We start from the raw sequence: 72,089 nt of genomic DNA on the forward strand, positions 1-72,089 counted from the left end.
AGTCTTCTTTATTCGATCGGCAGCGTTCACGGTCTTAGGCAGGTTTGTTTGACCAGTGTAATGCCTGATTGGATTTCTTGACTGCTGCTTCCATGGGCATTGAGTGTGGATTCATGTAAAGTGAAATTCGAGACAGTTTCAATCTTTTCTCTGTGTATCATGTTGTTGTTTACTGGTACAGTTGTGAGAATTATACAGTTTTTACATTTAGCTTTAGTCCATACTGAAGGCTGCAGTATTTGATCTTCATCAATAAGTATTTCAAGTTCTTTCCCTTCTAGCAGGTAAACTTGTGTCATCTGCATATCGAAGGTTATTGATCAGCCTTTCTCCAATCCTAATGCCACATCCTTCTCTGGATAGTCCAGCTCCCCTGATGATGTGCTCAGAATTCAAATTGAATAAGCGTTCTGAAAGGCGATAACCCTGATACACACATTCCTGGATTTTAAACCCAGAATAGCCCCTTGGTCTGCGCTAACAATTGTCTGTGTTCTAGCGACAGGATTGGTCTGAGTGTAATCAATTGTTCAGGAGGCCCAACTCTTCATTTAGTATGAGCTGTATAGTCAAATGCCTTTGCACAGTCAATAAAGTACAATCAACCTCTTTCTGGTATTCTTTTCTGTTAGGCAAGGGACATCTAATGTGGATAACGATATGTCCTCATTCCAAGTCCTCTTCTGAATCTGCCTTGAATTTAAATCACCTCCCTGTTAATACGCTGCAGCCATATCTTTTGAATTATCTTCTGCAGAGTTTTACTTGCAGGTGGTACTAATGGTATCATTCGATAGCACTCACATTCTGTGCGTCCCCTTCCTTGGAATGGGCACAAACACGGATCTCTTTCCGCTGGTTTTCTAGCTAGCTATCTCCAGAACTTCTTGGTATTGATGAAGGAGCACGGCCGCCCTGCGTCAGATCATCAAAGCATTTCAATTGATATTCTATCAGTTCCTGAAGGCTTGTGGTGTTCTTATGCCTTCAGTTCAACTTGAACTTCTTCCTTTCATACCATGGGTCCTTGATTATGTGCTACATATTGAAGTGCTTGAAAAGCAAGCAATTATGTTTGTCACAGTGACTCCGAGCTTTCCTTCCATCTCCTTTTTTTCAAAACCAATTTATCGGCAGTTAATACAGATAATCATATCATTCTATAGTTCAGTCACGTGAAGCAATATTGTACAATTGCTGCCACAATCAGTTTCACACATTCTTTTCCTTTCTAAATGCCCAGGTATCAGCTCCCTTTTACCGCCTCCTCCACGGTAAGCTCCCCTCCCCTCCCCCCCATCCCCCTGCCGCCTCCCTGCCCGCGTGGAAATCCTTATTCTACTTGCTGTCCCTATGGGTTCCTGTGACAATGAATCTTTCCCCATAGAATCGTTCAGTACTGTGACTGGAGGCGTGGACGTTTCCTTCACTTGGTTCAACTTGCGCTGTGCTGAGCCTGATCTTCTTCCCTTTTGCTTTCCTAACTCCAGGCCTTCACATACACATTCGTGATTCTTTGCACTGCGTTCTCATTATTGCCCTTCGGAACTTGCTGCTTAGATTTTTATTTCCTCATTCCTTCCATTGTTTTGGCGACTCTGTGACCACAACGAAGTTTCAGGTTGGTCTTTTCTTTCTTCCTGTCTGGTGTCTCTGATGTCCTTCCACAATGGCGTTGGAGTTCCGTTCCTGGTGTCCGATGCATCCCATTTGCTCTTGAGATGGCCCCTAAGTTTCTGGTGTTCGATGCATCCCATTTGCTCTTGAGATGGCCCCTAAGTTTCTGGTGTCCGATGCATCCCATTTGCTCTTGAGATGGCCCCTAAGTTTCTGGTGTTCGATGCACCACATTTGCTCTTGAGATGGCCCCTAAGTTCCTGGTGTTCGATGCATCCCATTTGCTCTTGAGATGGCCCCTAAATGCAGATGGAGACCCTCAAGGCGGCGCTTCCACTCTCGTGGACTTGTTTCAATTTCCTTCCGCCTGCTGCACAGTTGGCCCTTGGACTTGGTGTGGTTACTGATATTGAACCTCACTGTTGTCCCGTGTCCCCACTTGACGCCCATGCTCCTGGCTCTATTCTGAAGACCCTTTCCTTTGTGCAAAATCCCATTTTACTATAGTCACGAACTCCTGCCTCACTGCCATTGGCGACGTTAGTTGCCCTGACTCTGCTGACACATGGCGCCCTTACGTACAAGGGGCAAAGCATTGTCTGTTTCTGTGCTCCTGGCCGTTCTTGTGAGTATTATGGGATTTCCATTGACCCTCTCCTTTGTCTGTCTTTGACCTCGACGTCCTTCTCTAACAACTGGTCTTTTCTGATGATATGTCCAAAGAAAGCGAGCCAACGTCTGGCATCCTCACTTCTAAGGGGCATATGAGTTGTGTTTGTTCTCATGCTGATTTGCTTGCTGCAAGTTGCCATGGATTTGATGCTGTCTCTTGGCACCCCAAGTGCAGAGTCCATATGCTTTATAGGGTTTTCAAGATTGTGACTTTTGGGAAGTAGAACACCAGACCTTTCTTCTGAGGCACCTCTGGGTAGGTGTGAATTTCCATCTTACAAATTTGTCAAACACTTAACAATTTGCACCCCCCCCAATTTGAATGTAAATCAGCAGTTACTCCTTAATTATTAAAACTGGGAAGTGGCTAGAAGCAGGAAAAGGACATGTGGCACCTGTCTGGGCCAGATGGGGACCGGAGTGTCTTGTGACCAGGACTTGGAGATGTGATGATGTGTGGACTCCCGCTGAGAGAAGAAGAGGGGCTGAGGGTAGGAGGTGTCCCCATGCATCCGGGCTGCAAAGCGGAGCTGGCCCTGACTCCTACTGACCCTGTGTGTGAAGAACAGAGTGCTTCTCTCGGGTTTGTGTGGGCTGGGTTCTTGGAAGTACATTTTCTGAGGCGCCTCTGTGTGGGCTTGAACTGCCAACCCTTCAGTGGGCAGTTGGGCTATTAAATGGAACATCCAGAGATTCCTCGGGGCTCCAGTCTTGTGTATTCGGGAGAGAACCTCGCTGCGCACATCAGATAAAGATCCCCCGGGGCTCCAGTGTTGTGTATTAGGGAGAGAACCTCGCTGCGCACATCAGATAAAGATCCCCCAAGCCGCCTGCAATGTTCTATGTGCTCTGTCTTTATAACCACACCCGTGTCCGCACTGAAACTTTACATTTGGGAGCTGACAGTGGGGACAAAGCAGAGCTCAGGGTTATCTTTAACATTCTCAGAAGGGAAATATGAAATGATGACCAAGAACTACTGTGAGACACTTGTTATTAGGTAATCAAAATGTTATCAATGTTCTTTTTCTGTGAGTTATTGCCATATTGTGTTTCGATGAGCACAGTGAAATCAAAGGAAACTTTTTGAGAGGAGCACTACCCAGGACATGTTCAACACTAAGACCCTCATTGTCTCTCCACTGTTGTTTGGCAAGTTCCAATGTCGTTCCATGGCCCAGGCCCCCCATGGTCTCTCATGGGTGACTCAGCCAGCAGAGGATGAGTAGTTTCACATTTAAAGCAAGCAGCAAGAGGGTACTCATTTCTCACTAAGGAACTGGAAATGTATCATTCATTTTGGACCCAGACTAGATGCTTTGCCTCTCTTAAGAAACAACAGCAACAACAACAAAACATAAGCAAACACCCTAGCATACTCAATTTCTCAAACGGATCCCAAGATTTCATGTATACAACACGCCGGCTCCACATGGAGACCGAGAGGAAGCGTCTTGCATAGGAGGTGCTGGGCAGACGCACTGATGCGTTTAAGAATGCTTGACATCCCCAACTTGGTTGGGGCGGGGTGGGGGGTGGGGTGGGGGCGAGGGCCCTGTCTCCATTTCTGTCGGAGGTGGAGTGACCTGTTTTCAGAAGTGTTTCCTGCTGTGCCCTGTCGGAGCTCTCTGGCAGCTGCTATAAAGGTTACTCTGGGGTGAAGATTTATTCAATCTTCTCTCTTGAGAGTGGGGCCAGGCTCACTGCCCTCTCCACAGGGTGTCTCCTCACCGAAAGGAAGACATGAACGAAGAGCTTTCTGTGGACCACCGCTGACCTCCCTCTTTCCTTTCTTCTCTGTTTTCTATGCACTGCTAGAGGGCTGTGTGGTGACCGGATCCCACGCTCCAGGGCTGCTGGGATTTGGCTTTGGCTATAGCAGGTTGTCTCCTACCTCCATGAGCCATGGTGGCCTACTGGTGGTGTTCTTGTCTGTTAACTGAAAGGTTGGTGGTTTGAACTCATCATTGGTTCATGGAAAAAAGACTTGGAATTCTACTTCTATAAAGATTATAGCCTTAAAAACCCTATGTGGCAACTCTACTCTGCCCTACAGGGCTGTTATGAGTTGGAATTGACTTGACATCACAAAACAGCCACACACCTATTCCTGGTCTTTGCCCAACTGGACCAAGGAGTGCTTGTCCCAGTGTTGATGCTGTCTCCTCCTTCAGCTGCTCCACTCTCTACTCATGCAGTAGTCCCATCGGAACCTTTCTTTAATAATCCATGAATCAATGTTGAGAAAGACAGGTGGCATTTTCCCAGCAAGAAAAACCCTCTTGATCTCTCTGTATGATCATCACTTAAAGGAAATGAAATATTGGATCTGTTTGAGAAGTAGTTTGTGCATTTATTTGCTTGTCGTTTTAAGAGATGAGAACAATGAAGTCAGTCCCAATATTGCATATTTGATGGTATATTTAGTAACTACACATTCCAAGGTTTCTTATCCAGAAATGGTTGTTCTCTCTCTACAAGTATTGGCCTTTCTTCCTCTTCTCTTGGTTGAGTGGAGAGATGACTTGGGCTTGATCACCAGATTTCCCATCCATGCTTGGGAGCAGGCCTTGCATTTCTCCTACTTCCAGTGCTGCCCGATGATATCTTTCAAGATAGCTTGAGGCTGTGGACGCTACAAGAAGCAGCAGCTGCTTGCCAATCAGTCCCTGAGAAACCTCTTCACATTGCCTCCTCGATTAATGTGTGTAATTAAGTCAAGAATGTCCTATCTTTATCTAGAAGGGAGTATCAAATCTCACCACTACCACTTTGATAGACTCAGGTGGCCTCACAAAGCCCTCAGTAGAAAAGCAAGGTGCTCTACCTCTGCCGGAGGCGCTTGGAGATGGTACTCCGTATGACTGGGTGTCAAAGGGAGAAGTCGTCTCCTCTTTGGGCAGGTTTCAATCCCTTTCCTTCCAAGACTGAGAGGCGTCTGAGCACTGCCCTGTACCTCCAGGTGGCTCTTCAGAACAGAGTGTCCACTCAATTCCCACGTGTCTCCTTCTCAACTAACATTCCACACCCTTCTGAATACGGACCTCCTTTCTGGCAAGGCAAAGGTCAACTTTATGCTCATAAAAGACAACTCATTATGACCATTAAAAAACGTTATTGTGGTTATTTAGGAAGAAACCGATCCAAAATTTGAAAGACAAAAAATAAAATGAAAGAAGGCTTATGGCCATTAATTTGGTGTCATGAAGTCCCATGAGCAAGGCTCACATTAAACACTCAGTTTTTATGGTCCACACAGTCAAATGTGTTTGCATAGTCAATGAAACACAAGTGAACAGATTTCTGAAATTCTCTGCTTTGAGACAAGATCCATCTGACATCAGCAATGATATCCCTTGTTCCACGTCCTCTTCTGAACCCCACCTCAACTTCGAGCAGTTCCCTGTCAGTGTATTGCTGCAAACTTTGTTGGGTGATCTTCAGTCAGGTTGTACTGGCATGCAATATCAATGACATTGTCCTAGGGTCACCTTTCTTTGGAATGGACACAAACACGGATCTCTTATATGGAACAAGAGATATCAAGAGATATGCAGAAAGTGAGGATGACAAAGCACTTGCTGATCAAAGAATGTGTATGGATGAAAACTCAATGTAACGAAGATCATGATATTCACAACTGGACCAATAGGTAACATCATGATAACTGGAGAAGAAGCTGACGTTGTCAAGGCTTTTGTCTTGCGTGGATATACAATCAATGCTCATGGAATCAGCAGCCTGAGATCAAAAGATGAGTTGCATTAAGAAAATCTACTGCACAAGACCTCTTTAGAGTATTGAAAAGCAAGAGCGTTAATTTGAGGACAAAGGTGCACCTGACCCAAATCATGATATTTTTAATTCCCTCATATGCATGTGAACGTTGGACATTGAATGAAGAAGACTGAAGAAGAATCCATATATTTGAATTGTGATGCGGGAGAAGAATATTGAAGTGCCCTGGCATGCTAAAAGGACAAACCAATCTGTCTTGGAAGAAGTATGGCCAGAGTGCTCCTTAGAGGCAAGGATATGTCATGCACACTTTTGACATGTTATCAGGAAAGACCAGTCTTTGGAGAAGGACATCCCATTTGGGAAAGTGGGGGGCCTCTCAAAGAGATGGGTTTACACCTTGCCTGTAACAATGGGCTCAGGCAATCGCAAGGCTGGTGCAGGACTGGCAATGTTTTAATCTGTTGTGCATCAAGTTCTGTCTGTGCTTCCAAAACAAATTTGTTTGTTTTTCTGGGAGTACACAATAGTTTCAATATTCTTGACCAACATCATAATTCAAATGCATCAATTCTTCTTTGATCTTCCTTATTCAAGGCCCAGGTTTCCCATGCATATGAAGTGATTAGCAGTACCATGATTGGGTCACACACACCTTTGCCCTCCGAGTGACATCCTTGCTCTACAACACTTGAACGTGGTCTTGGGCAACAGATCCATCGAATGCAACGGTGGCTTGGTTTCCTCACCGCTGCTCCCATGATCATTGATTGTGTGTCCAAGCAAATGAAATCCTCAAAAAATTCAATGTTTTCTCACTTTATTATAATGTTGTCTATTTAATTCAGTTGTGAAGCTTTTTATTCTCTTTTATTCACGGATGGCACCTTGCAACAGCAATGACACTGAAGGCTTCCGTCTTTTGTCTTGTCACATAGTGCTTTAAGTCTTCTTGTTAGTCAGCGTAGTAGTACCTGTACATCACGGGTTCTCCGCTCTGTGCCTCTTCATGCAGTCCACCTTCTTCGATTATTTGCTCAGCAGACAGATTGATTAAGTACAGTGAAAGGCTACAACCCTGAAAGCCACATCTTCCTTGATTTCAGACCACGTAGTCTTCTGTTCTGTTCAAGGACTGCCTCTTACTCTATGTGTAGGTTGTGCATATGCACAATGATGCGTTCTGGAATTCCCATTCTTCTCAAGGCTATCCATAGTTTGTTATGGTCCACACAGTCAAATGCCTTTGCATAGTCAATAGAGACACAAGTAAACACCTTTCTGGAAATCCCTGCTTTCAGTCAAGATCCGTCTGCCATCAGCAGTGATTTTACTTATTTCACGCATTGTCTTCTGAATCCCGCTTGAATTTCTGGCAGATCCCCATGGATTTGCTGCTACAACCAGTGTCGAATTATCAACAAAAGTTTATTTGCATGTAATATCAATGCCGTCCTACAATTGGCACATTCTGGTGGGGATCACCTTTCTTTGGAATGGAAACAAATAAGGATCTCTTCCTGTCGGTTGTACAGGCAGATGCCTTCCAAATGTCTTGGCATTTCTCCCTGACCCATACATAAGATGCCACTCTGTTAGCTTCCTACACATGTCATTGAAGCTGCGAGCTAGAAGTTAGATGGTCCATGGGTCCTCTCCCAATTTTGGGACTTGCAGACCTCCCACAGGGAGGGGACTAGCAGACCTGTCATTAACAAATTTACATCATCAGCAACATTGTTGGGGTAAGTCAACCTACTGAAATGTGGGTAAAGAAGAGGGAAAGACATTATTCTAGGGGTTCACAATCCCAGTCAAAGGCATAGTGGGCTCTGGTTAGGAACCCAAGGGTGGGGGTTGTAGCTGAGATGGGAAAAGGAGACCCCCAAGGCCATGGATTCTGGACAAGCATCTGGACCCTGCCAGCCTCCACTCCAGGTACAGCTCTGACAAGCAAGCAGGCATGGACAGTGGTAGCTGGGTTCCAGTAGAGCCAGACTGGGCCTCTGAGGGGGTCGTCAGAGGCTCCACGAAGGAGTGGCCCTAGAAGTAAACAAATCTGAAACCGAGGTGGGAGTGCCCCAAGCAAACTCAGCGTGGCTCCAAAATTCAATTGTGTGGGCCTGCTCTTCATGGAACTGGAGAGAGAGCTGGCTGGGGAAAGGCAACATGTTCCCAGGAGAGTCTTTGAAGTGGCTGTATCTTCTCGATGAGCTGGAAGAGGCATGCTCAGCGGGGGCCTGGGGTGGTCCCAAGGGTCAGGAGAAGCCACAGGTATCATCTGTCTTCTTAAATTTCTCTTTGATCAATTTCCAGATGAGCCCCCTTTAAAGAAATATTCTAATAATTAGATTGCTCCACCTTAGAATATCAAATGATGGGCACATCTATTTTTGAGAGAGGATTTCAAATGAGTTTTAAGATTGATTCCACATGATGTGTGTCTTCTAAACCAGCATTACGTGCTCCGGTCGAAGAACTCTTCAAATAAGATTGGGAGCACATGCTCTCGTCTCTTTTATCATGATTCATGCACCAAGTGTTTAAAACACATGCTTGGAAATCTAGAGAACATTCAGTAAAATTCTCTTATTCTAGTAGTAAATTAAGAGAAAATCCAATGTGTCATTAAAGAATTTTGGGTTGTGTCCAATTCCATGTGTTTCTATGAGACAAACATGCCTTCGTTATACTCCAAGGAATTATATGTTACTACAATTCCTTGATGAAAGCAAAAGATTTTGTTTATAGTTCTTTTAGCATCACAAAATAGGTTTATAAAAAGATGATGCTACAAATCATTAGGCAGGCCCAGGACTCACGTACTTTTCCAGCCCCATCACAGGCTGCTTATAACCATTGTGACTATAGCCAGAAACCAATGCCCCGAAAGAGGGGCAAGGGTTCACTTGTGTGGCAGCTGTGCATAATTGAGCAAGGCTCACCCAAGGGAGCAGAGGCCACCAGCCCCACAGACACCATTGTCTCATCGGCATCTGCTCCCCAGTGTTTCAGTTCTGAGAAAGGCAGATGTGTGGTCTGGTGTCAGTTCTCCTGGGAAAGCTTTGACTCATGGCTGTCCTGTGTCATCTCCATGGCCCTCAACATGCCTGAGGGCATTTCTGAAGACACTGTGCACGCCGGGTGCCTTCCCGCATGGAGGCTCATCTACCGCCAGGACCATGGGCAGTCTGGCCCAGTTGGTGTTCACTGGCTGATTTGCAGAAGTAGAAAACCAGGTCTTCCTTGCCAATCCATTCTGTATACTAGTGCATCCTGGGAGACCCTGGTGGTACGTGAAGTGCCAGTGGCACGGTTTCCAGCACCACAGCACAGCAGGCCACCCTGACAGAAGGGAAGCAGACGACTGGTCAACCCATGTCACAAGAGACAGACTGGCTTTTCCCCACCTCCGTCTCTACAGGCTATTGAGGAAATAATGTCAATTCCTTCCGTCACTCTCCTTTTCAATCATCATCGTATCTCTTTGGGCTCTCATGAGACTACTGCTGAAAGAAACCCAAGTGGTCGTAGGTCTCCAGTCCAATCCGGGCTTTGCTCTCACTCCCAAGAGCCCCAGCCCACCCTCGTGCTTTGTGCTAAGTAGGAAGAGAAGGAATTGGCTGTGGGTACAGCCATGCCACCGCTTCATCCAGCTCCGCTGCCTTCCCTTCCTCCAGGTCAGGTGGCTTTCATGTGGCGCCAGGACACTGAAAGCCCCTGGAAATGTCCACACACATTTCATGTCTTTTATGAGAAATTGCACCTTGGGTTGGCTTCAAGTATTTTGATTCTTGTGTTCGACTGAAATGGTGAAAGCTACGCCTGTGTTTTATACAGGAAAACAAAACAGGCATAAAGACAAAATTTGTAAGACCCTGATGGACAGACTTACATCAACTCATACCTCACTGCCCTCAAGTCGATGCGGAGTCCCAGGGATCCTGTGGGACAGAGTAGACTGTCCCTGCGGGTTTCTGATACTGTAACTCTTAAAGGGAGTAGAAAGCCTTGTCTTTCTCCTGTGGAGTGGCTGGTGGTTTGCACCACTGACCTTGCAGATAGCAACCCAACATGTACCTACTACTCCATAATCATAAATAGACACCAATAAATGCACTATGTATGTGCCCTTGGCAAAAACGAACCATTGTAACCATGTGGATAAGACTATCTAATCAAATGTGCTGTTAATATTTCAGGTTTTTTTTAAACATATATGGCTCTTTTTCCATAACATAAATGATGATTCCACGCAAATTAGGCATCTTCCCCCTCTGTTCAAAGAATATGTGGGATGAATTACACTAGTAACCATCTTTTGCAGAGATTTTAGTCACATAGTGCCTATGGAATGCACACATATGTATTTAATAAGAACCTACATTCCATTATCCATCATCCTTCTGGCAGTTTCATACCATGGTGGCTGTGTGTTCCTGTGATGTAGTAAGTTATGCCACCAGTATTTCAAACACTAGCAGGGGCACCCATGGTGAACAGCTTTCACCAGAACTTCCAGACGGAGAAAGCTTTGGAAGGAGGATCTGGTTATCAAATTGTGAAGGAGAGAATTGGCCAGGGAAAGTCTTATGAACAGTGGCAGGCTTGTCTGATAGGATGCAGACGATGCCCCTCAGGCTGAAAGGCTCTGAAACATAACAGCGGCAGAATTGTCTGATAGGATGCAGAAGATGCCCCTCAGGCTGAAAGGCTCTCAAATATAACAGCGGCAGACTTGTCTGATAGGATGCAGAAGATGCCCTTCAGGTTGAAAGGCTCTCAAATATAACAGGGGAAGAACTGCCTCCCCCGAGTAGAGTTGATCTTAATGATGTGGAAGGAGTAAGGTCTTCATGACCTTCAACTTTGGAACATGAAATGTATAAAGTACGAATCTAGGAAAATTGGAAGTCATCACACGTTAAATGGAGCCCACAAATATGGAATGGGACACATTAGTGAGCCTAAATGGACTGGTATCAACCACTGTTAATCAGAAAATTGCATGGTCTACTAGGCCAAGGATGACAAATTTAAGAAGAATGGTGTCACATTTACTGCAAAAGAAAAACAAAAGTCAAGATCTATACTAAAATACAACACTGCCAATGATATAATAATATCCATATGCCTGCGAGGAAGAGCAGAATCTGACTAATAGGCAAATTCAAACACTGAAGGGTTCTGTGGGTAAATATCGGATGATGCAGGAAGCATTGAAAGATGGCACCGATGATACCCAGAGCCTCCGTACAAAACATCCTTGTTTGACATTCAACCATTTGAGGAGGGAGCATAGCACCAAGAACTGATGGCAATAACGGAATAAATCTAGGCTGTAATGAAGGCACTGGGGGCAAAAGACTTCAGAAACAGACAAAATACCTACTGAGATGTTCTAACAAATGAATAGCTTGCTACAAGCACCTGCTTGTTCATGCCCAGAAATGTGGAGGACAGGTACCTGGTGGACCATTTGGAAGAGAACTGTGTATGTGCCCATTCTACAGCAGATTGTTGTAACGGAATGCAAAAATTATAAAACAATAACATTAATATCACATGAAAGTCAATTCTTGCTGAGGATCATTTTAAAAATACCTATAGCATTGCATTGATAGGAAATTTTCCGAAATTCATTCTGGGCTTACAAGAGGACATGGAACAAAGATTATTGCTGGTATCAGATGGATCTTAGCTAAAAGCATTAAATACCAAAGAGATGTTTACTTGTGTTTATTACGATGCAGAGGTATTCAACTGCTTGGGTCAAAACAAGCTATGGGTAGCACTGAGAAACATGGGAATTCCACAGCACTTCATTGTGCTCATGCAGAATCTGTACATGAATGTGGTAGTTACATAATCTGGTGTCAATTTGAGAGGATTGCGAGTAAAGGGATGGAGTCTGGCCTGTCAATCAAGATATAACCAATGAGGCCTCTGTGTGGGCCTGGTCTTCTCCTGAGAATTCTGGGAATTCCTGTATTTTCTCCTTGGAGGTGGGAGACACCACTCTTTTTCTGCTCACTCCCTGAGAGACCCTCTACTGACAAGACACATGGCACTACACCCTGGGAGCTGCAACCAGACTGCTGGAGCCGGAGAAGCCACATAGAGACCCCTGCCAACACTGAGACGCTTACAACACCACTGGATCCACAAGACTTCCAACCCACTGGCCTGTGATCCTCCTGCATTCGACATCATTTCATGTATTTTGGGAGTCTGAAGAGAACTTTATAGATTGGTATTGGACATATGGGCTAATATTGGACTTATGGAGTTGATCTACACTGAGCTGGGACGTTTTCTCAATATTCAATTGCTCTTTTATATAAACCTCTTTCTTATTCACATATGAGTTTCTATGGATTTGTTTCTCTAGTCTATCCGGACTAACACACCGAACCAAAAGGCAATTATTTGAGCAGAACAAGAGAATACTGCATAGTTTAAAATCAGGAAGGATGTGTGCCAGGGTTTTATCCTCTCAACATACTTATTCAATTTGAATGTTGAACAAATAATACTCAATGCTAGATTATGAAGCAGAACAAAGCATCAGGATTTGCAGTTGACAAAACCTTGCTTGCTGAAAGTGAGGAGAATTTGAAGAACTGATTGATGAAGATTAAAGAATAGCCTTCAGTCAGAATTTTAACTCAATATAAAGAAGAATCATTCTCACAAGTTGACCAATAGGCCACGTCATGAGAGACAATCTCCAAGACTTCAAGGGTTTCTCTGGTGAAGATGGCGACATGGACAGATGTGCTGCTTGTTCCCTCTTCTGCAAAGAAGCAAGAAACGATGAGTGGAAGAGACACTTGGGTTTCTGAGGAAGGGGAGCTGAGGGGGAGGAACACACCCAAGATGAAACCAGGAGGCAGAAGTCATAGAGCGGTTCTCTACTTGGCCGTGATGATCCATCCTTCTGCAGCATTGGGCAAGCTCCCGCCAGATTACCAGAAGGAACAACCAAGATTTACCATTAGATGAGCAACCAGCAGACCAATTCCTCCCATAGCACGGAGACATCAGGAGAGGTGGGCACTCCTCCTGACCCCCCACAGCCCCACAGGCAAAGGGGCAGTGACTGGGTTATATCCAATACACCCAGTGGCTGGTTGGACACCCCCCTCTGCATATAAAAGGCAGTAAGGGCAGCCTGACACAGGGGTGGGGCAGGCAAGAGATCTGCTCAGCACTGGAACCTGAACTCACTGCCACTGAGTCAATGCTGACTCAGTGACCCCCTGATGGGTTTCAGAGACTGCAACTCTTTATGGGAATAGAAAGCCCACTTTTTCTCCCGAGGAGTTGCTGGTGGTTTCAAACTGACAACCATGTGAATTGCAGCCCAGTGCATAACCACTAGAGCACCAGGGCTCCTCAGCATGGGAAGTACACCCAAACCAACAAAGGGTAACTGAGACATCCCAGGTTCCCCCTGGCTGGCTCCCTGGTGCCTAGACACACACTGCAGATGGCAGAGGCTGGGACCACCCATGTGACCCCAGCACTGGGCTCTGGCTGAGGCTTCAACCTTCCAGATTGTCCTGGAATAAATATAGCCAGGCGAGCTGTCTTTTTCTCTTTTTCTCCCTCCTCTTTGTAGTGATAAACTGTCAGCCAAACAAGGGAGAAACCAACTGTGAAATCCACACACCGTGGGGTCCACAGAAGCCAGCCACTGGGGCAGTGGGGAAAGAAGCAGCCAGATGGATTCCTTTGTCCCCCCTTGTAGTTCCTTTGCTCTGGTGTTTAGATAATCCACCAGTGGAGAGACACAAGAGGGGAGAAGGGTGGTGGGGGATAATCCCTAGTTACTCAAATCCACTCTTGGTCAGAAAATGTCAGATTCCACCTTTACACACTTGTCTGACGATGTTGACTCTCAGGAGGACTTTGCTAAGTGCACACTAATGATTAGGAAAAAATGGCTACTGTTCTGTGTGTGCTCTGTGAGTGTGGGGGTGGTTCTCAATCATATGGTTGTTTATATGTTTATTCTACTTTTTGCTTTTTAATTGTTTGCTGTCGATGCGGTTTGCTTTCTGTTTCATTATTTTCAACATTCCTATCTCACATCACCTGGAAGAGTCACCTCTTCTCATATGACCCAGCCACCCTCATGCCTCCAATCGCCCCACTGCCCTGTCTCAGAGACCATAGACAGTCTCAGTTCACGCAACGTGAAAACAATGGGCACAAACAAGGGGCTGGCACACAGGATCAAAACACCCTTCTGAAAAAGAAAAGGCATAGGAACTACCAGAAAAAAGCATTCAGAGTAATTAGGTATAGATACTCTCAATGGATGGATAAAAAGCTAAAAAGAGCCATGGACAATGTAAATGAAAAACTAGAAAGCATGCAAACTAAAACTAAAATCTTAGAAAAATAATACTAAAATAATAGACAGCCCTTAAAAAGAAGCAACAGAATTAAAGCAATAGGAAGGCAAATTAGTGAGTTTGAAGATAAATCTTTTGATCCTAATTGACAAAAACAATCAATAATAGGAGCAAAAAAAAGGGTCTAGAAATTATGTGAGATATTATCAAGAGGAATAACAAGGTAAAATTAAAGTAAATGGGAAAATCTTATAAAAATCAAAAGAATAAACACAAAGATCATATAAACAGTAAATTAACAAACGAGAAAAAATGGCAAGAAAATACCCTCTAAAATGAACTCAGCACAAAAATGTGTGAAGGACAAATAAAAAAACCCCAAAGAAACACAGAAAAAAAAGATAGCAATAAATTAATATACATCAATAAAATGTTGATGTAAATGGATTAAATGCAGCAGTCATGAGACAGAGTAGCAAATTAGATAACAAAACAGGATCCATTAATATGCTTGTGGTAGGTAGGCTTATTGTACCAACCTGTTCAAAAAGGAACCTGTGGGATAATAAGGTCGCTGTTTGATTGGAGGATAAAGAAATAAATGGCTTGGCAAGGCCCGCCCCTCTCTCTCTTGCTCTCTAGTGATAGGGCCAGAGAACCTTAGCTAGTTCTCTGCCTCAACTTGTGAGCTACACTACCTGTGGGACAGCCAACCTGTGGATCATGTCGCTAGAGCTTGAGGTTCCTTGGAGACCGGCGTCACCATGCTCCTGGTGTGTACATCGCTTGAGCTAGAGACTGGTGGATCCTGCCGTCTTGCATTGCTTGAGTGCAATAGTCCATCGGGCCTGCTTCTCTAAGTTTCTGAGCTGCTGACTGTTGTGACCTGCCCTGCTGTTTGCTACCTGCATTGCTCTAGGGAAGACTAGTCTGTGACCAGACTACCTGCATTGCTCTAGGGAAGACTCACCTGTCTGCTTCCTTGACCTTGCACCCAGCAGCCCTCGCGAGTTGAAGGACTTCCAGTGTATTAACTGTTCCACGGAAGTGAGTTGAACTGAGCCCTCTGAACTGTTACTGCTGTGTGGATTAATTAGCTGTTATATCCCCTTGTGCTGTATATATCTATTTCTATCCATATATTCATAAGTGTCCTGGTTTTGTTCCTCTAGAGAACCCTGTCTAACACAATGATGCTTACAAGAAACATACTTTAGACACAAAGACAAAAATATACTAAAAATTATGGGGGGAATGAAGTCAAGCTAATGGTAATCCAAAAAAAAAAAAAAAGAAAGAAAGAAGAAAAGAAAAAAAGCAAGAGTGACAACAATATTAATATGTGATAAAATAGAATTCAAGGTAAAATCAATCTTTTGTGACAAAGAAGGGCATTATAGAATGATTAAAGAGACAATTGAATAATAAAACATAACCACAACGAGCATCTATACACCTAGTGAAAGACCCTCAAAATAATGTAATCAAACACTTATAGAATTAAAGAGTTATAATATTACAATAACAGCAGATTTTAACACACCACTCTTGAAGAAGGACAGGACAATGGAAGAGAAACTCAATAAAGACACAGAAGACTTAACACAACTAATCAAGTTTACCTATTAAAAATATAAATAGCACTTCCCTCAACCAAAGTACAATATACATTCTTTTCTGCACATGAATTATGTCTGGATGGTGTATTATCTAGAATGACCGTTTCTTAGACTACAAAACAAGCCTTAATAAACTTACAATAATTGAGATATTACAAATTATTTTTCTCAGGCCACAATGCTATAAAATTAGAAATCTACAATAGGAAGATCAAGAAAAAAAATCAAATACGTGAAAACAGAACAATATTCTGCTTAAAAATGACCAAATAATTGAAAAATAAGTAATGAAAAATTAAAATTCCTTGAAATAAGCAAGGACAAATGTGCAACATATCAAAACCTTTTGGGGACATAAAAAAAGCAGTGCTCAGAGAACAAATTATAACAATAATGCATACCTCCGTAAAAGAAGAGAGAACCACAATCAAGAATGTAATCCAGTATCTTCAATAATTAGAGAAAGAGTAACAAAACAAACCTTCAGTCATCAGGAGATTAGAGAAGAAATCAATCAATCAGAAAACAGAAAAATAAACAAGACAAGAAGTTGGCACTTTGAGGGATTAACAAGATTGGCAGATCAAGTTTAGCAAAGGAAAAGGAGCAGATGAAAATATCAAGAATAAGAAATGAAATGGGCAACGTTACAACGGAACCAACTCAGTAAGAAAGATAACAGTACAATACGATGAAAGTTTGTGCTTCAACAAATCTGAAAACCTAACAGAAATGTACAAATTCTAGAAACACACTACCTACTTAAATTAACATAGACTGATGTAGACAATCTCTACAGGCCCATAACAAAATAAGAAATAGGTCAGATCATTAAAAACTCACAACAACAAAATGTCCGGGACCAGATGGCTCCACTGAAAATTTTACCTAGCACTCACAGAAGAGTTGACAGCAATTCTACATAAATTTTAAAAAATACAGAGAAGAATGGCAAACTCCCAAACTCAGTTTATTAATGAGTATAACCTTAATATTAAAAACAGACAAAGACATTAACAGAACAGAAAATTACAAACCAATATCCCTTATGAACATGTATGCAAACATTTTAAACAAGATCCTAACCAAGAGAATAAAAAAAAAAAATCAACAAAATAATATAATATGATCAAGTGGGATTTATATCAGATATGAAAAGATGACTCAACATCATAAAATCAATCAATGTGATCAACCATATAAATACAACAATAGATAAGAACTACATGATCACATCACTTGGTGCAGAAAAGGCATTTGACAAAATTCAACGTTGATTCCTTACATAAACAGTCAAGAACATAGAAACAAACGGAAATTTCCTCAACATAATCAAGCTGTCCATGCAGAGACAATGGCCGGCATCTTGCTCAATGGGCAATAACTGAGAGCGGCCCCTTCGAAAACAGGAGAGACAAGAACACCCTCTGTCCCCAGTCCGATTCAATATCTGCTGACGACTTAGCCAGACTTATTACAAAGCAAAACAATATCAAAGGCATGCAAACTGGTAAAGAGGAAATGAAACTCTGTGCAGATGATATGACTCTCTAGCTAGAAAACCTCAAAGACCGAACAAGAAAGTTGTTGGAAATCATTGAAAGATTCAGCAGTGTGGCCATACAAAATCAACATACAAAACCAATCAGATTCTTGTCTCTTAAGGAAGAGAGCCCCGGAAAAGAAGAAAATAATCATTTACAGTAGCCACACAAAAAATAAAAGAAATATTTAGGAATAAACCTAACCAAAGAAATAAAATAGTTGTGCAAAGAAAACAACAAAACACACTTAAGGAAACCAAAGGAGACCTACATAAATGGAATTCGTATCCGTGTTCATGGATAAGAAGACTTAACAATGTGAAAATGTCAATGCTATCCAAGGAAATCGATCCCTATAATGCAATTCCAATCTAGAGCCCAATATCATTTTTAAAGACATGAAAAACTCATCACCAGCTTTGTATGGAAATGAAAAGAGACCCGGAAAACAAAGTATTTTTATTTATTTACTTATTTAAATTAAATGATCATTTTATTGGGGGCTCTTACAACTCTTATAAAAATCCATACATTACCCGTATCAGGCATATGTGTACACATGTTGCCATCATCCCAAAGCAATTCTCAAGAAAACAAAACAAAGTACAAAGCCTCTTATTTCCTGACCTTAAAATCTACTATCCGACCATAGTACTCATGACACTCTGCAAATGGCATGCGATTGATTTGCAGAGAAATAGAATAGAGATTGTAGAAATAAATCCATCCCACTACAGACAATTAAATTTGACAAAGTAACAAAATACATTTAATGGAGAAGAGATAGTCTCTTAGACAAATGCTAGCAAAGCTGAATTTCTATTAGCAGAAGAATGAAAGAAGATGCACAACCCACTTCAGATAAAGAAAAAAAGAATCAAGATGGGCTGAAGCCCTGACTGCAAACTCAAGAAATACAAACACCACCAATGAGAAGACAGGAGTAAACTTAAGGGCCTTAATACACGGCATCAACATAGGACGAAACATACTGAAAACACACAGCAACGGAGGACTGCATGAACGGAACCTCCTGAGACTAAGAAGCTGATGTGCATCAAAAGAGAATTCACCCACTGGAGAATTGGGGGCAATGGTGCATGGGACAAGCAACCGATCTTTAAAATCTGTAGAAAATTGAAACACCCCCACAAGAAAAGCTGGACAACCTCCTTCACAAATGAACAGAGAACATGTCCAGACAGTTCACCCAAGAAGACCAACAAACGTGGCCAACAAATTATGGAAGAACACTCATGTGCATTAGCCATCCGAGAGATGCATATCAAAGCAATGAGGATGTGCCACCTAATGCTAGCACTGACAGCAACACTTTAAAAAAGAAAACAAAAATGCTTGAGAGGGTGCCGAGGGATTAGAACCCTCGTACCCTGCTGGTGGTCTATAGAGTTGTGAAAACACTGTGGTGCTTCCTTAAACAACTGGAAATAGAAATACCGCATGACCCATCACGACCTTTACTTCATGCATGCCCTAAAGAAGTAAAAAACATAGCTTGAACATATAGATGCACACCTGCGTTCAAATCTGTGCTATTCATGATAGCCAAATAATGGAAACATCTGAGATTTCCATCGGTGGAGTAGTGCATACATTTTGGTACATATACACAGTGGAATGCACAAAACACTAACATCGAGACAATCCTGACTCAGGTGACCCTATAGGGCAGGGTGGAGCTACCCCTGTGCGTTTCTGAGATTGTAGCATTTTTTTAAATTTAAAGATCAATTCGTTGGGGACTCTTACAGCTCTTATAACAATCCATACATCAATTGTATCAAGCATATTGATACATATGTTGCCATAATTATTTTCTAGACATTTGCTTTCTATTGAGCCCTTGGTATCAGCTCCTCTTTTTTCCCCTCCCTCCACACTCCATCCTCATGACCCCTTGATAAATTATAAATTAATATATTCATATATATTTTTTAAATCATTTCATAAATTATAAATTAATATATTCATATATATTTTTTAAATCATTTCATCAGGGGCTCATACAACTCTCATCACAATCCATACACACATCAACTGTGCAAAGTGCACCTGCACATTCATTGCCCTCATCGTTCTCAAAACACTTGCTCTCCACCCAAGCCCCTGTCATTAGGTCCTCATCTCCCCCCTCCCTCATGAGCCCCTGATAATTTACAAATTGTCATTTTGTCATATCTCGCCCTGTCCGACATCTCTCTTCACCCACTTTTCTGCTGTCTGACCCCAGGGAGGAGGTCACACATAGCTCCTTATAATCGGTTCCCTCTGTTTCTCTTCCCCTGCGGTTTCTGTTGGCCATCTCCCTGAAGGGGGTGTGTGTGTGGAATTTTTGTCCATCAGCACGAATGGTTCCCCCCTTCCTCCTCTCCTCTCCCCACATAACCTACTCTTCTAATATCGCTGCTCCCATTGCTCTTCCTGGATTCTGTGTGTCGTGGGCTCTTATCGCTTAGCTGTGCCTGTGCACATGCTCCGGTCTAGCCCACAGTGAAAAGTAGTCCTGGGATGATGATAGTGGGGGCGAGGAAGCCTCAAGGAACCAAAGGAATACTGTGTTTCATCGGTGCTTTACTGCACCCTGATAGCCTCACCCCTTCCCTGTGCTCCCTCTGTGAGAGGATGTCCCATGGTCGACAGAGGGGCTTTGGGTCTCTGTCCTGACCCCGCTCTTTCTCAACAAGATATTTGTTTGTTTGTTTGTTTGTTTGGGGTCTTCTGATGCCTGTTACCCAGGCCTGGCAACACCTCATGATAGCACAAGCTGGTGTGCGTCTTCCATGTGGGCTAGAGGACCACTTCAAGCCTTTAAGACCCCAGACGCTCTATCTTTTGATAGCCAGGCACCATCTGCTTTCTTTGCCAATGAGATTGTCACTCTTTATGAAAGTATAACACTGGTCTTTCTCCCAAGAAGCACGTGGTACTTTCCGACTGCAGAGCCGAGGATCCCAGTCCGAAGTATAACCACTGCAGACTCCTGGATCCTGGAGTACCACACATCACAAAATAATAATAATGAACTTTGAAACACATCATGGAAAAGGTGGATTTGGAGCACAATTTTCTGAGTAAAGTTAGTCACAAGAGGGAAAATATTATATTAGACCTCTGTTATAAAGGAAAATCAAGACAAAGGTTTTCATACCACAAGAGACAGACTTTGATGGCTAACAGGAGTAGGAGGGAGAGGAAAGCACGGGGAAGCAACAAGCTAGAAGACAGACAGTTGTTGACGGGGAAAGGCGAGGACAGTGTTCTACGAGAGAGAGAAGAGAGAAATAAAATGATGAGGCAGGGAAACCCATTGGGAGATTTGGTCAGTAGTTTATGTTTTTGAATATACGAAAGATGTTCTGAATTGTAACCCTCTTAATTCAAAATTAAAAAGTAAACGAACAAAATGTCGAAAAATATTTTATTTTGCTGGAACCTACCATCAACCTCCATGGGAACAGCAGCCAACCGATCAAACAAGGGGTTGGAGTGAGAGGGGAAACTCAGGATGCTCCGTGCTGTCTCCACAGCAAAGGCCGGATAAGTCGAGTGGAACAGATGCAGAAGCTAGCCCCAGAACCCTGGGCTTCAACGCAAAGGATGGAGAATTAGATCAAACACCAATTTGTAGGAGAAAGTTAACGGAACCAGCAAAGGGGGAGACAGACACCTGACGTGGAGGTGTCTTGGCAGCCCGCCCAGCACACTGTGGCCGTTTTGACTCATTGTGAGCAGCCCTCTGTGTGAGGAACATAAGAAGACAACTTCACAGAATCCCAAGTGAGACAGAAACACAGCGTGGATGCTTTTAAACGAAGAACGGTGAGCAGAACACAAGTCAGAGTGAATTGGAAAGTGGAAGATTATTCGCATGTGTATTAGAAGGCAAATTATTGCAGATGTAGTTAGGTTAAAATTTTTTGGCTTTTATTTATTTATTTATTAGTCATTTTATTGGGGGCTCGTACAATTCTTACCACAATCCATACATCCATCCATTGTGTCAAGCACATATGTACATTTGTTGCCAAAACATTGGCCTTCTACTTGAGCCCTTAATATCGGCTGCTCATTTTCCGCCTCCCTCCCCACTCCCCACTCCCTCATGAACCCTTCATAATCCATAAATCACTATTATTTTGTCATATGTTACACTGCCCAATGACTTCCCCCCACCCTCTTCTCTGCTGTCCATCCCTCAGGGAGGAGGCTATACATAGATTCTTGTAATTGGTTCCCCCTTTCGACCCCACATTCCCTCCACCCTCCAGGCATCGCCCCTCTCACCACTGGTCCTGGAGGAGTCATCTATCCTGGATTCCCTGTGCTTACAGTTGCTATATGTACCAATGTACATCCTCTGGTCTAGACAGATTTGTAAGGTAGAATTGGGATCATGATAGTGGGGGGGGGGGAAGCATTTAAGAACTAGAGGAAAGTTATATGTTTCATCGTCGCTGCCCTGCACCCTGACTGGCTCATCTCCTCCCCACAACCCTTCAGTTAGGGGGTGTCCAGTTGCCTTCTGATGGGCGTTGAGTCTCCACTCTGCACTCACCCACCTTTACAATGATATCATTTTTTGTTCTTGGATGCTTGATACCTGATCCCTTCGACAGCTCGTGGTCACACAGGCTGGTCTGCTTCTTCCATGTGGGCTTTGTTGCTTCTGAGCTAGTTGGCCACTTGTTTATCTTCAAGCCTTTAAGACCCCAGATGCTATATCTTTTGATAGCCGGGCACCATTAGCTTTCTTCACCACTTTTGCTCATGCACACATTTGTCTTCAGTGATCATGTCAGTAAGGCGGGCACCCACTGATATGATTTTTAGTTCTTTGATGCCTGATGCTCACATTTTTCTTCAGCAATCGTGTTGGGAAGGTGTGCATCCTGGAATGCCAATTTAATAGAACAACATGTTCTTGCATTGACTAAGTGCTTGAGTGGAGGCCCAATGTCCATCTGCTAGTTAGGTTAAAATTTAACACCTTATCATTTTATCTCTCTTTTGATACCTTATCATTTGACCTCATTTTTGTTATTCTAATTTTTACTATTTTCTACTTTCTTTTCCATTGGTCTTTTACTGTTTTAATTTGCTATTGCAGTTAATTTTTGTTTGTGTTTTAAAATTTTTCCAGTAGACAAACTCCAGGATAGGTAAATCTATGTACAGAGTAACTGGATTAGTAGTTTCTTGGGGACATGACAGGGAGGTGGGGGAAATGGAGAGCTAATAACGCTAAGTACAAAAAAGAAGGAAAATTTCTAAAATGGACTGTGTTAATGATTGCACAGCTTTTCTTGATATGAATGAATTTTTGAATTGTATGATATGTGCATCATGTGCCCATAAAACAGTTCTTTTAAATGAACAAAATTGGAAAGAGAACTAGATAATTCTGTACTAATGGTAGGAGATTTTTCACAGACCATTGTTACTGAAAGAGAGAATAACTGAAATGAAACTCAGCAAAGATACAGAAGATGTAAACAAAGCAATGAGCAACTTGACCTCATTGACATGCAGACGTTCTCCCACCGCGCACGTGTGCGCGCGAGAAAGACTGCCCTTGCTACTCCTGCGCAGCGCGTGATCTTGGAAACGCGGGCAGCTCTAGCCTGCTCTATCGGGCCCTTAGGAGTGAGGCTTTTAATTTGTTTTTGGGGGTGCACATGCGTGCATTCTGCAGAATAGATAGTCCATATGTGAAGCCACAGAGCAAGCCTAAATTTTTTAAAACAGTAAAAGGAGTAATGAAAAACCAATAGGACAAAAATCACACTGGATCAACATTGACAGTAACAGCAAAGTAAAAAACAAAACCGATAAACTTGCAAACAATCACATGATGGACAATCCCACACACATTTGCTCAGCACACTGAAATCATACAAAACATCTTCTCAAAACAGAACACCAAGTAATTAGAAATCAATAACAACAAAGGGAACACCTTTAATTCTTGGGAACTGAATCACACTCTGCTTAAAAACTACTGGGTAATAGAAGAGATGAAATTTAGAAAATTTCTTGCATGAAATGAAAATGGTAGCAGAACCTACTGAACTCGCTGCAATGCAGCCAACGGACTGTTCATAGTCAGTTTACAGCGCGAGGGCACACATCAAACAGATGGGAAGAACCCAAGCAAGACCTTAGCCTGTGAAGGCCAGCAACGAGGGGAAAGGAGACAAAAGAGCTTATAGTCACCAGAAGAAAGAAGATAATAAAGATTAGCGTAGAAAGAGTTGAAACAGAAAGCAGAGAAGACGTAGACAGGATCAACACGCTAGAGTGCTTCTTTGTGTGATTAATACAAGTGAAAACTACTGGTAAATTTGGTAGGGAAATAATAAAACATGAAATGGGCATGGGTCACAACAGAATCAATTGAAAGAAAAATATAACAGGATAAAATGAAGAATTACCCTAGAACATCTTTGAAAAAAGCAAATTGTAGATGACTATCCCTCGTGAGCATGTTGCTGTTGTTAGGTGCCAGTGGGTAGATTCTGATGTATAGCAACCCTGCTCATGACAGGATGACCCACTGCGCGGTCCTGCAGCATCCGCACAATTGTCCCCATGCTCAGCCCATGGTTGCAGGCACTGTGTCCATCCATCTCATTGAGCGCCTTCCTTTTTCTTTGCATTGTCCCTCTGCTTGATCAAGCATGATGTCCTTCTCCAGGGACTGTCCTATCCTGACAACATGTCCAAAGGGAGACAAAGTCTCACCATTCTTGCCTCCAAGGAGCATTTGTTCATTTGGGGGCAGTCCATGGTCCTTTCAACATTCCTTATCAGCACCGTAATTCAAAGGCATTGACTCTTCTTCAGCTTCCTTATACGATATCTAACTTTCACGTACATTAGAGGTCATTGAAAATACCACGGCTTGGGTCTGGCACAACTCAGTCCTTACAATCCCATCCCTGCTTTTCAACACTCTGAAGATATCTGTGCCTCATATTGACGAGAGCAATGCTGCTTCATGAGCATTGATTGTGGATCCAAGGAAGACAGAAATTCGTGGCAACTTCACCCTTTTCTCCATTTATCATAATGTCACCTATGGGTCCAATTGTGAGAGTGTGGGTCTTCTTTACATTGAGTTGTAATCCAGACCGAAGGCTGTATGGATTATGAAGATCAATCCTTGACCTTCATCAGCAAGGGCTTCAAGTCCTCTTCACTTTCAGCAAGCAGGGCTGTGCCGTCTGCCTATCCCAGGTTGTTCATAAGCCTTCCTCCAACCCTGATGCCTCATTCTTCTTCATCGAATCCAGCTCTTCTGAGGGTTTGTTCCACATACAGATTGAGTCACTCTGGGCAGAGGATGCAGCCCTGACACACACCTTTTCTGACTTTAAACCTTGCAGCATTTCCTGTTCTGCTCACACACTGCTTCTTGATCCATGGTGGTTTTCTTGGATTCCCATCATTCTCAAGACTGCTCTCAGTTTATTCTGGTCCACACTGCCGACTGCCTTGGCATGATCAATGAAACACAAGTCAACATCTTCCTGGTATTCCCTCTTTGAGACAGGATCCATCTGACGTTAGGAATGATAGCCCTTGTTCCACATCCTCTTCTGAATCTGGTGTGAACCTCTGGTACTGCTGAAACCACTGGTGAATGGTCTTCAGTAAAATTCTACCTGCATGTGATATAAATTGTTCTATAATTTGAGCATTATGTTTACTAAGCATTAAACGCAAGCACATTCTTGGCGGGAAATTACAGGTATGGGGTCTTTCTTACCTTTTCGTCCATATCTTTCTTCTGGCTGGAGCCAGCTCCTTTGAATAAACAGCAATTTAACCTTATCTACTCTACCAATCCCAAGATCCTAGATTCCTAGATTCCAAAACAATTCCCTACCCCACGTTGGTCTTTGCTTGCCATATTTTCATAGCAATATATTGTCAGTAGTTGCCAATGGTTGGTGACTTCTTCGTAGGTTATTTTCCCGAGCATAAGAAACCTGGCTATCCAGATCTTCAGGGATCTACTATTTAAAAATCTCCGTTCCATGCTAATTTCTCTCCTGCTTTGGAGAGAAGCAATGCAGCTCAGGTGTGGTCAGGCATGTCCTCACCATCTGGAGCAGTGCCTGTCACACACAGCTGAGCCCTGATACATCTATTCTGACCTCGTGCATGCCTTTGCTGTGACTTGTACACGAAAGTAGCTGCTGATGGTGCAAAGCTTCAGGAAGAAGGCAGCTGATCCACTGCAGGTTTTCTGCAGTGATTGTTGTTAGTTTCAACCCAGTTGGCCCTACATTAGGCAAAACATGGCCTCATTCTGGTCAATCTTCACAACCTTTGATTGCACGAGTTCATTGTTGTGGCCATTGTGTACTTCAAGGGCCTTCCAAGTAGGGCGCTCATTCTCCAGCACCATATTCCACCATATCCTGCTGTGGCCCACGGGGTTTTCACTGGGTAATTTTCAGCTTCAGATTGCCAGGGCCCTGTTCCTAGTCTATGTTAGTATGGAAACTTCAGAAACTGGCCTATCGCCAATGACTCTGCTGGTCTTTGAAATGCCAGGGGCACAAGGTTCAGCATCACAGCAACATGCAAGCCACTGCAGGAAGACAGGATGGCAGATGGGTGAAGGTCGCTACAGCCAGCCCTTTGCTAACGTCTCTGAACTTAGACTTTCTCTGTGTTCTCTGAGCTCTTGTCTTCTGGACCTCCCGTCCATTCATTCTAAATGTCCACCCCGTCTTACCACTGTAGGCTCCACAATACAACACCGAAGCATCCCGTGATTTTTAAATGGTGAATAGCTGCCTCCAAAGCAAATTTACATCTGGGTCACTTATCTCATCATTTAGTGCTCATGGCTGCAGACCTTTTGCTGCTGCAACAATCCAATAATTTTGGGGGGTGGATATTTTCCACAGGACATAACATGCTTAAATGAATTAGAAACAGAAAACAATACTTTGTGAATTCAAAGATGTTTCCTTTTTCCATCTGACAATGGGATAATTCTTAAAACCTCTGCAGATGACAAAGTTATAAATAGGTTGTGTTATCCATATACAATCACAAATACGGATTCATTTGCCCCCAAAATACATTGGAGGGATCTTGTCTTCATAGAAAGCATAAAAATACTTCAATATTTCCTACAAAGCATAACCCTACCAAATACCAACTTCCTCACTGGAATATTATGCTGAGAAAGTCTGTAGAGAATATTCCATTTATGATACACACCTTTATTGATCCTTTGATGACCCTCAAAACCCCATATTTGTATGTTTTCCTGGCTCAAATTGTGTGCTTACATAGTTTAAATCACTGCATTTGAATTATAGTGCTGGAAAAGAATATAGAAAGTATCGCGGACTGTCAAAAGGACAAACAAATCTGTCTTGGAAGACGTGCAGCCAGAATGCTCCTTAGAGGCAAGAATGGTGAGACTTCATCTCGCATATTTTGAACAGTTTCAGGAGAGAAGAACACAATGCTTGGTAAGGTCGAGGGACTGGAAAAGTAGAAGACCCTGGACAAGATGGTTTGGCACAACAGCTGTAACAGTGGGCTCAAACTAGAACAGTTGTGAGGAGAGCACAGGACCAGCCAGTGCCCATGGTGTTGCATGAGGGGTCTTGGTGAATCAGAGATGTGCCGATGCCAAACACCAATAGAGTTGACAGGTGTGCCTGTCCGTGCCTGTCCACAGGAGGACAGTGGATGCCTGACGTCGTTCTGTGAAGAGCAGGCTGGTGGCTTCTAGTTCATCCCCTAGGGTCAGCTCATCAGCAGATGGTGAGCAATTAGTCCGCCGGATCCAGCTCTGGGTCCAGCAGACGTTTTGTCTTGCTATTCTACCCCTCCTCTTGAAATCCAGCAGAATTATTTGTGACCTTCCCAATTCAAGATCTTGGGCATTTTCCCTGCTCCTTTCTTATTTCATTCTAACCGAGATGCCATGCACGCGGCATCTAACTAATCATCGAGCGTGAACAGTGTAGTCACATCTAGTATGCTCACGATGTGGGTCTGTCACCACTTCTGCCTTGTTCCAAATGACGTTCATCACCCCAACAGGAGTTCCTGTGCTCAGTTATCACCACCCCGTCCCGTTCGGAGGCAGTCCACGGGGGGCTTTCTGTTTCTGTGAGCTTACCTACTCTGCACATTTACTCACAATGGAACCTGCAATGTGTGACCATGTGTATCTGTTCAGAATTTCATTTCTTTTTTATGGTTGAATGTCATTCCATTGTTTGCTTATACTGCATTTTATGTATCCATTCATTTGTTGGTGGATACTTGGTTTTTACCTTTTGACCATTGTGATTAATGCTGCTGTGAACATGAATTTCGTTGAGCTCCAACACTTTACTTTAATCAGAATCGGTGCCCAGGGAATCAACACTCAAGAAGCCAAAGGACGTATTGCACTGGGTGAATCTTCATCAAAGACCTCGTCAGAGTGTTCAAGGGCAAAGGTGTTGCCTTGAGGAGTAAAATGCCCCTGACACAAACCTTGCTAGCTTCAGTCACACCCTGTGCGCATGAAGCCTGGGGACCAGTTAGGAACCCTGAAAAGGAGCTGCATTTGAATCATGGTGCTAGTCAAGAACATCGAAAGTACCATAGGCCGCCAGAAGAATTAATAAAAATATTTGGAAAAAGTACAGTGAGAAAATGTTCCTTAGAAGTGAGGATGGCGAGACGTCATCTCAAATGCATTGGACACGTCAGAAGAAGGGGCCAGTCCTTGGAGAAGCTCCTCACGCTTGCTAAAGGGTAGGGCCAGCAAAACAGGGGAAGAACCTGACGGAGGTGGACTGACACACTGCTGCAGTAACGGGAGCTTATAATGAGCCTGAGGAGGGTGCAGGACCGGCTGTGCCTGGTTCTGTTGTACACGGGTCATTAGGAGTCAGAAAAATGCCGCAGCTCCTGTAGTTGTAGCTTTAGAATTAGCGTTTAGTGACCCACACAGCACCACTCAACGTTATCACGAGAAACAAGGTACAACTTGTGTCAGGTTATAATTCCCTGAGGATGTTATGACTATCTTTGTTTCCTTGAAGTCTGTGGGTACCGTGGAGGCCAATCTCCACCACCGAAGACGTTATGAGCACTAGATATGTAAACACTCCACGGTGAACACTTCATCTGGTGCCAGAGAAGATGCTCTGAGATCGCAGTGTCTGCAGAGTCCGGGCTTCAAACGTGGGTCATTAGAAATCAACATGTGTAACAATGTCAGATCCCATGTTTGTAACCTGGACGCTGGTATAGAAAATATTTAAACAAAATTATCTGGGCTTCTGACAGTTTTTTGAAGTAACAAGAGGGATAAACACACTGGGAGGCCATTGACATGACCCTTTTCTATTTATAGAAAATGTTGGGAGATTATCTTTTCCTAACTACTTGTTCCTAAACAAAATATTCACAAACACAGGAAACATCAAAAGAAGATGGGAAGAGTACAGAGTAACTGTACCCAAAAGAATTGGTTAACATTCATACTCTTTAAGAACTGATAGTATTAAAGGAATAAGGCCAAGCTGTGCTAGAGGCACTGGTGGAAAAAAAACAAGGCTCTGGGAATTGGTAGGCTATTGGTTGAAATGTTTCAACCAACAGATGCAATGCTGGACCTGCTCACTCATTTCTGCCAAGAAATTTAGAATCTGCTAGCTGGCCAATTGACTGGAAGGTGTTCATCATTGTGTCCATCCAAAGAAAGGTGATGTGGAAACTGTCAAATGATATCATAAATGCCACACAAAAGCAAACATTTGTAGAAGGTAGTTAAACAGAGGTTGCAACAACATACCAATAGTTAGTTGCCAGATCCAAGCCAGAAGAGAATGAGGCTATGGCAGGTAGGGTGTCATTACTGAAGGCAGATGGATCTTGCTTGGAAGCAGAGACCACTGTAAACACGCTCACCTGTAGTTTATTGACTGTGAAAGCATTCATGGCAAACTATCCACAATATGTCGAAGAATGAGCATTCCATGCAGAGCTGTCCGTGGACCAAAAGAGGATGACGCACAGCTTACAATCAGGAAGGTGTGCATCAGTGTTGCAGCCTCTCAGCACACTTACAGGCTGAGCAAGCAGTCTAAGGAAGTGAGCTACATGAGGGAGAGTGTGACTTCAGGGCTGAAGGAAGACTCACTAACAGTCTGTGATGCCAATGAGAAACTCTTGCTTGCTGAAAGCGAAGGAGATTTGAAGAATTCAGTGATGTTTTTCAAAGACGACAGCTTTTGGTGTGAGCTGCAAGTCAACATAAAGAAGCCGAAAGTTGTCACAGCTGGACAATAAACAGTATTGTGATAAGTGAAGAAGAGTTTGAAGCTGTCAAGGATTTTATTTTACTTTGATTCACAGTCAACTCTCATCGCTGATGGCCTAGAGAAAATGCATATTCTTTAGAAATGACAATGGTGAAACACTGTCTCACATACCTTGGCCATGACAGGTGTAACAAGTTCCTGGATAAGGGTATCACATCTGCGGAAGCAGAGGGTCAGCAAAGTGAGGGGTGGATCGGCACAATGGCTACAACGACGGTCTCAAACATGGCAATGTAGATGCCCTTAATGCCTTTTTGACGTCTGACAGCTCTGGCTAGGACTCCCAGGGCTATCTGAAATAAGGGCACCTCTGTCTGGTTCCTGCCCAAAGGCAGAATGTTTTCAATTTCTTCCTGTTAAATGAGATTTGTATATTTGTATATGTAGTTTTTATTATGCTGAGGACTTCCCCTTCTATTCCTACGTTATTGAGTGTTTTTATGAAGAATGGATGTTGAATTTTATCAAATATCTTTTCTGCATCGATTGATATAATCATATAGTTCTTATGCATTACTTTGCCTATGCAGCAGATTACATTGTGTTTCTAATATTAAACTGTTCTTGAATACCTGGTGTGAATCCCTTTTGAATGCTTTGCTGAATTCTGCTTGCTATGATTTTGTTGGAAAGCTTATCCTTTGATTCCTTGTCCACTGCTTCCATGAGTGTTGGTTCTGGATCCCAGAACGGTGAAATCCTTGGCAGTTTCAACATCTTCTCCATTGACCATATTGGTCCAGTGGTGGGGATTTTGTTTTACTTTACGCAAAGGGAGTTTACACAGGGTCCTAGAATATTTGTGAAGATAGACAAAGGGGTTATTGATTTTTATTTTATTTCATATTTACTGAATAAAAGAATAAAATAGTGTGGAAAAATTCACCTTCTTATCCATTTAAAAGATTGACAGCTGAAAGAACTGTTATAGCTACATTAGGGTACAAAAGAGACCCCAATCTCAAATACAATTTAAGGAGAACATTTATTAAGTTCTTAGAGGGACAAAGCCAACACAGAGACACAGGCACACTGTCTGGATGAGAGGGCCATCAGCATGTGATCACAATGGATTCATAGCCAGACACTAGATACATATGGCACGGAGCAAAGGAAACTGTGATAAACTCATGATTGATGGCAGATCAATGCAGCACGATGACAGATGGGATGACAGATGCAGGAACAGGAACATGACTGGAGCACACATACTATATTACAAGAGCTGACTTGTAATAGACACCCTGACCAGTGCAGTCAGGGCAAAGCTGGTAGAGGATGACTCACTACTATGCAACCCCTGCTGGTGTCCCCAGTCTGGTGATGCCCATCCAGGACACACTCAGGCAAGCCCCCAAGAGAGACACTCCTCTATGATCTGGCTGGAGAGGAGTGGAGGAAATTCACTTTCGGGTTTTCTCCATCTTTGGTTAATGATCAGATGTAATTCAATAGAAGCTTAATCTCCGTGTGACTCTACGAATGGATTTGGGGTTTTCACTCTCCTCGACTGCCTTCAGATGAACTACTGGCCCGCTCATCCAGATGAGGTTCTGTGTGTTTCCTTTGTCCCTTTTAAAACTTAACTGGGCAATGGGGTGTTCAGAATTTAAGCTCTAATATGCACGGGTGTTAAAAACAAGCAAAAAACACAAACAAACAATAATTTTGGAATATCGCCAGAAATGATACAATCAAGAAGAATTGCATTGCATTTGTTGTCTAAAAGGACATTCAAAATCAGTCACGAGGACTTTGGGCTCCGATTCTAGCCCCAATCCAAGAACAGTTAGTTCTTGTAACAGCCCTGCTCGATACTGGTCTTCATGAAGAGATCCTGAAGACGAGGATGCTGCCGTGAAGTGCAGGGAAGCAAGAGAAGTAGGCCTGGCTATCAATCAGAGTGGGACCTGGGGTCTTAAAGGTTTGCCATCAAATAAGCAGCCATCTACGTCAAGTGTCACCTGGATTTTGAGAACATCTCAAGTACAAATCTGCTGCACTGAACACTCCTGACGGAGGATCTGATGAGCTGTGGGAGGACAAGACCCTCACTCATGAAGAAAGCAGAAGTGGGTGTCAGCAGAGACCCTAAAACTTTCTTTCAGTCACAGAGTGGATAAGCAAATGGAAGAAAGGATGAAGTCCAACAGCACAATAAAAAAGTTCAACAGGCAGCTAAAGACCACAAATACTATAAATATAATAATGAAATGTGTAAAGGCCCAGAGTCAGAAAACAAAAAAGGAAGAGCATGTTCAGCATATCTTGAACGGAAAAAAACTCAAGAAAAAATTCAAGCCTTAAGTAGCAATCTTGAAAGCTTCTATGGGGCCAATGTTGAAGGACACATCCAAATAAGATGGACAGGGCACACAAAGGCACCGTTCCCTAAAGAACTGGTCAACTTTCTACCGTGTCAGGAGGAAGCAGATGAAAAGGAACCAGTGGAATGTCAAGCTGCACTGAAAGCATTAGCCAAAAACAAGGCTCTGTCAGCACGCTGATGGAGCACTTGAAGCACTCACTCATCCATGCTGGGGAATGTGGAAGACAACTGACCGGGAAGGTTCTATATTTGTACCTATTCCAAAGAACTCAAACAGAATTATCAAATTATAGAAAGTAGTATCATTGATCTCACATGCAAGTAAAAATTACCTGAAGATTATCCAACAACGGCTGGAGCAGTACACTGACAGGGAGCTTCCAGAGGTTCGGGCTGGCTTTAGAAGAGGATGTGGAACAAGGGATGTCATTGCTACTGTCAGGCGGTTCTTGGCTGAAAGCAGGGGATGCCAGAAAGATGTGGACTTGTGTTTCCTGACTATGCTGAGGGTTTCGACTGCATGAATCATAGCAGACTATGGATGGCCTTGAGAAGAATGGGAATTGGGAACAATTCATTATGCTTATGCGGAACTTGTACATGGATTGAGAGGCAGTAAGGGCACAAGCATAGGAATCCTGCTTGGTTTAACATCAGGAAAGATGTGTGATAGGGTTGTATCCTCTCACCACACTTAGGCAACCTGTATGCTGAGCAAATGGCCAGAGAAGCTGGATTATATGAAGAAGAAGGTGGCATCAGGCTGGAGGAAGGCTTGTGAACAACCTGTTATGTGGAGAAGACATAATCTTCCTTGCTAAAAGTGTGGAGGTCTTGAACCCTCTTTCAATACAGATTGCAACTCAATGTAAAGAAGACCAAGATCATTACAACTGGATCAATAGATAACATCGTGATAAGAGAAGAAAAGGTTGAAATTGTCAAGGGTTCTGTGTTGCTTGGGTCCACAATCAACACTCATGGAGGCAGCAGACAAGAGATCACAAGACACACTGCATTGGGTAAATCTGCTGCACACGGCCTCTTTAGGGTATTGAATCGAGGATGTAACTTTGAGGATTAGGGTGCAACTTTCCCAGGTCAGGGTGTTTCCAATTGCCTCATAGGCATTGATGACAAGACTTTGTCTTACTGGAGACTTGTCAGGAGAGACTAGTTCCAGGAGAAGGACACCATGCTTGGTAAAGTGGAGGGGCAGCGCAAAGAGGAAGACGCTCATGAGCTGGGTTGACACAGTTGCTACAGCAATGGGCTCAAGCACAAGCACAGTTGTGAGCATAGCGCAGGACCTGGCAGTGTTTCGTTCTACTGTGCATAATGCCACTCTGGGTAGGACCTGACTCGATGGCCCCTAGTAACAATACCAAGTAGGTCTTAATGCTAATCATCTCCCAAGCAACAACGCCAGCAACAACACAAACCATTGTTGTTGAGTTCGGGTAGAACTGTGTCACCATGCTCCCAGGCTTCCATCCTGGTGGAAGCAGACCGGCACAGCTTTCTTCCTCAGAGTAGGCAGGTGGGCTTGAACCTCCAACCTTTCAGTTAGTTTTAACTGCAAGTGTTGTAACCCCAGCTTCATCAAGACACCTTTTGTGCAGGTACCTTTTGATAATGTCCTTCCTATGGTGTGATATGTGTAGAGAGGTGGAATATTAGATACTGGGGAGATAACTTGTGGGAACAAATTTTGTACTTGCTTCGATATTCCTTCTCCAGACAAAGATGCATGGAGAATCACCCAATGGGCAGAGATTGATCGGGAAAGACACAGCAGCTGGTTCTCGGTACACCATGGGAGGAGAGGGTCCCATTCCCAGATCCTCAGGCCCTGAGGCTGCAGGATCAGCCCCCAGCCTTTGCCTCCAGGTGGTATCTCAGAAAGGCACTTGTGTTAGTCTGGGTTGACTAGAGAAACAAATCCAGAGACACTCATATGTGTGTAAGAAAAAATTTTATACCAAAGAGCAGTTGTATATTAAGAAAACTTCCCAGCCCCATCCAGAACAAGTCCATGAGTCCGATGTTAGCCATACATCCTCTTCAGACTCATAGAACACATGCCATGACACCAAATGCAGGAAGATCAGAGGCCAGTGGGTGGGAAGTCTTGTAAATCCAGTGGTGGTGGAAGTATCAGTGCTGGCGTGGGTCTCCATGTGGCTCCTCCAGCTCCAAGACTCTGGCTGTCATCAGCAAAAACTCCATGTAGCTTGTCAACAGGAAATGTCTCTCCGGGAGAGAGCGTGTATCTGGTCTCCAGTGAGCAATTTTTCTCCATTTTTGCCTCAAAAATGAGGTCATCAAGCTTAGAACTGATTGACAGGCTAGACTCCACCCCATTCGCAAGTTGACATGTAACTGCCAGAGCATACGTCCTATGCCTGCCCTGATACATCTTTTTCGTCAAAGCAAGTCTAGGCAATGGGCTCTAGCTGAGTCAGAAATAGCAAAGCACTGGAAACAAGACCCATAAGAAGAGCCTGTGTCGGCTTGGTCCTGTATGCCTTCAGCACAGCCAGTCTGCAGGCTCTGCCAACCAGACAGCTTCTTGTGATAAGAAGAGCTGGTTGCGCCTCTCTCTGCCAAGGCACCGAGCCGGCTGGCATCCTAAAAGCTTAGGGAGCCCTAACAGCAACCTGACCAAGGAGCCTCTGGGAAGAAGATAAAGACGCAAGAATGGACTGACCCCATTGCCGGAGGGCACCTGACTCACGCATGGCGCTGGCAATCACCTCACATGCATGTGAAAGGTGAGCAGAGCACAAGGGAGGCCAAAGGAGAACTGTGCACTTGCATTACGGGGCTGGCCGAGAACAGTGGAAGCACCATGGACTGCCAGAGAACAAACAGATCTGTCTTAAGAGAAGTCCAGCCACGTCCAGTCCCCGAAGCCAAGAGGGAGAGACTTCATTTCAAGTACTTTGGACATGTTTTCAGGAGAGACCAGCCCCTGGAAAAGAATACAGTGACTGATAAAGTAGAGGGGCAGCAAAAGAGGAGGACCCTTGGCGAGATGGACTGACAGTGGCTGCAGACAGAAGAACGGCTGTCGGGATGGTGCAGGCTTGGGCACTGCTTTGTTCTGTTGTGCATGCGGAAGGTATGGCCACAGCCAGCTCTGCTTTGTTCTGTTGTGCATGCGGAAGGTATGGCCACAGCCAGCTCTGCTTTGTTCTGTTGTGCATGCGGAAGGTATGGCCACAGCCAGCTCTGCTTTGTTCTGTTGTGCATGCGGAAGGTATGAGCCACAGCCAGCTCGACGGCACCTGAGAACAACGGCCACAGCGATGGTGGCAGCAGCAGCAGGCACAGGGACCCTCTGGAATGAGGGACCTGCGTGCTCTCTTCTTTGAACAGCAACTTCCCACAGAGCTGTTCCTGTGGAGTCAGTTCTGACTTGGGGCGACCCCGGGTGTGTCCAAGAAGGGCAGTGCTCCCAAGGCTGACCCTTGGGCAGTAGGCTGCTGGGCCCTTCTTCCTGGGTGCCTCTCAGTGGACTGCAACCCACTGCTGCTGGGTTAGCTGTCAAGCTCCCTGTTTAAGGACCATTGTGGCAAAGCTTTTTGCAACGTGTGGATATGAGAACTACGCCTGGCACAGTGTGTCTGGTCTTTTGTGTGCCCTTTCTTGGCTATGACTTGGGCAAGTCACAGGAAAGGCACTTAATGTGCTGTGTGTGTCGAATTGTCGTGGGGGGGTGGGGGGAGACAGTGGCAGCCAGACACCTGCTCCTCTCTGGATCCTCTCTGTGCGAGGAATGGTTATCACCAGTGTAGCCTCTTTCTTTCTTTCTTTTAAACAAGGTGCTTTACCTTCCAAGAGGAGGGAACTGGTTTGAACCAGAACACAGGGTGCCTTTCAAGCAGAGCAGCTGGGACATGTGACTGCAAGATTAATTTTCATTTCTTTGCTTTTTAATGCAACTGACCATCTGTCATTTAGTACCCACACTTCTGTGTGTTTAAAGGAAACGGGCGTGTGGGATGCATGTGTGTGAAAAGAGTTTCTTAATGTGTGTGGTTGAAAGGAACGTCGCGTTTGGAAAGGTCGTGGCATAGTTTTACAGTGTGCTGAAATCAGAAGCTGAGAGCAGCGAGTCCCAGCTGTTGGCACCGCTGGGAAGGTGCCTCCCAGCTCAGACCCTTCTTTGCAGTGGCAGACCAAGTCTCGGGGGCACGTGCTCTTGGGCGCTAAGCTGCCGCCATCTTGCCGTCTGCATAAGACCTCCCCACGTTTCCTCATCCAGAACACAGAGAGCCTTCTCCTTCACCGTCCTGCCATAAGAAATTGGGTGGATCCTAGCAAAGCTGACTTTAAAAATTTTACGTGCATCCCAAACGTTCGTGGAGAGCACTTTTCCTCAACGGCTGTCATCCACCGAATTTCGTCCTCCAGAAAGGGTGTGTCAACTTGGCTAGGCCACGACTCTCAGTGTTGTTTAATCATACTCCCTTTTGTGAGATGGTGTGGTGTGATCGGGCAATCGGCTTCCACGGTGATTATGGCGGGCTGTCCCATTCTTAATCAGAGCATAGGCCTGAGTCAGCCTGAGGGGCATTCCCTGCGATGTGGTCTGCCTTACCTTCTATTGCCGAAGAAACCAAACGAGAGAAGCAAGCAGAGAGAGAAGGGCCTACTCCCACCAAGAGGGAAGAGGCAGGAGTGAAATGTGTCCTTTGGACCCAGGGCCCCTGCACTAAGAACCTTCTAGACTCCAGGGAAGCTGAGTGCAGGTGAAGAACTCCAAGGGTGCTGCACCCACAGTTGCTGAAAGTAGACAAGGACCATGCCCCAGAGCCAAAAGTGAGGATGTATAGAACCTGAATCAATAAAACACCTAGTAACACTTTATCTACCACGAGGGAGTCAAATATCTGTCCACCAAAAACACATTTGAAATACATCAAACCAAACCAAACTCACTGCCATTGACTGACTCAGAGCAACCCCAGGAGTCTGTAACTGGTGGCAGGAGTAGAAAGCCCCACCTTTCACCCCCAGAGATGCCGTGGTTTTGAACTGCTGACCTTGTGGATTACAGCCCACCTTGTAATCACTATGCCCCAAGGGCTTGAAATACATGAAAGGAAACCTAAATAAATGGAAAGACATCCCATGTTCATGGATTGGAAGCCTTCATATTGTTAAGCTTCCACTACTACTCAAAACAGCCTTCACTTTCAAGACAATCCCTGTCAAAATGACAATAGCTTTTGTTGGGGGTGGAAGACAGGAATGTTGATGCTCAAGCTGAAGGAAAAGAGTTAAGTGAGGATTGACGTGTCCCAGTTTCAAAACTGTCATTGGCAGCGTCTGGTCCTGGTGTAAGGAAGGGTAGACACACAGAGCAGTGGAATAAAATCCGAAGTGTGGGAAACGGACACTGTGGGAAGTGTGAGCAGGACTATAGTCCCTAACTTATCACAGAGGGCATCTGGAAAGCTAGGATTCCATGGTAGGAAAGCTACCACGTTGGTAAATTAAAGTCCAAGTACATTATCCTGCTTGAAATATCATTCCCACTGATTCTCCCGTAAAAGGTATGCTGCCGTGAGCACATGGGTGACTCTATCTCCCTGTAGAAGCAGACATTCTTGTTATCTCTTCCTGCCACAGCACCCATCCCCCCTCAGGCCTTCCCGCAATGTGGATATTAGGCTTCCTCACCTGTGAGCTCAGGGACTTTACTGTGGTCACCACCCACCTTGTGACCTATGTAACTACCGAGTATGCACGTCTTATGGCTGCCTGAAAATATCCCAAGACAGTAAAGATTCCCTCTCTCTGCTCAGACCTGGATGCTGGGATCGTGCCCATTCCTGATGTTCTGACTCCTTTGTTTTACTCTCTTTCCTATCTTCTATGACTTTACTATGATCTCTGTATATTATAACCGTACAATTGCACCTACGACCCCCTTGGTTGTGGGAGACTAGTTTACTCTGACAGCAGAGTCCAGAAATGAACCAGTATTCTGTGGGCACTTGATGTTTAACAAGATGGCCACGTCTATTTGATGGAAAGAATAGCAGCTCAACGTCGGCCACCAAGAAAGGACGCGAGTGGAGCCACAGCTCATGCCCTGTGCAAACGCTTCCACTTTGTGACCTGACATCCAATCATAAAACTCTTAGAGGAAAACTTAGGGGCACATCTTCATGACCTTGGACATGGCAGTGCTGGCTTATAGCTGACACCCAAAACACAAGCAATGGAAGACAAAAGGTAGATGCATGGTAAAACTCAACACCGAACTCACTGCCTTCGAGGTGATGCCAACTCGTAGGAATCCTCCAGGACAGAGGAGAACTGCCCTGTGGATTTCCCAAACTGTAACTCTCTACGGGATTAGAAGTCTCGCCTTTCTCCTGATGAGCAACTGGTGGTTTTGAACTGCTCACCTTTCGGATAGCAGCCCAACGCATACACCACCAGGGCTCATCAGATAAGTGGGACTTCATCACAGTGCATGAAAGAAAATGACCAAATACCTGAGGAGAAATCAACAGGATGGGAGGCAATGGTTGGAAACCATGTATCTGGTGAGGGTTTAATTCCCCAAATGCAAAAAGACTCCAAGATGTCAACAACAAAAGCACAAATGAAATGGCCAATCTAAGAACGGGCTTAACCCGGAGATTTCATGCTCTTTCTACTTTCCTACAATAAAAACAACACATCATGCTGTCGACTGCCACGGCATCTTTATGGCGGTGACTTGGAAAGGCAGTTAATGGGAATGCTCTTTCACAGTGAGAACATGACGATGCTCTCTGGCTTATACCTCCTGCTGGGTTTGGTTTGCCCCCTGTCACAGTTTAAGGTGCAGGCATACCGACCGATATCTGAGGGTCACCCACTGGGCAGTGCCCTGTGATGACTGCAGTCACCGGAGAGGGCCATGCCTTTGACTTGTCTTTTGACCGCAGGGCCTTCGGTTGTGCCTGACAGCCCTCTGACCGCAGGGCCAGCGTGGGTCTTTCTGTGTTAAAGAAATAGCCTCCTGTTCCTTTGTTCTTGACTGTAGGCACAGTCAGCAGGAGCACCGGGAGTCTGCCTGTGGGTGGTGGAAGGTTGCGTGTCTCAGTGCCTTTGCTGCATTTTAAGCAGACCGAGTAGTCAGTTTCCACTCACTGCCACTGAGTCAATTCTGACTCAGAGTGACACAAGGGGGGGGGGGAAGGGGGGGAGCCACTGTGGCTTTCAGGGACTGTAGAAACTCTGCACTGGAGGTGTGTCAGTCTGGGTACTTTTAGAGAAACAAATACACAGAAACTCATGTATAAGAGAGAATTTTACATAAAGGGTAGGTGCACATCAAATAAACATCCCAACCCAGTGCTGGCCAAACCCACAAGTCCAGCATTAACCCATATGTCCTACACCAATCCACAAAGTCCTCCTCCATCTCACAAAACACACACTATGATGCCGACTGCAGGAGGAAAGCCGAATCAGTGAATGTGTAAGCATCTCAGCGCTGGCAGGGGTCTCCACACAGCTGCTCCAGCACCCAGGGCTGCCTCGGGGTAGGTCCATGTGGCTTCTCTTCAGAGATGTCTTGCAGGAAGTAAGCCTTGCCAGCTGAAGCAGGGAACTGGCTAAGGAAGCTGCACCCTAATCCCACCATCACAAAACAAGAGACCAGAGAACTCAAAAGGTGAGGCTCACCAAGCCATCCATCTCTCCGCCCCTCAATTAACTCCACATGTGTTTATTGGCCAGGTTGGCACAAGAAACGAACTGCCTCAAGAGGAGAAAGTCAACCAGAACAGGTGAAACCTGAAGGCCGTTTCTCCTTATTCCTACAAAGCTGCTAAACATGGATATAAATGTTTACATGTGTCACTCAGTCGAGCGGGTCACAGGCTCTCAGACAAGTGTGCAACAAGCACAGGGTTCTGTGTGCCTCTGTTTAAGTCCTCCTACTAGGCACACCTGTCTCCTAGTCTCAGGGTGCATGGGGGACAGTCGATGAGCCAATATGTGTGCCTTTCTATTAAGCAAAGTGCATGGTTCACATCGGGGCTCATCTCTGTGGGGTTAGGTCCTGTGGGCTTTGTTGAATTCACAGCATCTTGTGTCCACTGGTGCAGGGTCCCAGAGGCTTGGGTCCCAGTCTTTCAAGGACCACTGGCCAGGAGCTCAGCTTGGACCAGAGGCTCCACATTTCTTCAAGGCGGCATTTAGGCTCCCTTGGGCTGTTCAGAGTGCCCTTAGGTGAAGGCCTTGCTGCTCCTGTTGTGAAGCAGGTCGGTGGCAATAGCTCAATGTCCTCAGACAGTGTCTGTTGATGTTGAGCACGGCATGGCTTCTCCATCTTTGCAACCACACTGGACGGGCATTGCCACGTGGGAGCCTGCTTCTAACGCCTTCATCTGGAGGAGTCCCTGCTTTGATTTGACACAGCCCAAAGGCATGTCAGGCTCTGCACAAACAGAGCCACCTCCAGCTAGCAGCGTTAGACGAATGCCGCCGTAGCTCTGCCCAATAGTTCAGATGCTCAGCGGTGGCCCAGAAGGTCACTGTGGTATCCTACGAGCATGTGGCCCCTCCTTTCCATAACAATGTCCACTCCCTAGCCTTGGCATCAGCATCCTCCACCCTCCCAGTATTTCCACTCATACCACTGGTCCTGAAGGGATCATCTGTCATGGATTCCCTGTGTTTCCAGTTCCTATCTGTACCAGTGTACATCCTCTGGTCTAGCCAGACTTGCAAGGTAGAATTCGGATCATGATAGTGGGGGGGCGGGGATGAAGCCTTTAGGAACTAGAGGAAAGTTGTGTTTTTCATCATTGCTGCGTTAGCTTCTTTATGCTTCTACTGCACCAAGTTCAGCCCGTTGAAAAATGTGTACAAGGGAGTGTTTTCTCACACAGCTGGTTTTACCGGCGCAACAGCAGGAAGACCTTGAGTGACCTTGCTCAAGAACGGGTACTGTTTGGGGATTGCGTGAGGCAGCTGTCGGCTGTGGAGGAGGTCTGGGCTTGGAGTATTTGCGTTGCTGTGCTGTCTGCCTCTGAGCGCCCAGTGTGCCGAGTGCCCGGCCTTCCGGTAGTTCTTCTCTCTGACTGGAGCTAGAGATGCCACCGGCATCCAGCCGTCCACAATGTTTTGGCACATTTGCTTGAAACGGAGTGGAATTTGAAGCTGCGGAAAATATTGAAAACGCAAGTGGACCATTAAAAAGGAGCCAACCGACCCAAAAGAATTTCCACAAGGATTTAATTTCAAATTTAGACCAAGGCTTTGAATATTTTATTCCTGAGACACTCCTGGGTAGAACTAAAATTGAATAAAACACGATATGGGAATGGAAAAGACCTCTTGTTTTCCTGTCCTGTAAAACTTCCAGAAATCAAAGCCCAACCAGACAGGGACCCTTGCCTGCACAGTGTAAGCCCAGCTCAGCACTGTGTGTGCCTGGGTCATGAGCTCGAATGTCTGACCTTAAGGAGCTTGCCTTCAGATGACCTGTAAGCCAACAAAAGCCCTGAGCAACATGAGGAAAGAAGACAATGTGTCTCAAAGTAGTGTGGACCGTGTGTGTTTTGCTTCTTTGCTTTTTCTTACTTCCAAATCAATTGTGAACATTTGTCACAGAGTTTAAAGGAAAGCATTGCATTTGTAGATGCGGTAAGAACACGACCACGTTCTTTTTAAGCATCAGAGCCAGAGCTCCCATTGTTGACAATGCAGGGAGCCTGCCCCAAGTGGCCACTGAAAGCCACCTTTACTTTGGATTGGTGGTGGTGGTGGTAGGTGCCATGCATCAGCTCTGACTCACGGCAAAGCTACAAACAACAGGATGAACCCCCCACCCCCCCCCCAGTGCGGCGCCGTCCGCACCATTGTCTGTATGTGTGAGACCCATGGCTGCAGCCACTGTGTCGTCCACCTGGTCCAGGCTCGTCCTCTGTTTCATTGCCCCTCTGCTTTCCCACATGTGGTGTCTCAGGAGAGACTTGTCCCCAGGGAAGGACACCATACTTTCTTTGCATATCAACTCACAGCCATCCAGCCCATCCAGAGCCATGGGTCTTCGGGACGGGAACTCTTTATCTGAGTCAGAAGCTTTCGTCTTTGTCCCAGAGCTGGGCTGATGGCTTCTGAGAGCTGGCGTCTTCGTTGGCAGCTCAACCCATAGCCACAATGCCATCAGGACCCTTGAGTAGTTCTCACCGACAACCGGAGGGCATCCTCACTACCTACCACCGCTGGTTTGTCAGTTTGTCATGCTGTGTTGGCTTGTGTGTCGATGTGATGCTGGAGGCTGTGTCACTGGTTTGCCAAATGCCAGCAAGGTCACTCAAGGTGAACAGGTGTCAGTGGAGCTTCCAGAGTAAGGACAGACCAGGCAGAAGGAATCAGATCCCCACAGTGGGGGAAGAGGCCACTGAAAACTTGGTGCATAACATGGGAGCATTGTCAGACACTGCAGGCCTGATGCTGGAAGCAGAGCATTGTGGGAGATGGTGCCGGATGAGGGTGCCCTCGGGCCAGACGGCACTCAAAATATGACTGGGGAGGAACTGCTCTCTGAATGGAGTTGACTGGTGATATGAATGACGGAAAGCCAGTGGGAGTGGAGCTTCTGGGATCATCATTTGCTGATGAGGCATGACTCTAAACGCGGAAAAAGCAGATGGAAACAAGTCCAGTAATAATTGGAACTTGGAATGGATAAAGCATGAATCTAGGAAAAGTGGAATACCTCAATAATGAAATGGAACACATAGAGATCAATGTTCTAGGCATAAGTGAGCCGAAATGGACTGGTATTGGCCATTTTGAATCAGACAATCATATGATTCACTGTGTCAGGAATACCACAATCAAGAGGAACTTTGTTGCCTTCATTGGAAAAAAGGGCATTTCAAGGTCTACCTTGAATCTATCAGTCTTAAGGACACCCAATCAATACAACTATTATTCAAATTTACACAACTACAAAAGCTAGTGATGAAAAATTGAAGAATTCTACCAAAATCTTTGGTCTGAAATTGACCAAACATGCAATTAAGATGCATTGATAAGTTTTGGCAATTGGAATGCAAAAGTTGGAAGCAAAGAGGAAGAAATAGTAGTTGGAAAATATGGTTTTGGTGATAGAAATGAAGCTGGAAATCACATGACAGAATTTAATAATACCAAAGACCTGTTCATAGTAAATACCTTTTTCAACAACACAAATGGAAACTGTGTACATGGACTTCCCCAGAAATCAGATGATGACACCAGCAGAAAGTCACAATGGTAATGTTCAATGTCAGCTGTGGAAACCAGGCCAGGGGCTGACCGTGGAGCAGAACATCAATTACCCATTGGAAAGTGAAAGATCAGGTTGAAGCTGGAGACAATGAAAGCAGGTCCACGAGAGACACAATACCACCTTGCATCTCTCCCACATGAATGTCAAGGACACCAAGAACAGATGTTCTGCACTGGACACTAATGACAGAAGGCTCTATGAGCCAGACCATCATTCATGAAGAAAGCAAAAGGTCGTTACAAAGACGAGAAGGAAAGAAAGAAAGAAAAGATCAGTAGGGGCATCAGAAGAGGTTTTGAAACTTGCTTTCAATTATAGAGCAGCTAAGGCAAACGCAACAAATGATGAAGTCAAAGAGCTGAATAGAAAATTTCAAAGGGCAGCTCGAGAAGACAAAGCCAACTATGACACTGAAATGTGTAAAGACCTCCAGTTAGAGCAGCAAAGGGGAAGGGCATGCTCAGTATATCTGAAAGAATGTAAGAAAAAACTTCAAGCTTTGAGTCACAATATTGGAAGATTTTACAGGAAAAAATATTTAATGACACAGGAAGCATCCAGATCAGATGAAAAGACTACATTGAGTCGCTGGACCAGAACCAACAAGTCCACACTCCACTATCTGGGGAGGCAGCACATGAGCAAGAACCAATGGTGCTAAAGGAAGAAGGGCAAGCTGCACTGACCGCATTCGCCAACAACACGGCTCCAGGAGGGGATGGACCCCCACTGGAATGTTTCCACACGCCGAGGAAGCACTGGAAGCGCTCACTTGGTTGCGCCAGGACATTAGGAAATTTGGAAGACAGCTACTTGGCCAACTGACTGGAAGACATCCTTATTTATACCCTTTATACCTTCCAAAGAAAGGTGACCCTACCGAATGCTCAAATGACAGAATAATATCACTAATATCACACGCAAGTAAAATTTGGCTGAAAATCACCCAACAACAGTTGCAGTAGGACATTGACAGGGAGCTTCCAGAGGTCCAGGCAGGATTCAGTAAAGTTCGTGGGACAAGGGATGTCACTGCTCATGTCAGATGCATCTTGGCTGAAAGCAGAGAACCAGCAAGCTATTCTCAAGTTTGCTTGTGTTTGATTGATTGTGCCAAGACATTGAACTATTTGGATCACAGAAAGTTTCTGAATAGTCCCGAGGAACGCAGGAATCCAAGAAAACCGTATTGTGCTCATGTGCTTCAACAAAAACCTGCCCAGCCCTCCAGAGAGACCCCCAATCTCCTGTTTTCCTCAGTCTATGGAGCCTTAGGTGCCAAAGCTCTGCCTTCTTCATGTTGGTTTTACCATCTCTGCCACCGAGCAGTCCAGCAAGGCCCATTCCACTTCTTACGCCAGCATTTAATTTCATTTCCGGTATAAAGTAAGGGCTCGGGAAGACGTATTGCATGAATAGGAGGGGTCTCTATAAAGCATGGCATACGACGAGAAAGGCTCTTTTGCGGGACCTGTCAGGCTCTCCCTGAGATGACTGAGTTATGTTCCCTTTGGTGCATTGCAGTCTACGAGTGCATACCTAGATTTTGAAGATAGAAGTCGAAGGAAATTAAACATTTCTGTGAAGAATATTGCTTTCAAGTAGGTGCTCAGTCCTGATCCTAAGTGGAGGGATCTGTCCCTTCCTGCTCAGCTTCTCCAGCTGCCAGTGACCGCCCCCCACACGTCCGCTTCTGAGAGGCCAGGAGGGACTCTTGCCAGCTGATGACTCCTCAGACAGTCTTTTCAGCTCTACTTTTAATAGTTCTCCTTTTTAAAAACTGAGGAATCTGTGGAACACATGCAGTTGTTGATGGCAACACAAATCAAACATCTATGGCTGGCCGGTCAGCATGTTTTCTTTGATGAAGCCCTGTTCACTAATCTTTGTGGTCTGTCAGTAACTCGAGGGTTCCTTCAGTGGGAGCGGGTGGGTACAGAATGTTCTGCGGATGTTTTCAAAGTTCTCTCCCCTAACATTCAGCATCCAGGTGCCGAGCTTGTTGTCGAATACAGCATCTACAGGGAGATGAAGTCCTCAGGTGAGTGGGGACCATTGGTTGTCTCCTGGGTCCACCCCCTGTGGCCTCCGCAGAATGCACACGCATGTATGTCAAATATTTCCTCTTCTATTTCTGGAAATTGGTAAAGGGACCAGAAATTCCCTAGGGTGAGTCATCCCTTGAGATGATCAAAACCAGAATGCCTTGGTTACAAATATTGAAACTGATTAAAGGGACAAATCAGTTATTACTGCAGGATTGGGCAATTTAACTCCGGAGAAGAGTCCGCTGGTCTTGATGGTGACCTTCCATCATGGAAGATGTGAGACTAACTGCTCCTCATCTTGTCCCACAGGGGCCTTTGGCTCAGAGTGACCCAGGCTTTCATCTTGACACTGTGACTTTCCAACGTGCGGACTTGGGGAAGTTTATCTGTCATCCTCAAATAAGTGATTTCCCCATCACCGGATCCCTTTGAGCAGTCAACCAGATAAGAAGACAAACTTCTGGCCATCATGGGCATCCCAGGAGCAACAACCATTCCTTTTTTGTGTGGAGTGCTCACCCACCAACGGGAACAAACGACATGTGCTGTTTGCACCTTTACACTGAAAGCAGTAGCTTCAACAGAGTCTGCTGTGCCACGCTTTCTCAAGCAAACAAGTTGCAAAGGTGGGAGGTGCATCTGTATCTTCTCACATTAATCTACAGAACTTAACAAGTGGTGTATTATAAGTGGGACCCCCCCATGGGGTGGGGGTTCCTTAGGGTGGATTTTATGTTCAAACAGAAGCTAAGCTTCCCTGAATAAGGCTTGTTTTGTGGATCTGGCTTTAAAGTCAGGTGAACCTGTTGTGTCGGCTCTACCTGGTCGGTTCCGCTCAAAGCAATGCCATCTGCAGCAGAATGAATATCGCGCTGGTCCGGGCACAGCCTCACACTTGTTGTGTTTGAACTCATTGTAGCAGCCACTGTGTCCACCCATCCTGTCGAGGGTCTTCTTTTGGCTGCCCCTCCAATTTAACAAGCACAATGTCCCTTTCCAGGGAATGGTCTCTCCCAGTCACATGTCCAAAGAACGTGGGGCGCACTCACCATCCCTGCGTTGGGGAGCACTCTGATTGCACTGCTTCAAAAACAGATTTATTTGTTCTTTTGGCAGCCCATGGTACTTCCAATATTCTTTGCTAAAACCATAACTCAAATTTATTGAGTCTCCTTCAGTCGACTTTATTCAATGTCCAACTTTCACATGCAAATGAGACAACTAAAAATATCACGTTGATACCCTCGCCTTTTCAACACGTTAACGAGGCCTTGTGCAGCATGTGCACCCAATGCAGCATGCCCCTCGCTCTCCCGACTGCTGCTCCCTGGCACTGATCGTGGTTTTCAGGAAGATGAAAACCTGAGCAACCGATTTGAATTTTTTCTCGTGACACTATTGGACCAGTGATGAGGAGTTTGTAAACCATCCTGAAGATTCCAATCCTTGTTCTTCTTCAAATAATCCAGTGTCTGATTATTTGCTCAGCATACAGATTGAATAAGTAGGATGAGAGGATACAACTCAAACACACACCTTTCTTGATACTAAAACGTTCAGGATTCCCTTGTTCTGTCTGCACATCTCCCTCTTGATCCAGAGATAAGCTCCTCTTGAGCACAAGGCACTGTTCTTGGATTCCTGTTCTCTCAAGGCAGTCCATAGTTTGTTATAATCCATACAATTGAACACCTTGGCGTAGTCCATTAAACTTAAACACCAAACCCACTGCCCTCGCGTCAGCACAGACTCAGCGATCCCCTGTGAGATTCCGAGACTGCGACTGTTCACTGGAGGAGAAAGCCCAGCCTTTCCCTCTCAGAGCTCTGGGTGGTTTCAACTGGTGACCATGCAGATGGCAGCCCCTACTAACAAAGCACAAGGAAACACGTTTCTAGTATTCTCTGCTTTCAACCTACAATCATCTGACCTCAGCAATAAGATCCCATGTTCCGCTGAAACCAACTCACAGATGAAAGCAACTTGCTTCTTCTGTAAAAGTATTTCAGCCCATCCATGAAGAAGGGGTGCAACAATATCATTTTGTAAACCCTCATGGATTCCTGAAGAGCTCCTGTGGTTACACACTGGGCTGCTAACACTGGGTCAGTAGTTCAAAACCATCAACCACTCCAAGAGAGAAAAATGAGGTTTTCTATTCCCGAGAAGAGTGACAGTCTTAGAAACTCACAGAGGCAGTTCTACAGGGTCCTATGATTCAGAAGCCACTCGATGACAGTGAGTTTTTGCTTATTGGACTGGAGGATCTTGGCATCCCTTGGCCATTGGTGGCTGCCAGATATTTTATATCTCGTTTGGAAAAAAAATAGACGAAGGTCCTCATATTTTTCACATTTCAGAAGGTGGAATCTATGGGTGATCAGCACGCTTGGCTGACAACTGAAAGATGGGAGGGTCAAGTCCACCTCGGGAGAAAGTCCTGGGTGATCTAGTTCCAAAAAGTCATCGATGAAAGGGCATGGTGACAGCGCCCCTCCGAGGCACATGGAGCCACCATGACGGCCGTCAGCTGATGACAACTGGGTATCTGGTTTATTTGTTTAGTTTTACTTTGTGACATAAACTCATACAAGGAAAAGAGAATCAAATTGGAACCCTATCAAACCCCTCTATCCACCGGTCACTTTCCTGGAAGAACAAAGGCAGAGGGATGAGGCAGCCAGAGTGAGGCTTTTGAGAAACCGTACGGCAGAAAGGAGAGAGAGAGAGAGAGAGAAAGAGAGAGAGGTTTGGGCGGGGGGTGTTCCTATAGAAATATGAAGCACTGACCGATCTCCACTCTCGTATCGCACTTGGGTCCTAATTCGGTCATTGCTGGTAAAAAGGGTGCTGTGGAAGAACCAAACATTTGGAAACAGTCCGAGGGCTTACACTTCACCTTTAAGGCGTGACGAGGACACTGGCGGTTTTCTCACCATCCTTAGCTGTTAGGGACACGCTATTCACAGCGGCAAGCCCATGACAAGTAGATTTCCAAGATGACATTGTTGGGGTCTGGTTGGGCAGTGGGTAGGATGAGAGCGGAAATTCAACTGGTCTGTGTGGGGATCAGCTCGTCTGTGTTATGGGTGATGGCGCTCGCTAAATAAGGCTTTCCATGGATGTGGGAACACTCCCTCCATCATGGTTCATCACCGAGAATGTGCTTTTTCCCATTTTTGGCGTTGCTGCTTAGCACACGTGGTTCAGGTTGAACAAACATGCAGATAACAGTGATGCAGACTCTAAATCATCGCCATGAGAGAGCTGAGCGTGAATGAGGCTCAGATGTTAATCTAATCTCTTTCCCTTGATGTTCCTGCTCTATTTCTAGGCACAGTGTGACAAGATACATTCATAGACATAAAGTATACTTTGAAAGCTTAATCCCCAAGCAGAGAACATGAAATTCACCGTGGCCTAAAATGACGGAGGTCTCTGATGTGGATGTCCTGGAATTAGGTTTGCTGACTTGTTACATGTTTTGAAGGAATATAAAACGTGGCGATAATTTTAGGAATGAAAGGAAATCTGGAGATTCTCTTGTCCAGCATCTCACACAAATCACATCCCTCACGGAGGGTCACGGGAGAGAGGAGCCAGTCAGGGAGCAGTGTAGCACTGATGAAACACACAACTTTCCTCTAGTTCTTTAGTGCTTCCTCCCTCCACTATCATGACCTCAATTCTATCTTATAAATCAGATTAGACCAGAGCATGCACACTGCTACAGATAAGAGGCTGCAACACGGGGAATCCAGGATAGATAAACATCTCAGGCCAACAAGGAGAGTAGAGATTCCAGGAGGACTAGAGGAGGGTGGGGGTAGAAAGGGGGAATCGATCACAAGGATCAATCTAGAACCCCCTCACAGGAGGGAAAATAATGGAAAAGTGGGTGAGGGGTGACGGAGGACAATATAAGATATGGAAATAATAATCTATAACTTATCAAGGGTTCGTGAGGGAGGGTGGGCAGTGGGAGAGAGGGGGAAGAAATGGGGAGCTGATATCAGGGGCTCAAGTGGGAAGAGAATGCTTTGAAAATGATGATGGTGGCACACGTGCAAATGTGCTTGACACACAGGATGAATGTATGGATTGTGATAAGAGATGTAAGCCCCAAATAAAAGTATTTTTTAAGAATCAACTGGTGAGTACAAGTCACAAGTGTCAACTGGCGAGTATATGGAAAGAATGGTCCTCTGTATCTCCTTACCTGAGATCCTGCTTCAGGGGACCTCAGGTGCTACCTGCGGACACGCTGACAGGACAAGACCAGCTGCTGGAAGGGCTGGAGGCCAATGGGAAGCACTCCGGAGATGGGTGACCAGTGGGCATGGAGGTGGAGCAAGACCTGGCAAAGCGTTCTGTTACCATGCGGTCACCGGGCGCAGCAGTGGGCAGGGGAGCACTGACAAGATGGTCCCCAGGAGTCTGTGTTTTAAAAGCTAAGCACTAACTTCTCCTGGCGTTGTTAGTTACGGCCCAATGATTCCAACCTGTGGTGACCCTTTGAAACTACCAGAGTCAGCACCGATAGGCGAGGCGTGTTCAGTGACCCGGTTGAGATGACAGACCAGGTAGCCATGGAGATAGACCTTAATGTGAGCATAGGTGTGGGCATACGCATGTAACTCCATCCGAGCTTATTCCAGGCTTGTCACCGTTACCACATGCAATCTACACGCAACCCTATGAGACAGGTGTTGTGTCACCCCATTGAAAGATGAGAACATTAAGGCACATAAAATCTAAGCCACGCACCGGGGCACTGCAAAGCTGAAGTCCAGAATTTGGTGGTCTGGCGCTAGCCCAGACCTTAGTAAACTCAAGTACAAGTTATCTTACCAAATTTAGGTGTTGATACTGTCCAAGGATCTCCCCCTCAGCCTACCCCTGCACTCTTTTATTTTAATTAAAAAAATCATTTTATTGGGAGCTTGTACAACTCTTATCACAATCCATTACATCCACTGGGTCAAGCAAATTTGTACATTTCTTGCCATCATCATTTCTCTAAGTTATTTTATTGGGGACTCGTACAATTCTCATCACAATCCATCCATCCATCCACTGCGTCAAGCACATATGTACATTCGCTGCCCTCATCATTCTCAAAGCATTTGCCTCCACCTCAGCCCTTAATATCAGTTGCTCATTTCCCCCCTCCCTCCCTCCCTCATGAGCCCTTAATAATTCACAGCTTATTATAGTTTTGTCATAAATTACACTGCCCGACGTCTCCCCCCACCCTGTTCTCTGCTGTCCCTCCCCCAGGGAGGAGGCAATACCTAGATTCTTTTAATCAACTCTTGGCCTAAGAAATTAAAATGTTCGACTGATGTGCGGAGACGTGGTGTCCTTTGTATTTCTTTCTGCTTTCCTTGAATTTCTGTATCAAATTGCTGAGACACTTGAAGTTGAGAGTTACTTTTGTCTGGGTTTGAAAAATGATTCTAGGCTGTTACCTCCCCAATACTGCCGCTGACTGCTCATTCTTTCTTCATTCCGCCTGGGCCACGTTGAGTGGGCGCATGCACTCACCCCGACTTTGTCGGGGTGGGGTTCTGTTGGCCGTCCTCCACTTTACCGGGTCTCTTTTTCCATCCCCAGTCTGTTGTTATATGCAGCCCCCCCTCGCCCCCCGAGTTCTCAGAATGCTTTGAAATCTTTCCTCCTAGCAGCTTTATTGAGATAGCGTTTACTGGGCCTCCTCGATGTCCGGTGGATAACCCGCTGAGTGCTGGTGACCGAGTAAGCTGGCTGTGGAAAACCTGCACAAAGGCCAGACACAGCGTGGACTCTGCTCACGTGCCACAGCATGCACCCCCCCTCCCCCCAAGAATAACGGTGCTTACAGAGAGAAGCCGCAGGAAGAAGGATACAGCCTGTGGGTCCAGTCTAAGTAAATGGTCGACAATGGAAACCAGTGCGCAGGTCTAGAAACCAGCATAGGGTTTCCTAAGGATTTATGGGAAGGCAGGTGGGAGGGAAGAAGGACAATCTTTTTTTAACCTTTCTCTTGATTGTGGGGATGGCTTTCCAGAGCCAGCGTGTTATGGCTTCTATTTTGCTTGCTGCTGCTCCGTATCATTGAGTTGCATCCTGGCGCACGCTGACCGCTTGCACAGCAGGGCCACTGGGGTTTCCATCGGCTGATGGGCAGAGCCACCTCTCCAAGCCCGTCTTGCTGCTGTCTCGTCTGCACGCTGCTCCGAAGCCCGCCCAGCAGCCTCCACGGCAGACACGGGGCTGGAAGGGACACGTTCTGGCCAGGGGCTGGGCTCAGGCCTTCCCCGTGGAAGGGGGTGTTCTGTCTCTGCCTTGACCTTCCTCCCCCCGCTGTGTGTGGTGCACAGTTTATTTGATTTCCGCATGTGGACCTGGGGCATTTTTCTTCACCGAGCATCGGTTGAACAGCGTTAAAAAATCGAATGTGCATGCTTACAAGAAATGCCAAGGGAAAGACGAGGGCTCTCCAAAAGTTTGTGGGGGACTTCTTTTTTTTCTATTTCCATTTGCCTGCCCACCCTTTAACACTCCCTGCACAGTTTCTAGATGCAAATACAAATCGATGCTTGCCCACAGCGAGACCACCAGGGAGTTGGATCTTAAAGGGAGCTTGGAATCTACAGGCGATAGAGCCCTTCCAGGTGGCAATAAGAGTGGTGATAATAGGCTCAGGCCACTGGTAAACTCACAGAACTGCATGTCTAGCTGCATGCATGGCATGGTGCATGAATTATACCTTAATGCATCTTATTGAAAAACCGGCTCCGGTCTCTGTGTATGGGTGCTGGGTGGGCATGCTTCCTGCCCACAGGAAGACCCTCACCATCCCTGCAGAGCCAGCCCTGTCTTGGGTTCACTCTAGGTTTCCAGCAGTGGAATCACTTGTGTTCGGGGACAGATGTGGCTGGCTGGCTACGCACCGAGTCACTGTCAAACACATGCTTGTCAGATGTGTGAACTCCGCCTTTAACACGATGTCCACACGGATGCAGAAACTAGTTGAACTTTAAAAAACGCATTGGGTGGAAGAATTCACGTTGTTCTCCAATTCTGACTCCAGTCTACCTAATTCCAGTTCCTGCCCCACCAGAAACGCACTGAAGCAATTCGGTTTCATCTTTCTAAAATGTTGTAACTACTTTGAATGTTTCCTTTGTCTCATCCTGGTGATCCCTTGGCAATAAAAAGTTTCAGTGTCAAGCGCGGATGTCAAATGATTCATGCAGAAGATCAGTGTTGAAGCCAGGCGATCTTTATCTGTACGATCCGGAAGTCTCTCATTAGACGCTGGTCCCTGGGCTCTCAGCCGTGGGTGGTTTTAATTATTTGTGGCAGAGCATCATCTATAAAGTATTAAACTATGATCAAATGGAGAGAGTATTTTGAGGCAGCTACAGACAAAGCCGTGCCTGTCAGAACATGAAAGGGTGGAGGCTGAATCACGCTCAGAGGAGCTGTGGTCATCTTTCTAATCGAGGGACCGTCTCTGGGAGCGGACAGTGCAAGTGGGGTGCCTGCTCCCCAGGGTCCCGAGAGGCCTGGAGGTGAGGGCTGGGTCAACACCCAGTGCTGAGCGGAGGGGCTGAGTTGTGCCAAATGGAGCTTGGGCTGTGCTGAATGGAGGTGGGAGTGTCCCGGGCTGGACACCAAGCGAGGCGTGGACTCCTGCCGCCACTCTGGAAGAGCGCGTTCTGCCGGTCGGTCCCAGTCTGAATGTTCTGTGTAAACAGGAGGGAGCTCAAGGGGACAATGACTCCTCCTGACAGAACGCTCCCCCAGCATCAGGGTCACCTTCAGGAGCAGGGGGAGCTGAGGAGAGGGGGGCTCTTACTCCGGCTCTGTGGGGCAAGGGGTCTGCACAGGCAGGGGAAGAATGGGGAGATGGGAAGGAGCACAAGCACTGTCCTGGGGTTTGACCTACGTACCCCCGTACAAAGTGGCAGTGTGGGGAGCTAGCTCACTTCTTCTCTGGACCCAGCTCCTGCATTTGGTTGGCCAACATCCTCCTATATCACCTGCCATTCACAGAAGCCATCAGTGGCCTGCTGACGATAGATTCATCCGGCCCATCTCAGATTCATTCAGCTCGGCATCCACCAGCCTGTGGTATTCCTGCTTCTTGTTCTTCAGTCCCTGCAGCGACGACATGAGTCAGGAGATGTCGAGAGCCGACATCTGACTCCTGGGCTTGAACCGAACTGGACTTGCCCGCTTGTACAAGAGTGAGAGCCTTTCTTGCTGTGACTCCCTGTGCAGGACACGTAGACAAGGGCCACTGGTTTTGCTTCGTGAGAGAACCCAGTCCATCACAGGCACCTGGCCACAGCGGCTGCGGTCGACTGGAAAGTCAGATCAGCACCCTACCACCAGATGTGCAAGTCCCTAGGCTGGTGCTCGACTGCTCTCCCAAGGTTGGCAGCTTGAGAAGAGTACGCAAGTGCCCCGAAAGGCGCCAGGCAATCTGCTGCCAGGGAGGTGACAGGCGGGGAAGCTCTGTGGGGGGTTCTCCCCTAACATAGCCGGGTGGCTGCAAGCTGGCACCAAGCTGGGCAGCCGTTTGCGACATCACTTATTTTTAGTGTAGTTGGGGGACAGACAGCTGGTGACCTCGGCGACCACGGAGAGGTAGGAGGTTCTGGTCCACCCCAAGGTGCCTGAGAAGATGGGCCTGGTCACCTGTCATCAAGAATTGAGCCTCTGGTAGCTCGACTGAGCGTAGCTCTGTTGGACACACACAGGATCCCTGTGAGTCAGAACTGACCCCTCGGTAGCAGCCATTGGGGCCTCTGCTCAAAGCTGAACGTCCTGTGAGACAGAACGCAAGGTAACAAACAGGAACAGAAAGCACACTGATGAGCTAGCGGGCAGGCCAGAGAGCAGCAGCAATAACATGTCATGTTGGAAATGGGTTCATGTATGCACGGCGAATAGACTCTGATTGGACGATTCAACATCCAACCCCGTCACAAGAAATCAAATCTGCCGCGCTCTGCTCCAGCACATTTCGTTTGGTGGAGGGAGAGTGGGGACCTTGACCTTGGTGTTGAGACTTGTTTGGGGACAGAGTGCTCCACATCAGGGGGCACTGTGCACTCACAGTCGCCTGTTCTGATGCGAGCGTGGCTCCCCATCCTGCCTCCACAATGTCCTGCATAGGTCCAAAGGGTCTGCGCTCCTTCCTGCGTGGTCTCCATCCCCACACACGGGGAAGCTTCCCTCCCTTACTGCCAGATGGGCATAGCCAGGCCTGGAGTCTCTGCTCAGTCCCGAGTCTCCAGTGGCTCACTAGATGCTCTTTAACCAGACCTCGCTGACCTCCCAGCCCACAGCCGGGCCATCATCTCCTTTTCCTTGCCCCTGCTCTCCTGGTGCACATGAAACAGCAGAGCCCTTGCACTTGGCAGAATCCCCAGTGCACATGTTTATGTGCTAAATTCCACAGACCCAGCTCCAGGGGGGCCCCAACGCCCTGCTATCCTAAACTCATCATTCACTGATCAGTGCCCTGGTCGCTCCTCACCCAATGTGGACATCAGGACAGACACTCACCTGGCATACTTACGATTTGTGAGCACATTTCCTGTTGTAGACATTTCACCCTCACAACAATGTTGTGTTAGTCCAGATGGACTAGAGAAACAAATCCAGGGACACTCGTATGTGTGACAGAGAGAACTTTATATCAAAAAGTAATTATGCAGCAATAAAACATCCCAGCCCAGTCCAGATCATGTCCATAAGTCCAATATTAGCCCATATGTTCAGTACCTGTCTGTAAATTCCTCTTTAGACTCACAAGACACATGCACTGACTGAGTGCAGGAAGATCACAGGCCAGTGGGTGGAAAGTCATGCGGATTTAGTGACAGTGGAAGCATATGTAGGGCTCTGGCTGCCATCAGAGTAGCTCTATGTGGCTTGTCATCAGGAATGTTAAACAGAGAAAGGGTTCCCAGAATCCTCATGAGAAGGCCACGCCCACAAGGAGGGATCAGGCTGTGACCCGATTGACAGGCTAGACTCCACCCCTTCATTCTTATTTATCAAGTTGACACGAAATTGTGTGGCGGCCACAAATGTAAAGAGCTGAGGGTCAACTCTCAAATTTAATAGCTAGGGAAGCCGAACTTGGAAGAGATTGATCAGCTTGACCAAAATTAGACTGCTGCTCTGGTTGATGGGTGCTCTGGAGTCCGTTCGAACTCTGCAAATCCTGCTGAGCTGTGAGCAGGGCCGTGCCAAGTCCTGCTCCATTCTCAGAATGCTTGTTACACCTGCGCCCTGGTTGCAATCCTGTGTCAGTCCACCTCGCTGAAGGTCTTCTTGACCAAGCTTGAGTCCTCCCTCCTGACATGTCACTCTCTCGCTCCTGGCTTCTAAGGAGCATTCTGCTCATACTTCCGTTCTTCTGATAGTCCTGATATATTCCGCATTCTTTACCAACACCGATATTCAAAGGCACGGGGGAGTAAATTAACAGCCTGTAGGGCAATGCTTGAGTCCCTAGCAGACTCAGCCACCAGGCTCATTCATCCAGCCGAGATCCACCTCATTTTGCAGATAAGTGGGCGGAAAGTGTGCCAATGATTCCCATAACTCAATCCTCTCACGCAAGAGCGCTGTCTGTCTGATCTCTGCATGCTTGCGGGCTGCTAGGGTGACGAATGCCATAGCGCCCACTGTTGGGACTAGTTCTTCACACTGACTGGCACCCTGACACCGCATGCTTCCTGGCCCTCATGGCACTCGGGTGGCTTGCTCAGAACGCTGGCTCGTGGGCACTAGCAGAGTGTGTACCTGGATGTGCACTGGATGGTCACGAAGGAGCAGAGGTCCCGGACGTCCGGGGCTGTGTTGCATTAGTGAGGTATCTTAGTTCCTCAGGGTAAGCCCAAACCTCACAGTGGGGGACTGTCAAGGACAGACCTCATTTCTTAAAGTTCCGGACATGAGAAGGCCAGGCCAGGCCCCCAGCCATGCTTGTTGGTAGTCTTGTACCGCCCTGGTCCCAGGGCTTCCCCACCTCCCTGCCCGTGTGTGTGTGTGTGTGTGTGTGTGTGTGTGTGTGTGTGTGTGTGTGTGAGAGAGAGAGAGAGAGAGAGAGAGAGAGGAGTGAGAGAGAGATCTGGTGTTTTTTGATAACGCAGAAATGATTTAGATTTACAACTCTCCCTATTTCCATTATCTCCTTATATCCAATTTGCACATCAAAGGAAAGCTTATTTCCAAGTGGGATGCCCTGGTCTGTCTTTGAGTGGCCGGGCACTTTGAAGCAGGCTTAGCAGAGAGGGTGCCATTTTGAATTTAGGCTAGGCTGCTTCCATGAAAGTCATGACGCATCAGCCTTTATCATCAGACTCTTGGGAAGAGAGCTGGTAAGTGGATGGCCCGGGGCTGCCCTGAGGGAAACCTGGGGGGTCTTCTTAAGCTTACTTTTCAACCATCTGAAGATGTCTTGTGCAGCAGACTTCTAGCCTCTACGCCAAAAAGAACTGCATAGTTTTCTGCATGTGGTGGTTTACATTGATTATTTTTCTAAAGTTGAACCATTCTTGCGTTCTTGGTATGAATCCTACTTGGTCATTATGTATTATTCTTTTGATACTGTGTTAGATTCTATTGAATAAGATTTTGGTGAGAACTGATTTGATGGGCTTGGGTGCATGTTTTTGAGTTATTAGCCTATACTTTCCTTAGTGGCACCTACCTGGTTTTGTAAGGAGCTCTAGTGGTGTAGTGGTCATGTGTTTGGCTGCTAATCACAAGGTCAGCAGTTTGAAACCACCATCCACTCCTTGGCAGAAGCATGAGGCGTTTTACTCCCATAAGTAGCTACAGTATTGGAAGCCCACCAGGGCAGTTAAACCCTGTGCTACAGACTCTCTCTGATGCACCCGAGGGCAGCGAGGGACCTGGTTTTGTCACCGGCATTCTGCTTGTTTCGCGGAGTGAGTTTGGGAGCAATATCTTTTATGTTTTGGAGTAGTTTGAAAGGAAATGGTGTCAGGTTTTGTCTGTGTGGATGGGAGAATCTGCTAGTGAGCCACCTGGCCCAAGACTTTGATAGCGTGGTGTTTTTCCGTTTTTAAATGACCTGTTCAGTTTCTTTTTGTGTGTGATGCATCTGTTCAAACGCACTTCAGATGGTATGAGACTGGGTAGGTAGATGGTTTCTATATCCATTTCCTGTACACCTGCAAGTTTGTTGGCGAGCAGTCCATCACAGCATTCTGAGCGGCTGTTTCGTTGCAATTGGTGCTATTGTGACATTGCCTATGTCATTACAGAATCTTCTTTTTCTTTGTTAAATTTGACACTTACTAATCTTTGTTGATCCCTTCGACAGCTTTTCTGCCTTATTTATTTCTGCTCTCACCTGTATTAGCAGTTAAATAGAGGAAGACCCTTCACCAGATGGTTTGACACATGGCTGCAATGATGGGCTCAAGCACAGGAACAATTGTGAGGCTGGCACAGGGCCAGGCAAGGTTTCGGTTTGCTCTGCACAAGCTCCCTGTGAGTTTGAACCAACCTGACTGCACCCGAGAGAGTTAAGGTTTAGTGTGCCAGCCTGGCCGGCAAACACATGTGGGATTAACTGAAGGGCGCAGAGATGAATGGCTCAGTGAGCCTCGCCTTTCTGCTTCTCTTGCTTTCTGGTGGTCAGACCAGGGTGCAGCTGCTGTAGCCAGTTCCCTGCTTCAGCTGGCAAGGCTCATTTCCTGTAAGACATCTCCAAGGAGAAGCCACATGGACCTGCCCCGATGCAGCCCTGGGTGCTGGAGCAGCCGTGTGGAGACCCCTGCCAGCACTGAGATGCTTACATGTTCCCTGACTGGGCTTTCCTCCTGCAGTCGGCGTCACTGCGCGTGGAGACTTTCAACCTGTTCTGTTGCTATTATAGAAGGTATTGTGCTAAGGGATTGATTTCAGTTCATTGTTTTCATTTTTGACGTGTGACTTTTTTTTTGTTTTGTTTTTTAAAAATCATTTTATTAGGGGCTCATACAACTCTTATCACAATCCATACACACATCAATTGTGTAAAGCGCATTTGTACATTCATTGCCCTCAGCATTCTCAAAACATTTCCTCTCCACTTAAGCCCCCGGCATTAGGTCCTCATTTTTCCCCTCCCTCCCCGCTCCCCCATCCCTCATAAGCCCTTGATAGTTTATAAATTGTTATTTTGTCATATCTTGCCCTGTCCGACGTCTCCCTTCACCCACTTTTCGGTTGTCCGTCCCCAAGGGAGGAGGTCACATGTAGTTCCTTGTAACCGGTTCCCTCTTTCCTGCCCACTCGATGTGTGACTTTATTACTATAATTGTTCTCTGATTGCTGCTTTTGCTGTCCTAAAGATTTTGATAGGCAGTTTTTATTCTTGCTTGCTTTTATGATGTTTAAAATTCCTCTGTATATTTCTCTTACACAGTAGTTTTAAGCAAGTGTTCGTTACATGTATCTGTTGCCCCCTCCAGTTGTTGATTTCTAATTTTATAGCATTGTGTTTTGAGAAGTTTCGTAGCATCTCTATGATCCTCACTTTACTGCGGCCTAACAGAGGGTCTGTTCTGGAGAAGGTTCCGTGTTCACCGGGAAAGAATGCCTCTTCTGCTGTTGCTGGTGGATTGTTGCGTAGCCACGGAGGGGTCTGCTGGGTTGTGCTGTTGACATCTCTGCAGTCCTCTCTAGTGATGCCGTCCTTCATCCAAAGTCCGATGGTAAAGTCCCCAACTGCGCACTTGAAGCTAAATAGTGCTTTTTCTAATTCAGTTAAAGTTTGATTTATGCACTTTGGGTACACAGATGTTCATTTTATGTCCTCTTGTTGAACGCTTAATAATTAAATAATGTCCTCCTTTGTCCCTTTGGCTGGTTTTGCCTTGAAGTACATTTTATCAGAATGAACAGTGTTACATCTGCTCTCCTTTGGTGACCATTTAATTGCCAGATATGTTTGTCATCATTTCATGTTCAGTCTATTTTATCTGTATGATAAAATGCGTCTCTTGTAAGCACTATGTTGATGGGTCGTGTGGTCTTAGTCATTCTGCTACTGTCTATCTTTTGACTTGTGAATTTAATTTATTTACATTTGGTGTAATTATCCTTAGGCATTAATTTTCTGCTGTCATTTTGTTGGGTATGTGTGCAGTGCTGATGTTTGTTTGCTTGTTTGTTTTGGGTGTTTTTCCCCATAAGATTTTCTCTGCTGAGTTAATTTTGTTTGTGGATTTTCATCACGTTTCCTTCATTTCTCTTGTTTTAGTGTTTATGGAGTTTTATGATTTTCTTCTTCTTTAGTTTGTTTTCGTTTAGAGAGTTTATTAATTTTCTTTGTGGTTACTCCCCATGAGAGAAAGACCAGGCTCTCTGCTTCCATAAAGGTTTACAAAGCCTCAGAATTCCATATGGGGACGCTGGGAGTCAAAATAGACTGAATGGGAGCAGGTTTGGGTGGTAATCTAATATTATCTTCCCAAGTTTCAAGCATATATATTTTGATATCAATATGATTTCCTATCTGTTTGGAAGTTCCGTAACTACACCACTCATGGTAGTTACATAATCTCGTGTCAACTTGATAAATAGAGCGAAGGGGTGGAGTCTAGCCTGTCAAATAGGACACAGCCTGATGATGCTTCATTGTGGGTGTGGCCTCATCATGAGGGTTCTGGGAACTTCCTCTCTTCCTCTCTGCTTCACCTTCCTGTTGAGAATCCAACGCTGAGGTGCTTCCACTGGCATTGGATCCACAAGACTTTCCACCCACCGGCCTGTGCTCTTCCTGCATTCGGCATCATTGCATGTGCTGTGTGAGTCTGCAGAGGAATTTACGGACTAGTATCAGACATATGGGCTAATATCAGACTTATGGACTTGACCTGGACTAGGCTGGGATGTTTTCTCAATATACAATTGTTCTTTGATATAAAGCTCTCTCTTAGACACATGTGAGTATCTCTGGGTTGGTTTCTCTAGTCAATCCAGACCAACACACTGTTTACCCCCTCCTTTTGCTTAGTAGTTATTATGTACTTACATTATTATAGATATTATATATTACTCTGCTTACACATTTCCATTCTTGGTGCTGCTGTTCGGGGCCATCAAGTCAACGCTGACCCGTGTGTCCCTTTGCACAACAGAACCGAACACGGCATGGCCCTTCACATCGTCATAGTTGTTATTCCGTCTGTGTCCATCGATGCAGCCCCTGTGTCTGTCCATCTCCTCGAGGGCCTGCCTCCTTTGTCCTGCCCCTCCATTTCACCTACCATGATGTCCTTCTCAGGGACTGGTCTCTCCTGACAATACTTCAGAAGTATGTATCCTTGCCTCTAAGGAGCACTCTGGCTGGACGTCTGAGACAAACTGGTTTGCCTTTTTAGGAGCCCATGGTACTTTCAATATTCTTCTCCAGCACCGCAATCACATGTATGTATCATCCTTTTAAGGTACTCCTTATTCAGCGTCCACTTTTCACATGCATATGCTTCATTGAAGAATACTGTGGCTTGTGTCAGGTGCACCGTAGTCCTCAAAGTATCATCCTTCCTCTTCAATACTCTATAGAGGTCTTGTGCATCACATTAACCTAATGCAATACGTCTTTTGGTCTCTTGACTGCTGCTTCCATGAGCGTGGGAAACTGAGAACTGGGTGGAGAGTGTATGTGGACAAATTCTATATGCTCAAATTTAAGGAGTCTGGGAGGTCAAGACTCTCGTGGAGGGAAGCCTTCATGTTCATGAGTTGGAGATGAATCCCAGTCACATTCTCCTAACTAAAGTTCCTCCCCACAATGTCCCCGCATACTAGTGCCAATTTTAAAGTGCTGCTTGCAAGTACATGGTTACTACTATATGCTTGAAGAATACCTGTCTGAGAGTTACCTGCCATCAAAAGCAATCAGGCCACCCCACCCTACGTACGGCCCACTCCCTCCTGATAAGGATCATAGATTATTCCCCTGGAGAAGAGCTCAGGGACACTTAAGGCCAAGCCAACTCAGAGGCCAAGGTTAGGCCACCTCCTTAACTCTAGAACCCACCCATCTTTTTACATATACACGTTCTATTCCATTAATGTCCCTAGCACATCCCCTTCCTGTTACATGTCTGCATCTACTACAACATGCTATGTATGTGTATGAGGCGACTTGCTAGCCCAAGATTTTATAAGCCTGTTAAGAGAATCTATTCTTCATATTCTGGTCCTGGACTCCATGGAAGAGGTAAGCCCTTGCGGGCCTTGTCTGGCATTTATTTAATTTACCCTTCAATTACACAAGTGCTCCTTCAGACTCATTTGGTTGTGGAGGCTGGTCCCCCACACGTGAGCACTGACTGCAGATCCAAGCAAGACAAAATCCTCGACAACTTCAACCTTTTCTCCATTTACTGTGATGCCACCTATTGGTCCACTTGTGAGAATTTTGGTCTTCCTTATCTTGAGTTGTAATCCACACTGAAGGCTACAATTCTGGATCTTCCTCAGCAAGTGTTTCAAGACCTCCTCACTTTCAGAAAGACAGGTTGTGTCATCTACATATCACAGGTTGTTAATAAGCTTTCCTCCGATCCCAATGGCCCACTTTTCCTTGTATCATCCAGCTTCTCTCAGGACTTGCTCAGCATGCAGCTTGAACAAGTATGATGAGAGGATACAGCCCTGACACATACCTTTGCCAACTTTAAACCTTGTTCCGTTCACAGGACGGCCTCGTGACCCATGCACAAGTTCTGAATGAGCACAATGAAGTGTTCTGGAATCAGTCTTATAAGATTACTTTATTTCTTTTATTTCTGTATTTTGGCTGATTTCTGGGTGATGTGTGTTGTCTTTCTCAAATTGTTTTCTGCTACTGTCACTTCCTTGTCTTAAGGATTCCCTTTACCATTTCTTGTGAGTTTGGTCTGATTTTTGCAAATTCCCTTAATTTCTGATTATCTGGAAATGTTTGGATTTCACCATAATGTTTGAGGAACAATTTTGTGGATATATAATTTTTAAAATGATTCTTTCTTTCAGAGTTTTATATATGTTACTGCATCGCTGCCTTCCCTGTATTATTTCTGCTAGAAATCAGAGTTTAATCTTATGAGTATTAGTTTGTAGGTATCTTTGCATTTTTCCTGAAATACTTTATTACCTTTTATTTTCAAAATTTTGATTATGATGTATCTTGGTGATTTTCTTTTGGGAAATCTGTTTTCTATGAGTTTCACTGTGCTTCATGAATATATAGCTTTCTCGTCTTTCATAATATCAGGGTAGTTTTCTACCAACAACTTATTAGCCGTGTTTTCAGTGTCTTTTCTTTTTCTTATTTCCCCCATCTTTTCTTGCTCTAGAATTCTGATCACATGTAAGTTATTTCTCTTGATGGTCTCCCACACATCTTAGTCTTGCTTTGTGTTCTTTTTTTCTGTTTGTTCTATTTTCTGACCGTTTCTCTAAAAGAAGAGAATTTGAAAATTTGTCTTCAATTTTGCTAATTTTGTTTTCTATTGATTCGATTCTACTCCTTTGGCCTCCAATGTGTTATCTGTTTCTGAAGGTTTAGTGTTTATGTTCTGGATTTTTATTTTCTATTTTTGCATGGTTTCTAATTTTCCACTTATTTTGTCAATTTGTTCTTATTTCCTTGGATTTTTCTAGAGTTTTGTCTGTGTTTTCCTTGCTTTAGTTTGTGGTTCTGTTAGATCTCTCGGGGGAGAGCTAGACCTCGGTCCTTGCCTCTGCATGAGAAAGAATCCACGCCGGAGCTTGATTTGTGATCCAAATGAGTTTATGGAGAATAGTAGCAGTTTCAGGGTCTACAGCAAATGGAACACGAGTCAGACAGAGTCCGCGGCACAGTTGCACGACAGCAGCCCGGCTGTGCTCCACTGTGTAGCAGCTGCTGGGAAAGAGAGCCCAGAGCAAAACCTCGGGCTTTTCAGGGGCCCCGTTTGGGGGCTGTGGTTGACAATACTGGTCGACCCGGTTGGCTGAATCAAATTCACCTGGCTCAGAGGAGCTAATCTAGATGTAATGCCCACCTAGGTGTACCACCCCTTCAAGGCCAAAAGCTCAAATCTCTGAACATGTGCAATGGATGCCCAGTCCCTATACTACCCTGTTTCCCCGAAAGTAAGACATCCCCCCCAAAATAAGACCTACTTACAGTTTTGCCTCTCACTGAAATATAAGATATCCTCCTGAAAATAAGACCTCCCTGAAAATAAGTTCCCCCAAAGCTACCATAACTCTGGACTCTGGACCGTAGCAGCGGGCACCACCCCACAGCTCACTGTTGGCCGCAGCACAGCTGGAGCAGACAGGAAGTACAAGGTCTCTTTTAATGAAACGATAAACAATAAATGTGTACCGTATTCTTCTTCATGGAAAAACAAGACATCCCCTGAAAATAAGACCTAGCGCATCTTTGGGAGCAAACATTAATATAAGACACTGTCTTATTTTCAGGGAAACAGGGTAGCTACCTAACAGTTCCTTGATCTCTTTCCTAATACTTTGTAGCCATATATGTATAATTATTTTGAGCTTCTTATCAGGTAACTTCAATAGCATATATTTTTCTGGAAGATTTTCTGATTGGTCCTGTCTTTTAATCATTTGTTTGGGCCATCTTATCATGTGTGTGTGTGTGTGTGTGTGTGTGTGTGTGTGTGTGTGTGTGAGATTTGAGGTTGGCTACAGTGTCTGAGGAATTGTGGTGATAATTTTTTAATGTTGGTTTGCATTACTCTGGTATTTGTTTTGTTTTAATAATTCTGTGCAAGAGACAGTGTTCTGCTCTGATCACTTGTTCGGCCACACCAATATTCTCTCATCTGTCTCCAAAGGCATTTGGTAGCAGGTTTGGGTTTTGGTACCAATCCGAGTACGGAGTATCTGAGGGTCATTTAGATGAGTGTTGGCCACGATCTACCATTTATTCAGTGCTACTGGCACAGATGGTGGTACCTGCCCAGTGAATGCGACAAGTGGTAGGCATAGCTGAGTGTAGTTCTGGCTCCAGACTGCAGGGGGAAGAAATTAAGAGACTGGGGGCGAGGAAGAAAAAAATATGAGGAAAAAAATAAAAGAAATATGAGTATGGTAGAGAGAAATCAAGAAAATTAGAAGCAGGAAAAGTAAAAATGAGGGTCAGGGAATCGTCGTAGGACTAGCACAAGCTGTCGCTGCCCAGCACAGTTGTGGTGGGAACACTGCACTTGCTCTGTGCGAGAACACTTCGCCGGAAGTTGAGGGGCAGGAGTAGGCACTGCCGGACGCGAAGGAGATAGAGGGTGGGCACCTAATCCATTTGTTTAAAAAAGAGGGGAAGGAAATAAAAACGGGGTGCAAGAAGAGGAAAGACCTAAAGAACTAAAAGAATCAGAGCAGCATTGGCAGCGGGAGAGGTTCTACTGGCTACCAGGTGAGTGAGAGTTGGGGGACCCCTGCCTCGGGTCACCATGAAGTTGTATGGGGTAAAGGAGAAAACACACCTTTCTGGTAACAATCACCGACAAGGGCACTGTTCAGTCCTGGGAGTCCTGGGTGGGCAGAGCCAGTTATCAGGCTCCTGCTCCTTGCTGTTATTGTACGTGCTGGCAGTCGTTAGAAATGGTGGTGTTGTGGTGGGCCCCTTGCCAAGTCACCACTCCATGTGCCTCCTCGTTCATTGCTGTGGCTCAGTCTCTTCTCGACTTGGCATCTCATCTACCTCTTCCTTCTTCCCTTTGGAGTTCTGAGTCTCCGCGTTGTCATCTGTGTCTGGTTCCATCAGATGCATAGGCCTTTGGTGTTGAAGGTCTCAGTGGCATCTCTGCCTAGTCCACCTTCTTGGATCGTCTTTGTGAAATGTTACATCTCTTTTATATTCCAACAGAGGGTGACTCAGGACACACCTGCACAAGCCCTGCCGCGTGTAACAAAGGTAATCCATTCCCAAATGGGATTATAAGCACTCCTTTCTTTCTCTCACTGCCATGATTCATAGAACGTTTCTGAGACCAAGTGCTTACAGGAGTGTAAAGCCCAGCCTTTCTCCGGAGGCACTGCTGGTGCTATGGGACTGCTTAACACTTACAACAGGTCTTGGTGGGTGGGGTCTTAACCCATTACAGTAAGATTTAAAGTTCTGGGATTAAAATAAAAAGAGAAATACATTAAGACACATCACCTATCCAGTCTCTATCTTCAATTTCCCTGGTAGTTCAACACTCAAATGGATATTTTTTATTCTACTTTTTGCATATTGAGATTTTTTTGTTGCTATCTAGTTTTCATATTCATTCTTCGTTTGTTTCTCTTTATTTTCCAAAGAGCAGATTTCTATTTCGGTAAATTTTAGAACATAAATGTTGTTTCCCGGTGCTGAGCGACATGGTTGGGTAAGCATTCGGCTGCTAACCACAAGGTCTGTGGTTCAAACCTACCAGCTTCTCTGTGAGAGAAAGGCCAGGCTGTCTGCACTCACCAAGCTTTCCAACCCTGGGAATGCTACCTGTGGCAGCTATGGGCTGGGATTGATTAAGGGCAGAGCGTTTTTGAGGGTTATGTTCCTGAGCAAGTGGTTCGATGCAAGTAAATGTCTCCTTGATTGTCAGAACATTTTGGATGTGTCTTTTAGTGGTATATTTCTCTTAATAAATTTCCAGAAGGGCACCTTGAAAATGTCACATTAGTCAGATCCGTAAGGCTTCACCCTCCTTGAACTGTATTTTTCCTTCTCTTTATGGAACAAGTTTGCCAATTGCTTTTGTAACTTGGTTTCCAAATACCTCTTCTATGAGAAGGCCAATGTGGATGGAATTGCAAGTGCTTGGAATCTAGCCTCACGACTCAACAGGCATCCTCCTGGTTGGCTCTTGACGTTGGTGCTATGGACATGTTCTGAGAAATGCACTGAAATGCAAGCGAGGCTTGGCGCTCTCCGTCTTGTCCTCCTGGTTGAATAGACTCGGGGCTCTTCACTGGGGCCTGTGTTCACACGAGATCGACCTCACGCCTGGTTGTGCTCCTTCCTGCTCTTGACTAGACTGTTCCGCCTTCCAGCCCCTTGGCAACCTTGGTTATGGAGCCAGCCAAAATCAAGGCGAGCAGAGAGAGGTGGCTGAGAATAGCCTTAAAACGGAGAAGAAAAGCCGAAAATGTTTAACACTACAAAACGGACTGGCTTGAACTTGGGAGTGAATATTCAACTTGAATATACGTTTTGTCTCAGTGGTTTCAACAGCGTGTACTGGTTCCTTTGCAGAAGATGATGCATCTCCGCTTCTCCCAGTGTCACTGAGCACCCGCAGGAGAACATTCCTGAGCTCGTGCAGTCAGACCAGCGGGGGGACAGGACCTTCTCAGACGGCCCATGTTTTCCCATCCAATCTGACATGTTCATTTTCACTGGATATTAGTTATGCTTGAGAAGCAATGCTACTCCTGGGAGTTGTCCCATCTTTAAAAGAAATTCTAAATGTTCCTTCATACATTGTATAATGTTTATTAAAACTCAAAACTCCTCCCACGAATTCCTCTGACTCATATCGACGGAGTAGAATGGCTTTGTGGGTTTTCAGGATAGAAGTTCTTCCCAGGAGTAGGCCTCCTTTTTCTCCTGTGGAAGAGCTGGTGGTTTTGAACTGCTGACCTTGTGGTTAACAGCCTGTGTGTAGCCCACTACACTACCAGAGCTCTTATAACATTTGTGACAAGCAGTCTAATAGACTATTGCACAGCACTCCACACATTTTATATTGTTGTATTCTTTTTTTTTTTTTTTAATATATTGTTGTATTCTATGTAGGTCGGAATCCTATTGAGTTGGAATTCAGAGATGCTTTGGAAACTGGCTACTTTTACTCAATCGGGGCTTCAAATGTACAGTTTGAGTAAGAGACTTCTCATTTTAAATGTCAAGAGAAACATGAATCAATTAAAACAACAACAGGACCACAGCTTTGTGGGGTGCACGATCCATGCTGGACTCAGTGTCCCTCCAGCAGCCCCCCCACCCTTGGGTCCTGTTGGGGAAGAGGTGAGGTCCCTGTGGAATCTGCTCCTGACCCTGGTCAGCCACGCCCTCTGGGGCTGGGCACTCTCCTCTGCCCGCTTGGATGGCCGCAGTGAGCGCACAACGGCAGTCCTGGGAATCTTCGCAGCAGTAGCAGAGAGAGCAGAGCTGTCTGAAACGCTCTTAGCAGGCGAGTAGCAGTGGTGTCTGCAGAGACCACCTGGGTCACACATAGGAAGGTTTTGGTGTGGCCAAAAACACGCTGTTGATTATGGTCTTCAGTAAGAAGCTATGCTGGCCTGCTTCAAAACTGTGTCCCCAAGAAGACGTCCACTGTGCCCATGAAAGGCACGTTGGACCCCATTCCCGTGGCATCCCTGCCTCACCCCATGGGACACTGCTTCACATGATCATCAGTAATCCCCAAGTGCAGCCTCACACATGTGCGCAACTGTTGGGGAAAGGTGGAAGATTTTATTTTTCGATTTAAACAGAAAAAGGTATGGACATTCGATCTGCAAAGCTAACTAACAGCTTCTGTGTTCCTAAGTCATGAGCAATGATGGTTGGAGCCCCCAGAGATGTCAGTGTGAGATTTTGGAATACGGGAAAATACCCTCTCCCCGATTGCATGAATGAGTCAGTGTCTTACTTAATTGGGACATGGAGTGACACACATGGGAATTTGAAGGAAAATGACACATTTCAAATGCTGTCACCAGGCAGTGTCTGTGAGCAAGGCACACTTGAGCGGGCACGGAGATTCAGCTGGGCCTCCTCAGTGTGCTGGCCCAGACCCTGCACTGCGCAGCCCTCTGTGACCGTGAGGTTTGGCGCGGGCTACAGGCCAGGAAGAGTGCCACACGAGGGACATGAGGACCCGCCGTGGGGCCAACTGGGTGATGGCTGCTGGGATGGGCTATCTGATTGACAGGCACCACATGTTCCCTTTCTCTGGAGAACCCCGAGTCGTCCCCCCACCCCCCGACACTCGTGGTCCACCCCTCACTCACCACATGGACGAGGAACATGGTCAAGGTGCGCTGTAAGAAGAGAGAAGTAAGAACAGGGTGGGGGTCTTGAGAACGGCATGGCTATCATGAGCTTGTCCAAAGAACAAGGGCGAGCCACCAAGAGAGGGGCGAGCGTCCACACTGCAGACTGCCCAACGCGAAGAATGGCTGCTGTGTGACTCTGGGGCCCAGTGGCCCCCTCTCTGGGTGTAAGGGGAGGACACTCTCCCTACAGCTACTCCAGATGGCTGACTGGTGGTCTGGTTCTTGCCACATACACTCTTCGTGTGTACCCTGCCACCTGGTTCTTCCTAGACCCATTGTGTGGGGGACCAGCCTCCACAACCGAATGGGTGCTGGGGCGGTTGTGTAATTGAGGGGTAAATTAAAGAAACATCAGACAGGCATGCAAAGGCTCACCTCTCCCGTGGAGACCAGAGCCAGAATGCGAGAAATGCATTCTCTTAACAGGCTGATGTAATCTTGGGCTAGCAAGCCACCTCATACACATACATAACAAAAACGGGCTGTCTTAGAGGCAGATACATAACAGGAAAGGGGTGTACCAGGGGCATACATGTGGCAGGAAGGTATGTACATAATAAGATGGGTGGGCTCTAGAATTAACATGGTGACTTAACCTTGGTCATCTCTGAGCTCGATTGACCTTCAGTGCCCCTGAGGTCTTCTCTAGGGGCACAATCTATGATCCTTATCAGGAGAGAGTGGGCCATACTCAGGGTGGGGTTGTCTGGTTGCTTTTGATGGCAGATAATCTTCAGGCAGATCACCTTCAAGCCTATAGAGTAACAACCAGGTGCTTAAAGCAGCACCTTAAAATTAGCATTATTGTGGAGGGACATTGTGGGGAGCAACTTTTACTTAGGGGAATGTGACCGGGATGCGGCTCCAACCCATGGACGCGAAGGCCTTCCTCCACCAGAATCTGCCTCCCACACTCTTTCAGTACGCGCGAAGAGGATTTGTTCACATGCACTCTTCCAGGTTCTCAGTTTGCCACTCCTTTGGGTCACACAGACTTCTTGCTCATAAATCCCACAGACCTCCGGCCCTTGTCTGTCATGTGGGGAGTTCTCACTCACTCACCCACTGCCGTGGAGTCCGTGCTGACTCATAGCGACCGTACACGACGGGGTAGGACTGCCCCTGTGGGCTTCCGAGACTGTCACTCTCTACAGGAACAGAAAGCCCGTCTTGCTCCCGCATGGAGGAGTCGCGACAGAACACAGGATGGAGTGTTTAACCAAGCAATCACCCTCTGGTACAGACTCTGCAAAACCACCCTTCTCTAGCCCACCTATTATTATTGCCACAGGGAGCTCTGGTGGGGCAGTGGTTAAGTGCTCAGCTGCCAACAACAAAGTCGGCAAATGAGCCCATGTAGACGTTCCATGGGAAGAAAGACCTGGTGATTTCGGTTCCCGTCAATACTGCAGCACAGTGAGCTGCAGTTCTACTCCATCCTGGGAGGTCGGAGCAGGGCTGTGCTGCTCGGGGTTTCAGTGGCAGTTTTCAGAAGTAGACGACCAGGTCTTTCCGTCCAGGCAGCTCTGGGAGTACTGGAACCCCCAACCTTTTGGCTACCAGGTGAGGTAAGCCTTGCACCATTCAGGGACTCCTGCCTCGTGAGGTTGTTGCCGCCAGCCACAGAGCTGATTTAGACGCCTAAGTTCCTCATGCGAGTGTCCTGTGCCGGGGAAACATCTACATCTGGTTTGCCAGTCCGGACTGCTGGAAATAATTCAGGATTAACAGGAGATGTCTTAGTGGTTGGTGAAGTCACAGAAGATTTTGAACAAGGGGGTGGCAAATGCACTGGCAAATTCTCACTTCACTTTTGAGGCTTGTATCTGCATGTTTGCAGACTGTCAAATTCACATTTAACGTATGCATAAATTGCATATGCCACCACAATTACAACACATGCAGTGCAAAATAATTAAACATAGGGGTTACCACAGCTCCACTAATTGAAGCCTTGTCGTTTGCCTGTTGTCTTGCTTATAATTTACATGAAGTATTGTATTTATTCACCAAAATGAGCTTTATTCATATTAGACCACTTATTCAACCAATACTACATACATGTAATATATTGTGAATAAGTGAGTTATTACAGTACTTTTAATTAAAACCTTGCTGTATGCCTGTTTCCCCCTTTCATTTTATAAAATATTATGTTTAATACTCTTTAAACATGTAAAATGTAAACAACACACAGAGACACATAAGGATAAGTCAGAAAGTACTGCTACTGAGGTTTCAGTCGACACAGGCGTAGGCTTAAGCCCGCCTTTGTAGTAAATGTGTGACTGGAGATATTTCCTCTTAGTAGCACACATTTCTTACTTGCCTGGGGTGCCTTGAAAAGGAGAAGACGACATTTTGTGCCATAGGAAGAATGAAGTCTGGGACAGTAGCACGTTTTTATAAAACTAAAACGGACATCGTCCCAAATCATTGCATGCTGTCCCACAGAACACAGTATTTTTAAGAGGAATCAAGCACCCTCAGGGAGGAATACTGTCAGCCTGGATGAATGAGGAGGCTGCGGCTGAGGGTGGAGAAAGCAGACATAGAATTAACATGGATTTCACAATCCCTGCAGTTGGGGTCATGCCTGGTGCAGCATGCTCGATGTTAAGTGACAATTTTGGCCTCAGCAAGTCTTCAGCTCCACGGGGACCAAAGTGTTAGGCAAAGATTGACCAGCTTCAAGAGCTGATCCCCCCACCACTCTTGTAGCAAGATTGAAGCGAAGGAAGATGATTTTATGGAATCAATGCAACCAGGGACAAGTGTTGGATTTGTAGAGCGCAAGTTCCAGTCGGAACAGAAGCTGCTGAGAGCGTCAGCTGGGACAGCAGATACATGCAAGACAGAGGGGTCAACTCGAAAGGTCACGGCAAGTTTCTTGAGGGAGATGACATGGAGTATTCTTTACAGAGACCACTGGTAAAAGGTAGGCTTTATGTCAAGGTGAGTGGGCCAGGAGTCTCCCATGCTATGTCTCCCATTCAAAGGCTATTTGAATTTTTCTTATTAAGGTATTTTAGTTTTTGGGGTCACTATTGGGTGCCATCTAGTCATTTCCAACCCATAGAAACAGTCTGAGAAACAGAACAGCCCTGTCTGGTCCTGCTCCAGCCTCACAATGATTCCTAGGCCAGAGCCCGATGATGCAGTCACTGTGTCAATCCACCCAGCTCATTGAGAGCCTCGCTCTGCTTTGCTTCCCCTCTACCAAGCCTCCCCTCTACCAAGCCTCCCCTCTACCAAGCCTCCCCTCTACCAAGCCTCCGGGCGGGTCTCTCCTGACAACACGGTCAAAGAATGTAAGGTGAAGCCTTGCCACCCAGCCTCTAAGGAGCGCTATTTCCGTACTTTTTTTTTTTTTGACCATTTTATTAGGGGCTCATACAACT

This window comes from Echinops telfairi, unplaced genomic scaffold (assembly GCF_000313985.2).
Source record: "Echinops telfairi isolate 266 unplaced genomic scaffold, ASM31398v2 ScPeMD7_3533;HRSCAF=4204_0, whole genome shotgun sequence".
Taxonomy (NCBI): Eukaryota; Metazoa; Chordata; class Mammalia; order Afrosoricida; family Tenrecidae; genus Echinops; species Echinops telfairi.